The following is a 72,089-nucleotide window of genomic DNA, read 5'->3' as shown; positions in this document are numbered from 1 at the left end:
GGTCCTCCTCCGGATCCTCCTCCGGGTCCTCTTCTGGATCCTCCTCTGGATCCTCCTCGGGGTCCTCCTCCTCATCCTCGCCCGGCTCCGAGTTGGGCAACGGAGTCTCTCCCTGGCCCTCGCCTGTCTCCCGCATGATCTGGGCTGAGCGGAAGATGTCGTCCACAATCTCACGGATCGGATCATCTCTGGTACTGATCCTGACCGTGGTGCGAGGCTTGATCGGAGCTGGAGGTGGCACGGGCTCGGGATGAGTACTCCTCATCGTACCATACGGTACTGTACCATCATCCTCCTGCATAGGGTATTTTCCCTTATCTAGGAACTCCCTCATGTTGGCCATGACCCTGTCGACCTCTGCCATGGCAGCCTCAAACCTTGCGTCTATCGTAGGTATCATTGGTGGTGGAGGAGTAGCAGCCCGAGCTGATGAGTCAGGAGGCGATGGGAAATCCCTGCGAGCCCGTGGACGAGAAGGGCCTGCCTCGTCATCGTGCCTACCACGGCGCCCTAGAACTGAGGCTCGTGGTGGAGAATCTCGGGGCAAGGCCATCGAGGGCTCGGGAGCAGTAGTGGGTGCTTCCGCTGGCAAAGGCGTCCCCACCTGTACGTAGTCTCCCGGCAGGATGTAGGGCCCTAGAGGGGCGCGGCCCCACAAGGTGAAACAGGCCTGAAGCTCCGCCATGAAGCTAGGGAAGTCTCCTACGAGGTCGTGGTAATTCTCCCGGCGGAAGATGTAGTGGGCAGAGATCTGCCTAGCCCATCCCTGCCACTCGGAAGGTAATAGTAAGATCAACCTCTGGATACCGTCATACCCTGATACTCCATGTACACTTGCTTCGATCCAATGTCTGTGGAAACCTGCGAGAAATTGTCCGAGGTTATCCCCGTGACATGGAGCATAGGTGCGGTAGGACCGCTCAATCTCCTCTGGACTAGCCCATCGGGGCAGTGGTCGTCGTCGGGTGAAAACAGTTCTCGCCATCTAACAAAGGAAGTTCTATCGTCAAAAGTAACACACGACAAGTAACTTAAAGCGATAAGGTTCTAAAATCGAAAAACAAGTTCGGTTCGATAATAATAACGTGCAAAAACACCTCATCATTTAAATCTAGCATTTACACAAGTCATACCGGTTCTTAATACTTAATCACATATTACCAATTTGACTATCATATAGTTCTAGTGTCGTTGTTTACCAAACTTAGGGCTTGTTATGCGATGGTGATACACTCTTAGATCTAGCAACGAGCACTAAAAGTTTCAACAAATAAGTTCAAAAGGCCAAGCCAATTCGAGATCTCATCATAGAAAAATACTCGAATATTTAAGCTATGCCCATGCTATCAACGTACTATTAACGTTCGTTACGCTGCTCAATCTTCATGCTCGTGGTTTCATCATGTGACTCTTCGTGTGATTCCTCTTTCTCTATCTCAATCGTCATTATTGATGTCATCGTAACATGAAGAAAAGTTAAGGCATCTCCCTAAGTTCTCTTCTATGTTCCGTCGTGTGAGTGAGCATATATAACTTAACAGTTCTAAGTTCTTGTGATTCATACAATAGTCATACTTATTCATGCTTCATACATTTCAAGAAATTAACTTAATTAAGACTTGAAAGTACTTACCATAACCTCCGTTGAGCGTGACGAGATGTAGTGCCAAGCTTTTGTCAACTAGTTTAAAAGTATATTGACTTACTTAATCTAGACTCAACTTAGAAGGAATGATTAGTACTCAGAGCAAAAGAAAAGCTCTGATACCATTCTGTCACGACCGCACTTGCTAAGGATAGCAAATTCGGGGAAACCGCGACTAAGGGAGGGAATTTAGGAGCGGGATTTAGAAAGGGGTATATTCAGTCTCTTAATGACTCGACTTGTATAAGGAAATCAATCGAAATATCTAGATATCAAGAAGGCCACAAGGGGACCGTACATAATAATATCCAGAAAAAGGGTGCTCAATGAGTTTGAGAACATTGTTAAATAATACATATTGTTTGACAAATAACATAATATCATAACGAAATCAGTGTTCGCAGCGGAATAACATTTTGAGTATATGTATGAAGACATATACTCTACTCTGAGGTACTCATCCTAGATCGACAAAAGCTCCGCTTGCACACTACATCCTCGATCACAGCTCAACCTGCACATTTATAAATACATACAGGGCTAAGTACGAAAGTACTTAGTGGACACTTGCCGAAATTTACATACATGCATAATATTTTATTGTCAAGCCTTTCAATAGTAGTAAGATACGAGGGTTTTCCTTTAAAGACTCGTATTTACCAAACATAATATCATTTATTTCATCAATAACCCGCGCAGGCATTTTAATATCATTAATCACCATATCAGTAACTCGTGCCGAGAGGGAGGCCTCCCTCTACGGACACTATGATCGGCCAACCCGCTAGATGACTCACGATCACAAGGTGTACACTAATTCCGAAGGGATTTGCGGTCCCATCCAGAATCCGAATTCGATTAACATCAGATAGGCAATTAATAACAAAACATAAAGCATTTAGGCATTGACAATATCATTTAAATTCATAAGCATAAAGTCTTAACAATTCTACTATATGGTTTTAGTTTATACGTAAGAAAGCCCACCTGAATAGCAGACTCACGGTTTAGCTCTAACTCTGGTGCTTGACCTTTAATCCGAGAAAATAAAATAAGATTCTAATTCTCGAAAGATCTCAATAAATGAGGATGCGTGAAATGATTATGCATGACTCATATTCCTTTAATAATATTATGAGATGCTAATCCTATTTAAGGAATTAAAGCTCGTCTTATGAGGTCGGATTATTAATCTTTAATAATCTACTCATCTTAAAAAAATATTCTAATTCACTTACTAATTAATAATTAGTAAGTCTTAAAATTTATCACTAATTAAATATAATTAGGATTAATAATGGGGCCTAAATTAATAATTCTTATTGGGCCTAAATAAATAAATAATAGGTGCCCAATTATATGGATTTGAAGCCCATAAGAAAATTAATAGAAGCCCATGGGAAGCCCAAAATGAATTAATCTCTGGCCCAACAAATAAAATGAACTAGGCCCAATAAGAGGGCCCAAAAATTCGCCCAAACCCGGCCCAAACCGGCCCAAACCCGGTCCAAAAGAAAATAAAACAAGGCCCAAAAATCCTCCCTTAAGTCATCATTCTCGGTTTTCTCTACCGACAATTCTCTTTTGCATTTTATATTTTAAGCACACTTTACAGTTAATAATTTATTGCTTCACAATTATGAACTTTATTATGCTTCCGTATCTTTTATAATCTTCATCTCTCTTCTTTATTCTCTTTTTGTCTACCCACTTATCCTTTTTTTTTATTCTTCATCTCTCTTCTTTATCAATACTGCATCCTTTCTCCAAAATCAAGAACAACGCTGCAACTCTCTATTTCTCACAGTAACCGCTCGGCTCTCTCTCAATCGTTCCAGCCATCTCCTCCCTCTAACTTCCGCCGCCGCGGCTCCTCCTCACACGACTCGCACACACCAGTCACATCTCCCTCGCCTCTCTTCTCTCCCGTTGCCGCCGACTGCTGCTGCTTCGCCGAAGTCGCTGCTGCTTCGCCGAGTCGCTGCTGCTTCGGCCGAGTCGCGGTTGCTGCCTGGAACTGCTGCCGCTCGCCGCCTGCGGCTGGAACCGCTGCTGCTGCTCGCCCGCCAACTGCTGCTCGCCGCCTGACGGAGGCAACTGCTGCCTGAGCACCGAGCCGCTGCTGTAGGGAGGCCAACGAACAGCCGGGTCTCGATCGCTTGTCGCACGGTCTCCGCCTGAAGTCGCCGAGTCAGCCGCCTTCGACTGCTGCTGTCGCCGAGGAGTCCGCCGACTGCTGCTGTTCGTTGAGGAGTCCGCCGGCTGCTGTTGCAGAGTTCCGACGGCCACCACCGTCGTCGGCTGCCGCTGCCTCGCCCAAGACCGACTTCTGCTGCCAAGCACCGAACGCTGCTGCTGTAGGGAGGCCGGCGAACAGCCGGGTGTTCGCCGTTTCCAGTTCTTCTCCGAGTTCCGAAGCCGGTGAGAGCTCCATCATCGCGTCGTCTCGTTCGTCTCTCGGTTCAGGCGAAGTCGCCCCTGCTCAGCTGGACGACCTCCGCCTCCTCTTCATCGGTCCGCGTCGACGTCATTTGGTACCCGTCCCCGGTTTAATGAAAACAGGTACAACAAAATACTACTCTTATCTTCCCTAAAATACTAGATTCAGTTACTCTAAATCGTGAAGGAAAACTCATTCTATAATCTATGTCTTTCATGTTACTAGTGCAAGGGGGAGCATCATAGAATGGGATTCAATTTCTGTAAAAATACTATGGATTAATCTTTTTACAGCAACTCGTGGTTTGCTTATGACCCATGTGTACGTATATTACTCATTTATGCACTCTGCATTTCATAAACTGAGCATGCTTGTTGGTATGAATGTGGACTGGATAAACTGGGATAGTATATACCTTGAATGATGCTTGCTTTGGTTAGAGGTTGCAGTCGGACCAAAAGACGCGGCAGATCGAACTGAAAAAAATGACAAGTATGTTTGCTTAATGAATGCAGGTGAATATCAAGGTGGGGGTGGACGAATTTACACAAGGTCTCACCTTGAACTTGGCAGGCACCGAATGAAGAGCTCCTTAGAAACCTTAGGTGTGGAAATGAGAATGAAATGAGGGTGGCTGCTGATAAGGTGATGGACAAAGCATGGCTGCATAGGCGTGGGAAAAAAAAGGGTGCAGCAGGCTCAAGAGAAGATAGGGGAGTGTGCAGCACATGTCTCCATACCTTATTGTTTTTCACATTTTCTTGAACTTAGGGGGGGGTGGCAGAGTACTGTAGCAACACTGTTGAGTACTGTAGCAATAACTATTGAGTACTGTAGCGGTACTGATTGTTTTGTGTCTACAATAAATCTTTCATTGGTTCTGTATTAGAAACTTTGGTATCGAGTTTTTCTAATATCGAGCACTTGTATTCAGATACAGATTAATCGAATAATTCTTGTATCCGATATCTATATTGTCTTGTAAAAATCTAACTTAAAACAGTGGATTGCTAAATTAAATCCATAGATTTAATTCGTTCGTCATTCTAATACCTAAATTAAATCCGTAGATTTAATTGGCTTCAAAGTCTGAAATAATTCACGACTTAAGTAACAATATGAAATAAACTCCATCTTGATTAATAAATAACACAACTTTGCTAAGTTGGTTATAACTTTGAATAATAATTATTCATCGACTCGAAGATTCACGTCGCGGTTTTAAACACGCGAAGATAAATAAATGTATACTGCTAGTGTAGCGAATCTGTTTCCAAATTACGTAATTCAGAATCATAGTTGGAATTCATAAAGCGTTTCATTTACTAAAAAAAATTTATAAACACGCAATATTGGACTTAAATAAATATAAAAGAGCGGGTTGTTACACGTTGCCTTGCATGCCAGCAAGTGAAAGCTTTACATCAACGACCATATGGGAAATTACAGCCATTGGAAATCCCAGAATGGAAGTGGGAGCACATAGCAATGGATTTCGTGACGGGTTTACCCAAGACAAATAGGGGCAACACAGCTATTTGGGTAATAGTAGACCGTCTCACAAAGAGCGCTCATTTTATACCGATTCCAATTACCCATGGATCGGAGAAACTAGCCCAACTGTACATTCGTGAGATTGTACGGCTACATGGAATACCAATATCCATTACTTCAGATAGAGATTCAAAATTTACTTCTAGATTTTGGATCAGTTTGCAGAAAGAGTTGGGAACGAGATTAAACTTTAGCACCGCCTTTCACCCTCAAACAGATGGACAATCAGAAAGGACAATTCAGACCCTTGAAGATATGTTGAGGACAGTGGTGCTAGACCGAGGAGGAAGTTGGGAATCAGTGCTGCCGTTAATCGAATTCGCCTACAACAATAGTTACCAGGCAACCATTGATATGGCACCTTATGAGGCGCTGTATGGAAGGAAGTGTAGATCACCACTTTACTGGGATGAGGTGGGTGAAAGAAAAATCCTTGGGCCAGATGCAGTAAGCGAGATGATCGAGACCATCCGCCAGATTAGAGCAAGAATTAAAGAGGCTCAGGACAGACAGAAGTCTTATGCTGATACCCGACGAACTGAACTACAATTTCAGATTGGAGACAAGGTTTTCCTTAAAATATCACCCTCGAAAGGGATCGTTAGATTCGGTGTTAAGGGTAAGTTGAGACCTCGTTTTGTAGGACCTTATGAGATCCTTGAAAGAATAGGTCCCGTAGCGTATAGGTTGGCACTGCCACCTAGCTTTGGAAACGTCCACAATGTGTTCCACGTGTCACAGCTGAGACGGTACGTGTTTGACCCCAAACACGTGATTCACCAAGATGAAATGATTCTTAACCCAGACTTGACGTACGAAGAAAAACCTGAAGCCATTTTGGACCGAAAGGTGCAAGAGTTAAGGAATAAATCGATCGCGTCAGTCAAAATACTGTGGAGACACCATGGACCAGAAGAAGCAACGTGGGAACTTGAGGACCAGATGAAAGAAAAATACCCAGAACTTTTCACATAGGTATGCAAATTTCGGGACGAAATTTCTTTTAAGGGGGATAGTATGTAATGACCCGACTTTTTATTAAGGATTATATACTTTTAATTACTGATTTAAGGATTGATTATGGTAATTAGAGTTCAGCATCCATTTATAAAATACGAACTTATATGAATTTGATAATTTATATATGTGATGATTTATTTTTTTATTTTCAATAGATGATGCACTCAAAATATATTTTGAGTCCATTAATTTATTGTGGAGAATTTAACACTGAAGTGTTAAATATGAATCTTTTATCGATTGTTTACTTAAGCCCATGAGTAATTTAATTTATGTTAGAAGCAAGCTCAAATGGATTTTATGCTTCAATAAGAATTAGGCTTATATGTCTTAATGTATTTAAATGAGTTTGGAACCATATAATTAATATATTAATCTCTTAGATATTTTATTACATATATAATCCTAAGCATGCTGAATCCTAAGCATGCTGAAGAATTTTGAGCGCATGCTGAAGAAATTCTTCAGTCTTACATACCAGCTGAAGTGTTCATACTTGTCAGCTGAAAATTCCACAATCCTCATCCATCCAAACCACCCCATTTTTCTTTAAAACCACAGCCACTTTCACCATTCTCACACCACCATTTTCAACTACTGCAGCCCAATTTCACAGCCAATTTTAAGGTAATGCAACAAAGAAATTTCTGCATCTTTCCATTCTCTTCCCAAATTGATTCCTAATTTTTGTGATATACAATATCTGCAGAGACTATTATCCACCTACTCAAGGTATCATCACCCTCAGGGAACCACCAATTCATACCAATTCATACGGCTGTTCTGATATTTCACAACATGTTTACATATGCACATATGAACTGAAATTTACAGACTAGTTCAGTTTCAAGAAAAGAATTTCAGATTTCAATAAGCATTTACAGTATTTGATTTTTGCTCAAAATCCTATGCTATTTTGTGAACTAAATTGTGGCTTGAACCTACTGTGTGTGTGAGTCGAAATCAGAGGGAGGCGGCAGCCGCGGTGGCTCGTCGCCGGCGACGGAGCGGCGGCGGTGAACCTGCCGTTGTCTCCGATCTGCCAAGAAAGGGAAAGAGGAGTTTCAGTTTTTAATTTAAAATGAAATGAGAATAGGGAGATCCGGGGCTTACCTTTGTGAGACGGTGCTCGGCTCCTCACAGCGAATCCGACGACGAACGGCAGCGATGGAGGACGAAGAGACGGCGGCCTGGCTTGGACTCCGGCAGAGAGGGCGCATGCCCTGTTCCGATCTAGAGATCTAGAAACCGAGAGAGAGAATCAGGGCGGGCAGGCGGCGGCCGTGCTCTTCCACGGCCAGGCGATGGCCGTGAACATCCGTGCCGTTGAACGGCAGCGGCGGCGGCAGAACGATAGAGAGCAGAGAGAGTCGGGAGAGAGAGAGGTCCGAGAGTTAGAGAGAGAGAGAGAAGCTTGTGTGTTTTGGTGTGTTATGTGTGTGTTTGAGTGTATTTAGTGTGTGTGTATATTTAGGTTAGGATTTGGGCCGGGTATGGGCCGATTTTTTTTAATTGTTTGGGCCGATTTAATTAAACTCTTGGGCCGATTTAATTAAACTCTTGGGCCGATTTAATTAAATTGTTTGGGCCGATTTAATTAAATTGTTTGGGTCTTATTCAAAGAAAAACATGATAGACTTAATTTATCTAATTAATTTGGGCTTATATCTATTTAAATTATTTGAGCTCTTAATAATTAATTTAAATTGAGCTTGATTAATTTAATTATATATTGACCTTTAAATTAATTATTTAAATGGAGTTCTTTATTTCAATTATTTATAAATGAACTTTTAAAAATAAAATATTTTGAGTTAAATTCTTATTTCTTTTCAAATGACTTATTAATATGGATTATTTGAAAAGGATTAAATTGTTTTATGTATGAGAAAGCATGATCTATGATGATATAATTTATCTATGTAATATTATAGGTTTTGTTTTTAAATGACGGAATATTTGACTTGATGACATAAATAGAACAAGTTATGATTAATGCGCATGTTGATGTTCGAATAAATAGTTTCGAAACTAAACGATAGTTATGTGATAATGTTTTGATGTCTAAGGTTTTGACGAGATAAGATTAATATTAAAATTTACTAATTATTTTAAGGGTGATGATGGGCTCACTTATTGGGCTTCATGATTTTATTATCTTGGGCCTCATTTGTTGGACTCTAGAAATTAATTGATGTTGGGCCTAATATTATTAATGCACTGGGCTTCGAATTTATTCATTTGGGCTCGAATTAAATTCCTATCGGGCCATCATAATTATTCTATTAAGTTTAATTAGAGAAAATTTTAAGACTTACTAATTATTAATTAGTAAGTGAATTAGATTATTTTTAAGATGAGTAGATTATTAAATATTAATAATCCGACCTCATAAGACGAGCTTTATTTCCTTAAATAGGATTAGCATCTCATAATTTAATTAAAGGAATATGAGTCATGCATAATCATTTCACGCATCCTCATTTATTGAGATTTTTCGAGAATTAGAATCTTATTTTATTTTCTCGAATTAAAGGTCAAGCACCAGAGTTAGAGCTAAACCGTGAGTCTGCTATTCAGGTAGGCTTTCTACGTATAAACTAAAATTATATATTAGAATTGTTAAGACTTTATGCTTATGAATTTAAATGATATTGTCAATGCCTAAATGCTTTATGTTTTATTATTAATTGCCTATCTGATGTTAAACGAATTCGAATTCTGGATGGGACCGCAAATCCCTTCGGAATTAGTGTACACCTTGTGATCGTGAGTCATCTAGCGGGTTGGCCGATCATAGTGTCCGTAGAGGGAGGCCTCCCTCTCGGCACGAGTTACTGATATGGTGATTAATGATGTAAAATACCTGCGCGGGTTATTGATGAAAGAAATGATATTATGTTTGGTAAATACGAGTCTTTAAAGGAAAACCCTCGTATATTACTATTGTTGAAAGGCTTGACAATAAAATATTATGCATGTATGTAAATTTCGGCAAGTGTCCACTAAGTACTTTTGTACTTAGCCCTGCATGTATTTTTAAATGTGCAGGTTGAGCTGTGATCGAGGATGTAGTGTGCAAGCGGAGCTTTTGTCGATCTAGAATGAGTACCTCAGAGTAGAGTATATGTCTTCATACATATATTCCAATTGTTATTCCGCTGCGAACACTGATTATGTTAAGATATTATGTCATTTGTCAAAACAATATGTATTATTTAATAATGTACTAAAACCATTGAGTACCCCGTTTTGGGATAATATTTCGTACGGTCCCCTTGTGGCCTTCATTGATATCTAGATATTTCGATTGATTTCTTTATACAAGTCGAGTCATCAAGAAGCTAAACATGCCCCTTTTCTAATCCCGCTCCTAAATCCCCTCCCCTAGTCGCGGTTTTCCCGAATTTGCTATCCTTAGCAAGTGCGGTCGTGACAGAATTAATCTCCGGCCCAACAAATAAAATAAACTAGGCCCAAAGAGAAAGCCCAAAAATCCGGCCCAAACCGGCTCAAACCCGGCCCAAACCCGGTCCAACCTCACTCCCTTTTTCTTTCAACAATCATTCATGCACACACACTTTTTTTTTATTTAACTCTCCCTCTCTCTCTCAATTCACCGCACATACACACACACACTTTATATCTTCATCAAATCTCTCTCTATCTTTTATCTTTTATTAAAGTTAACATTTTCCTCTTTCTCTCCCACTATCTCGGTTCCCTCTCTCTCCTTATATTAAAATATATAACACTTCCTCACTCTTAATAATTCATGCCATCAACATATCCATTTTCTTTTATTAAAGCAAAATCTTCTCCCTCTCTTTTATTTAGCAAAACCGAGGCTTCAACATCATCTCTCTCTCTTTATTCAAAACAAAACACATGCACACACCTTTTTTTTTTTTTCAAAATTATCAAAGCTTTCTCTCTCTTTTATCAAAAACACTCGGCTCTCTCTCAATCAAGAAAAACGCTGCTCACTCTTCTCTCTCTCTCGTTCGATTTTTCTCCCCATCATCCGGCGTCCTTTTTCCCGGCGAGTCATCGCCGGAAACCATCTTCTCCCTCGAACTTCCGCCGCCGCTAGCTGGAGCCTCGGCAGTCGCTGCTGTCGTTCTCGGGCTCCGATGAGGCCGAGGAAGTTGCCGTTGTTGCGGCTCGACTGTGCAGGGCCGCGTTCGATGCCTTTCTAAAAGCTAAGTTATTGTTCTATCTCTCTACTATTGTATTTCAATTCGTTTTGTTGCTGATGGAAATTCTCATGACTTGGTTCTAAGTACAAAGGCAGTATAAAGGTATCAATGTATGAATTAAACTATTTCTGTTGAATGCTAATCATGTACGCATATGTGTTTTGCTATGTTTCTCTGTAATAAACTTCATCCTATATTTCTGAATTTCTAAAACATGAAGTGAGGAAAGTGAAATGCATATATGAAGATAGTGAACTGAGATGGCATGAAATACCTTGAATGATGCTTGGTGTTTATGAACTGCTCGTTGGTGTTGAATGAAGCAAGAATTAACTGATACTTGAAAATTTCTTTGGCAGAGAATGATGAAAACGTTTAAGTGTGGAATGGGTATGAGGAGGTTATATGCTTTCAATCTGTGAAGGTGTTCGGTGTGAATATGCACACATTTTTGTCAAAAATGTGCAGAATGGAGTCAAAAAAAAAATACAGACAGGCGTGGAGAGTTGGAGTCAAAAGATGCACAGTGTAGGCGTGGAGTTGGAGAGCGTGCTGTGCATTTATTTCCTTCACTTATCTTATCTTTCTTATACATATGTAAAAAAAAATTGAGAGTAATTGATTTGATCTGTGCGTATCTATGTTTATTTGTATCCAGACTGTCACGACCGGACCTAATTAAGGATAATTAAGTCGGGGAAACCATGACTAAGGGAGGGAGATTAGAAGCGGGAATAGAAAGGGGTGAATAAATAATGAAGGCTCGAAATCAAATCATTGTTAAGGAGGGACAATCATAAGATAACTGTTGTTTAGTCGCAAGGACTCGATTAACTCGTAAGTTCGGATGAACCCGACTTAGCTTAAAGACATATTACTTGAGAGTATGCAGCGGAATAACATAATCTGTTTACATGTATGAAGACATGTATCCAAGAGTCCATTTATTAAACTTATGACAAAAGCTCCGCTCATCACTTCATCTTCATCAGCCATTGCTCAACCTGCACATTTAGAAATATATGCAGGGCTGAGTACAAAAGTACTCAGTGGGCACGTATGCCTAAGTATAAAAATACATGCTTCAAAACTGTAAATTGTCATGCCATCATAAACAGTACAGCAAGGGAGTTTTTCGCTAAAAGGCCCAAGCTTACTAAATTCATTTGTGATTCTTAAAGTTGGTCTGCAGACTAAGTTCTCTTGTAATCTATCATATCTGGAACTGTGTGCCGGAGAGGTGGCCACCTCTCACGGTCACTTGACCGGCCAACCCGCTAGATGACTCACGGTCATTGGTGTACACTAGCCCTGGCAGGATAGCTATCAACTGCTCAGGACCCGAATTCGATTGCATCATTGGCAAAGCCAAAGCAGATAGATATCATACTAAAATTTAAACATTTTATGGCAAGACAATACTTGAAATAACTTTAACTCAAATATTTTGTAACGAAATAACTTGCTCAAATGTAACATTAAACTCATTTGATAGATATATGTAAAACTGAAATTAACAGTTAAATCATCTCATGCATTCATTCGTATAAGAGGCCTACGACACGCAGGGGATCTCTATATACGTATAGTAAAAGTAATGCCCACCTGGTATGCTTAATGAAGTAGAGATCCTTGCTTGTTTACTTTATAAAGCCACTCGAACCTTCATTATAATGAGGTTCCCACGTAAGATTGGATAATAAGTAAGTAAATAGAAAGTAAATCTTGAATGAACCTTCTATCACTTGAAAGTTGCATCCTCTAATCTGAGTATTCTACTTATATGGACTTAACTAAAAGCAAAATAGTAACATCACATCTCTTGGGATATCTCAAATTGAGAAAAGCTTAAGAGTAACCTAATCCATTCTATATAGATTAGCTTACAATTAATAACTAAACATCAATCACTTAGCATAGTTCTATTAATAACTTGCTCAAGTAAGAAATCTCAAATATGTAATCATATATGAATCTCAACTTTGAAATATCATATAAAATCAACCTCTTTAAAGAAAAAATACAAACTTTACATTTTTAGAAATCTCTCAGAGTCTATTTTTATTAGAAAGTTACAAAAATACAATATCTCAAGTGTATATGAAATTATCTCACAAAAGGCAAAATCTGCCACTGAACTTCGCTGCTTCGCGCAGTACATTTCAGAAACTCGTTTGACACATCTAATGGTCTCGGATTTAGCTGAAATTTTGCAGAAACGTACTACTCATGATAAAGTTATTACAGTAAAAATTTCAACTCATTTGGACTATGGGAACATCATTAAAATCATCCCCCAAGACACTGCTCTGCCAAGTTAAAAACTGACATCAATGTATTCTTTGTTTCAATTCAACATATAACTCATACTTTGGCCAAATAAAATGTGTAGACTCAAATACACGATCATAATACATACTAGCATGCTTTAACTTCAAACTTAACTCATGTTTAACACAACAAAGCCAACAAGTTACAACATAACAATTCTTATAACAATTTTCCACACATTAGGGCTGTTCTAATTTCCATATATTTGATAAAATCACATCATAATATATCTACATCCATCAATAAATAGCATATAAACCTTCTTATCTCAAAAGCCCCAATTTTCATTAAACTAACAAACTCAATCTCACATCCTATATGGTGTAAACTCGTAATTTACTCATATATGACATAATTCCAACTCAAGAACACATATATGAGTCCAATTATTCAAGAACATAATCAAAACTCTCAACCTCAAACCTAGGGTTCATACTAACTTGAGTAAACTCGAAATCAAGTAAGAATTAATACAATTAACCACCATAATCATGCTTAGGAACATCAAAAACATAATATATCTCAATATTACAATCATATTTTAACTCTAGCATAAAATCTCCAAATTCTCGAAGAAACCCTAGATTTCAAAACAGAAATTTTCTTCAAGTTAAAATCATAGAGAGATAGAGAATCGAAGAATTCACCTTTTCTTTTAAGGTATTGCAGCTACTACTTGAATTTCTCTTACGGAATTAAATTTGAAAGAAGAAAAAGATGGTTCTGTTCTTGAGGAAGAGAAGTCGACAGCTTAGGAAAAATAAGGGAAATGAGTTTTTCTTAATTCTAATACACATATTTAGTCATCCTTTCTTTATTGAAACTTGTGCACTAATAAAAAAACATTTGGTACCATGTAATTGAGAATTCAAATTGATGCCTGCTCGGCCCACTTAGAATGAAATATATATATACTTTAACCTTAATTTAATAAAAACTATATATATATATATAATACACTAATTCTATCAACAATTAAATTGGAAAAAATATTTGGATAAATATTCTCCAATTATAAAAATTTGATAGGGCTACTCACATAATACTCTATCAAAGCTATTCACATTCATGAAGATAAAAATAAATAAATATTCACATATCATTCACACTATTGATTTAGTAATTAATCTTGATTACTAAATCAATAAACTCAATAATAAGTAATACTCAAATAATTAAATAACATCAGTCACTTCAATTAGTCGAGCAATAAATCGACTAATAATATTTCGTATTTATCACCAATCTCATCTCTGAAAATAATAAAATAATCCCTTTAACTAGGAATTATAAACTTGCTTCCAAGAATGAAAATAATAAAGAATGCAAGAATACTTAATTATTCAAATTATGCAATCACTGAATTAAAAGCTCAGGACATTATAATAATATCTCATCTCATCTCATCTCAGTGATTCTACTTCTCTTTCTTCTGTTAGATAATAGAAAATAGAAAATAATAATAATAATAATAATAATATAAACTGTAGTGAAAATGCCGGGTGTTACATCCTCTCCCCCTTAAAGAAATTTCGTCCTCGAAATTTGACTACGTTAGAAAATAATTCTAGATACTTGTTTTTCACATCGATCTTGTGCACTCTTGGAATGCGGAACATTGAGAAAAACTTCATCCTCTACAAAAAGTTTATGTTGCTCTTGAGGTTCCTTGAGCAGTTGTCGATTTTGTCGGATAAGCGTAATCATTTATTCAACCGCATCAGGTCCTGTCACTTTTCTTTCACTTACCTCATGTCAATAGAGTGGAGATCAATATTTCTTTCCACAATAAGCTCCACATGGTGTCATATCAATTGTTGCCCAAAAATTATTATTGTAGGCAAATTCAATGAGTAGCAAAAGCTTTTTCCCAATTCATCCTTCGTTCTAGTGCATAATGCGGCTTCTGAGTACGCATGATGCACCTTGAGATGGTCGTCTCCTGCCCTCTGTAGGCGGGGAATTCACTCCTACCGTGCTAGGGAAAAGACAAATCATTTTTGAAAAGAGAGTTTTGGAACCCGGATTCACCCACGATTGCCAGCGTCCCTTCTGCTAAAGCCGCCGCTTCTTCGCTCTAGTACAATAATCTATATCACATCTTCCAAGGTTTAAAGATTTCTCTCAAATTGCTCATCTATTGTTGGATGAAAGGCTATTTTAAAATATGGCCGAATTCTCAAAGTTGAAAGACCATATAAAATCGGTCCTCTGTATCAAAGATGGACTTGGTTATGCATTGTTGCAAAGTGAAAGAGTTATTGTTAATGGGTCATGAAAATTTAGACCGCAAGAACTGAATTGCTCAACATAACTTGGAGCTAGCAACAATAGTATTATGAAACGAGATGTGGAATTGATACACCTCATAAAAGTTTAAAATACTTATTCGAGCATTAAGATCTAAGTATAAGGCAAAGAATATAGCTCGAATTAATAAGGGACTATGATTGTAGAATAATTTGTCACCCACGCAAAGCGAATATAGTAGTGGATGCCTTGAGTAGAAAAACTCAAGTTAACTAAGGATTTCTCCTTACCCATGAAGAAAATTGATCAAGGAATTCGAAAGGTTGAATTTAGATGTGGTTTTACCACCACAAACCATAGAAGCTGTAATTGCAATTTCAACAGTAACTCCTGATTTGAGAATCAGAATTGTTACAATACAAAGGAAATATGAAAAGTTAGAAAAATTACGGGTAAGGATTATGATAGAAGAGATCAATACTTGCCCAAAAGCTAGGGGTACTGCTATCATGTTTGAGAAAAGTTGTGTACCCAATACTGAACGGTTGAGAGTAAAGCTCATGATACGCTATATAGTGCCCACCAAAGAAGCACTAAATTATATCAAGATCTCAAACAAAAGTTTGGTGGGAAGAAATGGAAATGAGATATATCTTCATTAGTTGAAGGAATGTTTGGCTAGCCAACAAGCAAGGGCACTACATCAAAACTCTATGAGAAGTTACAACTACTATATGTGTCAACCTTCTAAGGCGCATATCGAGATATGTCACATAATTCTCAATCATATTCAACCATGGTCTTCTTTCCTTGCTTTAAATTGTTAAATTACGTCTCCTTTTTGCTGACGACGACTTATGAAAACATATTCTTCATAAAAATTTCTGTGAACTGTCCCCAAATAAGATTCTCTAATTGCTCGAGGGTATATATCTTCTGCTTCGTCTCCCACTAATAAGTCGATCCTTGTAGTTGAAATAACATACAAGAAGGCGCTCTTGATCATTGTATCTAAGCAAGCGAAACTCGCAAAACTCTACTGCTTCTTTGAAACTCTACCGCTTAACTCGCAATAAAGGGATTTTGACAATGAAAAACTTCTGCTATTCTTCTTTCAAGTTGATGGGGACGAGTAGTTCTTTAAATTATTCACATGGCGGATAGCAGATTTTCATTGCTTCTTTGAGACATCATGCCGAGTAAATACACAAAATTCTCAAAATCGAGCTTTCATCCCATCAGTAAAGCAATCGCTGTTAATTAGCTATAAATCAACTAAGTTATAAAACTTATACACAAAAATTCAACCATCTAAGCAATTAAAGCTCAACGGCCTAGTAAATGACTACTTTGATCATTTCATAGCATGGGAAAATTTGCCTCATTGATTTCTCATACAAAAGATGAGAATATACGTTGCAAAAATGATCTTAGTACGTACTAATTGTGATGCAGTAACTGTATAACGTCACTTACTAGTACTAGGTTACAGTGCCACTGACATAACTCGCTACTGTATCATCAAACTGTCTATATCTACATCCATCCAATGTATAGATATACGTACACACCATCATCTAAAAGATTTTCATTGCTATGCAACAAATGAAAATCCCCCACATATCAAGATACAAGTATTAAAATATGAACAACACTTTATCCGTTCAAGAAGTTCATATTAGTAGAGGATACTCATAAATAGACCATGTTATTCATATTCACCCACTTGTAAACATGTAAACTTCTCCAAATACTAGTTTCTTGCAAAATTGCAATATTAATAACTTTCTTGCAAAGTTGCAATATAAATTTGTTGCAGTGGTTAGTAGGCGATCACTATTTGTGTACAACTTGTTGTTGTCAGGACCCACTCTGATCCCTTCTCATGAGATAATATGTCCCAAAAATGTGACTTCATTGAGCCAAAATTCGCATTCGTTGGACTTGGCATAGAGACGCTATGTTTACAACATTTTTAAGACAATTCTCAAGTGTTTCTCATGGTCTTTCTTGTTTTTCGAGTAGATCAAAACATCATCTCTGAAAATTATGTCAAATTTGTCTAAGGATAGATGAAACACTCGGTTTATGAGATCCATGAACACGACTGGTGCATTAGTCAATCCGAATGACACCACTACGAACTCATAATGGCTATATCTAATTCGGAAGGCCATCTTAGGTACATCCTTTGACCAAAACTTTAGTTGATGATACCCAATCCTTAGGTCTATCTTTAAGAATACAGTCACTCCTCTGACCTGATCGAAAAGGTCATTTATCCTCGACAAGGGTACTTGTTCTTGAATGTCTCCTTGTTCAACTCTTTATAGTTTATACACATTCTCAATGTGCCAATTTTCCTCTTTCGAAAAGAATGGTTGCACATCGGCGAGATATTAAGGAAACATCAAGAAATTCTCATTCGATGGTCACATCTTTTGATGCTTTTCTCGGTTCTTTGTTCTCCATGAAAAATACACAAGGTAGTCCGAATATTCTTTCCTTATCATCTTTATTGCGTCGAGGGTGGAGATGATTGCCTTCCTCTTGCTCATGCTAATTCCATGGAAAAGTGTCAGTTCATTTCCAAGGGTCGAAAAGAAATTTGTCTTTTGTTGCAAATGATGGTAGTTTGGTTCACAGTTAGCTAATCCACTCCTAAGATTACATCAATGTCTCCCATCGGTATAACATACGAGTTATTCACCATGACTTTGAGTGAATTTATGCTCAGCTTTAAGCTCAAGCACACATGTGTTATTGTTGTTGTTGTTGTTGGCGTGGTTACTACTCTTGGTGTGGTGGGGCAAAACATGGATTGCTTGCAGATACGGAGCCTGGACAAGCAAGTTCAGCATAGACCCGTCCCTTGTTCCTTATTTAAACAACGGTTTGCATAATGCCCTTCTGGCTACTGTGTAACAACCTTCACTTCCACTCTTCCATTATTGCAGCATCTACCATGGTTCTTGTTACAATTTGGGCAGGGCAAGATTCTTTGTTGGTTATCTCCTATCTGTCTAGGAGTACCCTTTTGGCTTTTGTAGCCTTATTGCTGGGATGATTGCCCCTGCCATGGTGTCTTTTTCGCTTGACAACTGTTACTGTTGTCCTCTTTTCTTCTTCCTCAAATGTTCTGAGTTTGTGCCTGTGAAGGTGTTGGCATAGGCGTCGTTACTGGTCTTTCTCTCGACATATCACAGAACATCCTATCGTATTGAGTAACGGTCATTATTCCCCTACTTTAGATTGTAAAATCCACTTTTCTTCTTCTTGCGATAGCTTTGGGGTATATACTTATCATATATTTCTGTTTAGAATGATCCCACGTAAAATTTTCTAATTGTTCAACTGTCATCATTTTTTCTCTGTGCTTTCCTTCCTGGTCTGTAAAACGCAAATGAAATTGAAAATGCACTCAAAAGCTCTTACCCAAGTCTCAGCTTTTGCTGGATCTCATGTCCTACTGAAGGCAGGTGAGTTTTGTCGTGAAATAGTTCATCTATTCTATGTTCTAGTTATATGGGTGATGGGGCTATGTTTTTTTTTTTTTTTTTTTTTTTTTTTTTTTTTTTCCTAGCCCTAGTACCTTCATTACCTTAGGGAATTCTTCTCCCTCTTCTTGGATGCCCTTGTTTTGGTGGCATACTAATGAGTCGACATACAATCATCAAAACATACAGTTGTATATCATCACTTCTGTAAACCATTTCTTGATTCTCAAATCTTGCTCACACTCTTTCTCATGAAAGTATATAAATAACATAGCGGAAGTGACTTGCCGCAAAAGACTGATAGGGTTGCTACATAGACACGGGAAAATTAATATCAATGAGGACTATTTCAACAACATTTGAATATAGATATGGTGATCTATCCAAGCATTATACATGATGAACTGGCTATCTTGCAAGGTCATCATGAAAGGGCTCAGTTCCGAAATGCCCTATGAACCAGCGTTTCCGTACTAATACTAGTCAAAATAACTAAGCCAACATAGGGCATACAAAAGCATCAAAATGATCGTCGTTTTCGAAATACACAAATAATGTCCTACTAAATGCACAAGAGATTGTCTGATGCATTACGTGCTTGACCCTTGGGTTGAAGCATACGTGTTTGACTGATTTAATCTGATGAGTATCTGTTTATCCTTGGTCACAAAAAATCTACCAACAGTTAGTAGATCACAATGATTCAAATCACAAATGGCAATTAGACAAAGTGTTTCAATAATTTGCCAAACAATTGAAAATGAATAACCATAGGGTAGAAATGAATTGACTGAAAGGTCGAAGCAAAATGACCTAATAGTCTGAACCCGTTTGGCTTTTCAGATGAAGGTTTAAAATATATAGGTTTAAAGACCCATATATGACGACTACTGAGATTTTGGCCATGTGGACTGGCCAGGTCCGACACAACTACTTCTCAGTCACTCGGAAATACTTTTCCGAACTTGGTAACTCTTGTTCATTGGCTGCAAAAGGTATACTTGGTCTAAAATCACCACTTTCATTTAAACATCTTGAACATGTCCTTGACAATATTCTAGAGCTTCTCAAACTTAGAGTCTGCCTCCTAATTTAATGCAATCCCTAAACATCTTCTATAGGCGAAATAAGGTAGGCTCAACCTTACTCAACAATCTTTCACTACATGATTTTAAATGTAGTACTTCTAGTACTTAGTGTTCCTTCACATAGCGCTTGAAATGCAACCATATAATTTGAAGCACTCTTCCGTGTCATTGCAAAAGACCTTCTGAATCATCACGCCTTTAATAAGGAAATAGATTTTGCTCCTCTGAGCATCTTTACAGGGTATGCGTCACCATACGTAATCCTAAGTCATGGAATGACCTTAGTCAATGCTCTCACTCCGGCTACTAAACTAAATGCCTAATCCAAGACGTTCTAAGTGAGGCGATGTCCTTGATAGGTTAAGGTATGTATATTTATCTTGAGTATATCCTTAGGGTCTCATTAGAATCTTAATTCATTTATTTCAGCATTGATCCACTGTCGGCGCTTCTAGCTATTATTAAACTCTGAACCATCTTCGAGAACTTCTCTCGTCTTACACACTTGCGTAAACTTTTATGAGCAATCATAATGGTTGGTAATTGCTAGTACTCATATCACATCTCGTCTTTCCAATTCGTAGTAGGTGATCGTAATCAATAGGGATTCTCAGTCATGTCCTAATCTATTGCGATAGGTACTGTAAGTAGAATGGTTCCGAATATCTGAAACTATAAGCTGATAGCTTTAATCGTAATATTATAACATTATATACAAAGCATTTTGACCCCTCGTAAGTCTAACTCTGAAGTTCATACATGAATCATGAAGGTTATCCTCAAGCCATAGCTAGTGATAATCGAGGCTAGAAGCGAGTCTCAACTTATTAGGGATTAGCTAACTGATTACATAAGTCGCACTCATCGCTATAAGCAATATCATACTTAAACTATCATCGAATAAGGCAATAGTCGATTAGGTGCTCCGTCTCGCGTGAACAACCTGAATGAAGAACTATGTCTGCGTCAGTGATTTGTGCGTGGCACTCCGCTTGCACTGCTTTCATTGGATTATCTTTCTCTTTCTTAGCTCTTCACCATGGCTATAGTGAAATATAACTGAGTTTCTAGCTTCTATTGTTCTTCTCGTAACAGTGATCATGCATTCTTAACGCATCTAAGTTCATTGAGATATCTAATCAATCACTAAAGCATAAAACTTGAATGTAAGCATCAGTACATTTATATAGAACGTGAACTTCTCAATGTTTTAAAATCATTACCACCTTCTTTCTTGCTGAGCATGACGATGTGATGAAGCGCTGAGCTTTTGTCGACTGACTCTTTTATACAATAACTAATCTAGGACTAATTGGGTAACTCTTGGATTCAGAGCAAACGAACGGCTCTGATACCATTCTGTCACGACCGGACCTAATTAAGGATAATTAAGTCGGGGAAACCATGACTAAGGGAGGGAGATTAGAAGCGGGAATAGAAAGGGGTGAATAAATAATGAAGGCTCGAAATCAAATCATTGTTAAGGAGGGACAATCATAAGATAACTGTTGTTTAGTCGCAAGGACTCGATTAACTCGTAAGTTCGGATGAACCCGACTTAGCTTAAAGACATATTACTTGAGAGTATGCAGCGGAATAACATAATCTGTTTACATGTATGAAGACATGTATCCAAGAGTCCATTTATTAAACTTATGACAAAAGCTCCGCTCATCACTTCATCTTCATCAGCCATTGCTCAACCTGCACATTTAGAAATATATGCAGGGCTGAGTACAAAAGTACTCAGTGGGTGTCACGACCGCACTTGCTAAGGATAGCAAATTCGGGGAAACCGCGACTAAGGGAGGGAATTTAGGAGCGGGATTTAGAAAGGGGTATATTCAGTCTCTTAATGACTCGACTTGTATAAGGAAATCAATCGAAATATCTAGATATCAAGAAGGCCACAAGGGGACCGTACATAATAATATCCAGAAAAAGGGTGCTCAATGAGTTTGAGAACATTGTTAAATAATACATATTGTTTGACAAATAACATAATATCATAACGAAATCAGTGTTCGCAGCGGAATAACATTTTGAGTATATGTATGAAGACATATACTCTACTCTGAGGTACTCATCCTAGATCGACAAAAGCTCCGCTTGCACACTACATCCTCGATCACAGCTCAACCTGCACATTTATAAATACATACAGGGCTAAGTACGAAAGTACTTAGTGGACACTTGCCGAAATTTACATATATGCATAATATTTTATTGTCAAGCCTTTCAATAGCAGTAAGATACGAGGGTTTTCCTTTAAAGACTCGTATTTACCAAACATAATATCATTTATTTCATCAATAACCCGCGCAGGCATTTTAATATCATTAATCACCATATCAGTAACTCGTGCCGAGAGGGAGGCCTCCCTCTACGGACACTATGATCGGCCAACCCGCTAGATGACTCACGATCACAAGGTGTACACTAATTCCGAAGGGATTTGCGGTCCCATCCAGAATCCGAATTCGATTAACATCAGATAGGCAATTAATAACAAAACATAAAGCATTTAGGCATTGACAATATTATTCAAAATTCATAAGCATAAAGTCTTAACAATTCTACTATATGGTTTTAGTTTATACGTAAGAAAGCCCACCTGAATAGCAGACTCACGGTTTAGCTCTAACTCTGGTGCTTGACCTTTAATCCGAGAAAATAAAATAAGATTCTAATTCTCGAAAAATCTCAATAAATGAGGATGCATGAAATGATTATGCATGACTCATATTCTTTTAATTAAATAGAGATGCTAATCCTATTTAAGGAATTAAAGCTCGTCTTATGAGGTCAGATTATTAATCTTTAATAATCTACTCGTCTTAAAATAATCTAATTCACTTACTAAATAAATAATTAGTAAGTCTTAAAAAAAATTACTAATTAGAATTAATTAGGATTAATAAAGAGAGCCTAAAATAATAAATCTCATTGAGCTTAACTAAATAAATTGTAGGAGCCCAATTAATAAAAATAATAGGAGCCCATTTATATAAATAATAGAGTCCAAACAATATATATTAGCCCAATGGAAATAAAATAAGCAAAGCCCAAATGAATTAATATCCAGCCCAACAAATAAAATGAACTAGACCCAAATAAAATAAAAACAGGCCCAAAAGAATCGGCCCAAACGAGAAAGGCCCACTCCTCTCTTAAATCTTCACTCTCGGTTCTCTCTACCGACAATCTCGGTCCCTCTCTCTATTTTCTATCACAAAACCAATCTCTCACGTCTCTTTCTATCTATCTAAATTAAACACCACTCAACATCATCTCTCTCTCAATCTTTATTAAAGTTGCCTTTCTCTTTTTATTATCAAAACCAAACACACGTTGCAGACACATTCCATCAACTTTCTTTCTTCTCTCTCTTTTTTTTTTAGCATAACCCACCATCTCTCTCATTCTCAAAAAAAACGCTGCTCAACTCTCTCTCTCAAAATCACGCTGCTATCTCTCCAAAATTCCTCACACAGAGCCGCTCAACATCTCCCTCGCCTCTCTTCTCTCCCGTTGCCGCCGACTGTTGCTGTTCGCCGGAGTCGCGGGCTGCTGCTTCTCCTGTTGTCGCCAACTGTTGCTGTTCGCCGGAGTCGCTGAAGTCGCCGTTGGAGTTGCTGCTGCTTCGCCGAAGTCGCTGCTGCTTCGCCGAGTCGCTGCTGCTTCGCCGAGTCGCGGTTGCTGCCTGGAACTGCTGCCGCTCGCCGCCTGCGGCTGGAACCGCTGCTGCTGCTCGCCCGCCAACTGCTGCTCGCCGCCTGACGGAGGCAACTGCTGCCTGAGCACCGAGCCGCTGCTGTAGGGAGGCCGGCGAACAGCCGGGTGTTCGCCGTTTCCAGTTCTTCTCCGAGTTCCGAAGCCGGTGAGAGCTCCATCATCGCGTCGTCTCGTTCGTCTCTCGGTTCAGGCGAAGTCGTGGAGCAACAAGGCGAGCTTCTCGCCTGAACCCACCGCCAAGCACCGAGTCGCTGCTGCTCGTCGTCTCTTGATCAGCCTGAACAGGCCGCGTCCCTTCCTCCTAAAGCTAAGTTATATCCTTGACTCGTCTTCTTCCTACCATGTCTGAGTATCGATAAGCTTAAGCTTCTATGAGTAAGAAAGAATCAGGGTTTAACACTCTGTCAGTGAGCATGCTATCGCTATCCTTGTTCGTTCATTCATGTGCTATGTGTGAGGTACTCATGGTTTGTGTTCTAGAGTGCAGTGGCAGTATACACATAAGTCTTTCTATTGCTATACATAACATGGACTGTTTGATGTAGTGGTAAAACATGATTATGCTCGTTGGTATGAATGCAAACTCGATTGGATAACTGAGGTAGTATAAATACCTTGAATGATGCTTGCTTTGGTGTTTGTTGGCTGTTGTGGTTGGATTAAATGAAGCAGCAGATCGAACTGAAATAATAAGGTTGTTCTTGCATTAATGCAGGTGGAATAAGGGAAGAAGGTGGAGCATTGAAGACAAGCTTACCTTGAGAATACTTGGTAGGATGAATTAAAGGCTCACTTCTCCTTGTGCAGTCCTCAAATGAAGAATGAAGAGAATGCAACAATGTTGGCTGTTTTGAATGACGAGGTGGTTTGGCTGGGAGCTTGTATACTTAGGTGTACTTGGGCATGGCAGCCTGCTGCATAGGCGTGGGAAAAGAAAAGGTGCAGCAAGCTCAAGAGGGGATAGGGGAGTGTGCAGCACATGTCTCCACCCCCTTTCTCTTTTTCCCATTTTCTTGAACTTAGGGGGGGTGGCAGAGTACTGTAGCAACACTGTTGAGTACTGTAGCAATAACTATTGAGTACTGTAGCGGCACTGTAGCAACGACTGTTTGAGTACTGTAGCGGTACTGATTGTTTTGTGTCTACAATAAATCTTTCATTGGTTCTGTATTAGAAACTTTTGGTATCGAGTTTTTCTAGTATCGAGCACTTGTATTCAGATACAGATTAATCGAATAATTCTTGTATCCGATATCTATATTGTCTTGTAAAAATCTAACTTAAAACAGTGGATTGCTAAATTAAATCCATAGATTTAATTCGTTCGTCATTCTAATACCTAAATTAAATCCGTAGATTTAATTGGCTTCAAAGTCTGAAATAATTCACGACTTAAGTAACAATATGAAATAAACTCCATCTTGATTAATAAATAACACAACTTTGCTAAGTTGGTTATAACTTTGAATAATAATTATTCATCGGTTCAAAGATTAACGTCGCGATTTTAAACACGCGAAGATAAATAAATGCATACTGCTAGTGTAGCGAATCTGTTTCCAAATTACGTAATTCAGAATCATAGTTGGAATTCATAAAGCGTTTCATTTACTAAAATAGATTAATAAACACGCAATATTGGACTAAAATAAATATAAAAGAGCGGGTTGTTACATACTACCCCTCTTAACAAAAATTTCGTCCCGAAATTTGCATACCTATGTGAAAAGTTCTGGGTATTTTTCTTTCATCTGGTCCTCAAGTTCCCACGTCGCTTCTTCAGGTCCATGGTGTCTCCACAGTATTTTGACTGACGCGATTGATTTATTCCTCAATTCTTGCACCTTTCGGTCCAAAATAGCTTCAGGTTTTTCCTCGTACGTCAAGTCTGGGTTAAGAATCATTTCCTCTTGGTGAATCACGTGTTTGGGGTCAAACACATACCGTCTCAGCTGTGACACGTGGAATACATTGTGGACGTTTCCAAAGCTAGGTGGCAGCGCCAACCTATACGCTACGGGACCTATTCTTTCAAGGATCTCATAAGGTCCTACAAAACGGGGTCTCAACTTACCCTTAACACCGAATCTAACGATTCCTTTCGAGGGTGACACTTTCAGGAAAACCTTGTCTCCAATTTGAAATTGTAGTTCGGTTCGTCGGGTATCGGCATAAGACTTCTGTCTATCCTGGGCCTCTTTAATTCTTGCTCTAATCTGGCGGATGGTCTCAATCATCTCGCTTACTGCATCTGGCCCAAGGATTTTTCTTTCACCCACCTCATCCCAGTAAAGTGGTGATCTACACTTCCTTCCATACAGCGCCTCATAGGGTGCCATATCAATGGTCGCCTGGTAACCGTTGTTGTAGGCGAATTCGATCAACGGTAGCACTGATTCCCAACTTCCTCCTCGGTCTAGCACCACTGTCCTCAACATATCTTCAAGGGTCTGAATTGTCCTTTCTGATTGTCCATCTGTTTGAGGATGAAAGGCGGTGCTAAAGTTTAATCTTGTTCCCAACTCTTTCTGCAAACTGATCCAAAATCTAGAAGTAAATTTTGAATCTCTGTCTGAAGTAATGGATATTGGTATTCCATGTAGCCGTACAATCTCACGGATGTACAGTTGGGCTAGTTTCTCCGATCCATAGGTAATTGGAATCGGTATAAAATGAGCGCTCTTCGTGAGACGGTCTACTATTACCCAAATAGCTGTGTTGCCCCTATTTGTCTTGGGTAGACCCGTCACAAAATCCATTGCTATGTGCTCCCACTTCCATTCTGGGATTTCCAATGGCTGCAATTTCCCATATGGTCTTTGATGTAAAGCTTTCACTTGCTGGCATGCAAGGCAACGCTCTACAAACGAGGCTATATCTCGTTTCATCCCGTCCCACCAAAACTTCTGTTTTAGATCTTGGTACATTTTGGTACTCCCGGGATGAGCGGTATAGGGTGTGTCATGAGCTTCACTCATGATCTCATTTCTGAGTTCCTCGTTATGGGGAACACACAATCTTCCTTCAAAAAGAACGGCGTTATCCGTTGCCTCTTGGTAGCCTCCTGGCGTGCCTGTTCGGATCTTGAGACGAACTTTTTCCAAGCTTTTATCCGCTCTCTGGGCACTGACGATCCTTTCTCTGAGGTCTGGGACGGCTACCAGAGTTGCAATAATTGCTCTTGTCGTTGCCGGTGGCTGAACCACTTCTATCTTCAATTTGTCAAAATCCTTTACAAGCGCGTCCTCTTGAGTGAGAAGAAGTCCTAACTCGGATTGAGTTTTACGACTTAAAGCATCAGCTACTACATTAGCTTTTCCCGGGTGGTAGTTGATACCGCAATCGTAATCCTTCACGAGCTCGAGCCATCTCCTCTGTCTCATGTTCAAGTCTTTCTGCTCGAAAAAGTACTTAAGGCTTTTGTGATCAGTGAAGATTTCACATCTAACTCCGTATAGATGGTGTCTCCAAATTTTCAAAGCATGCACAATTGCTGCTAGTTCCAGATCATGAGTGGGGTAGTTCAATTCGTGTGGCCTTAGTTGCCGTGAGGCATAGGCGATGACCTTTCCTTCTTGCATCAACACACAACCTAGCCCATTTTTGGACGCGTCCGTGAAGATCACGTACTCCTTATCAGCTGCTGGAACTGCTAGCACTGGTGCAGTTGTCAATTTCTTCTTCAGCTCTTGGAAGCTGGCTTCACACTCTTCGTTCCACTTATACTTGATTCCTTTGCGAAGTAATTGCGTCATTGGTCTCGCTATTTTAGAGAATCCTTCGATGAATCTCCGGTAGTATCCCGCCAAACCTAAGAAACTCCGGATTTCATTAGGTGTGGTTGGTGATTTCCACTCGCGCACTGCTTGCACCTTGGCGGGGTCCACCTTAATTCCATCTGCTGATACGATGTGTCCTAGAAACATTACTTCTTTCAGCCAAAATTCGCACTTGCTGAATTTGGCGAACAACTTCTCCGTCTTTAACGTCTCCAGGATGATTCTCAAATGATTTTCATGCTCTTGGTCATTCTTAGAATAGATGAGGATATCATCTATAAACACTAAGACAAATTTGTCTAAGTATGGATGGAAAACTCGATTCATGAGGTCCATGAATACTGCCGGTGCATTGGTTAGACCAAATGGCATGACAACGAATTCATAGTGACCATATCTTGTGCGGAAAGCGGTCTTGGGTATATCCTCTGGTCTGATCTTCAGCTGGTGATACCCAGACCTTAAATCTATTTTTGAGAATACACTGGCTCCCTTGAGTTGATCGAACAAATCATCTATCCTTGGAAGAGGGTATTTGTTTTTAAGCGTCAGTTTGTTCAATTCTCGATAATCAATGCACATCCTCATGGTTCCATCTTTCTTCTTGACAAAGAGCACAGGCGCTCCCCAAGGTGAGACACTGGGCCTGATGAAACCCAAGTCCAAGAGTTCCTGTAGTTGCACCTTCAATTCTTGTAGTTCCTTTGGGGCCATCCTGTATGGTGCCTTTGATACTGGGGCAGATCCAGGTTCTAGATCAATGGTGAAATCTAGTTGCCTGTCTGGAGGTAGTCCCGGCAATATTTCAGGAAAAACTTCTGGAAAGTTTCGTACTATTGCCACATCTTCCACCTTCTTGTCTTCACTAGCTTCCCCGTTTAGGTAGACGAGATAAGCTGTGCTTCCTTCCTTCATCATCTCCTTTCTGGCTTGTAATGCGGATATCACTGGTACTCTTTTCTTCATACCTATGCCGTGAAATTCCGTCGGTTCCTTTCCAGGTGGTCGAAGAGAAATTTTTCGTTCACTACAAAGGATGGTGGCGTGATTTTCAGCTAGCCAGTCCATTCCTAAGATTATATCTACGTCCCACATGAGCAGAATATTAAGATTGTTCGCTACCATCTTAAGTTCTCCTATTTCAAATTCTACGTTCGAGCAAACATGTGTGGTGGTAGATCTTCCTCCTGAGGGTGTAGTGATTCTTAAGGCACACTTAGCTCGTTCTGATTCGATTTCTAAGGTATCTACGCAAGGGGCAGATATAAAAGAATGCGAGGCACCAGTATCGAACAGAATCATAATGGAAAAACCTTTAAGCTTGCCCATACCTGCCAGGTTTCCCTGGTTTTTCTCGGGCTGGTTTTGGGTGAGAGCAAAGGCTCTCGCCTGCTGCGGCAATGGTTGCGGCCGCCTCTGTTGCTGTTGGCGCTGTGGGTGCTGGTGTTGGTATTGCTGCTGGTATGGCTGTTGTTGGCGGGGCTGGTGTTGCCCTTGAACTGCTCGCAGGGGCTGGGCATAAGTGGCCCTGATTGCCGCGCCCTGCTGTTTGTTGGGGCACTGTGAGGAGCAGTGGCCCTTCTGGCCACACGTGTAGCAACTGTCAGTTCCAGCCCTACAGACACCACGATGTGGTTTGTGGCATTTTGGACAAAGGGGAACTTCATTTTGTCTTTGGCTGCCTCCAGCCGGGGCAGGACCCTGTTGCTTCCCTTGTCCTTGTTGCTGATATTGTCCCGACGGCGCATTTCCTTGCCATGGCCTCTTGTTAGTCTGGTTTTCATTCCTTCCCTGGTCGTTCCAGTTACGCTTCCCTTTAAAGTTCTGAGGGCGTGCAGGTGGGTTGGCTGGCGCTGAGGTCGGTGGCGGAGCCAACCTTTCTACTGGCATCGCAGCTTCGATGTCCAGTGCCCTGTTCAAAGACTCAGTGTATGAGAGTCCACCATGACTAGCTAGAGTCATCCGAATCTCGTGCCTCAGACCGGCACAAAATTTCTCCGCCATTTTCTCATCAGTATCCACCTGCTGTGGAGCATAACGCGACAGATCGCAGAACTCTCTGTCATACTCCGTCACCGTCTTCTTCCCTTGTTTTAGGCTATAGAACTCAGCCTCCTTCTTCTTTCTGTAGCTCTTGGGAATATACTTATCGTATAATCCCGTCTTAAAGTCTTCCCAAGTGTATGCTGCCCATTGTTCGGGAGTCAGAGTCTTTCGGCGGGCTTCCCACCAAAAGTCAGCCGATCCGGCTAGTTGGAAAGACATACACGAGAGTCGCTCCTCTTCTGTGCAGTGTAGGAAAGTGAAGATACGCTCCAAGGCGCGTATCCAAGCTTCGGCCTCGGCTGGGTCGCCTGTCCCAGTGAACGTGGGCGGATTCTGTCGAAGAAAAAGTTCTTCAATCCTTCTAGCAGGGGGTGGAGGGGGTGGGGTAGGTTCCCTGTCGTTTCGCCGCCCTTCAGGTATTTCATCGCGATTTCCATCATTGTTAACGTTTCTTCTAGGGGGGCGACCTCGTTTAGGCGGCATTCTGCAAATTACAAACACCCTTTTTATTACATTCTATACAGGAATCTCTAAGGCAATTAATAAGGAACTGTTTGTCAAATTTAACTTATCATAACTCCAAAACTAAGATATTAACAGGAACCGTTGCATACACAAGTCACATTATTCAAAGTTACTACATTCTTAACTGACTTGTGAAGAATAAAACCCGTAGAGAAACATAAAACATACACGAGATCGTCGTAGAAAGCCCATGCTAGGGTCATATATATATATAGATATCCTGGAAAATTGCCTCATCGAGGGCTTTTACATCGTCAACCAAAATGTAAGTAAAGTCGATCCGAGTACTCCCTATGGTGTACCGGCTTACTAGCTATGCAACCTCAAAATGGTACTTAATCATGGAACGTCAACGTTTTCGTACTAATGCTAGCTAGAGACAACACAAATAAAATCATAGTCATAGATTACAAAAAAAAAATATCGGAACGAATCATCGTTTCTGGAAAAATCAACAAGCTTAAAAATTATCAAATCCGCGAACCCTGAGTCGCGGTACGGCTGCTCCTCGGTGACGCTAAGGGGTCCTCCTCCGGATCCTCCTCGGGGTCCTCCTCGGGATCCTCCTCGGGGTCCTCCTCAGGATCCTCCTCGGGGTCCTCCTCCTCATCCTCGCCCGGCTCCCAGTTGGGCAACGGAGTCTCTCCCTGGCCCTCGCCTGTCTCCCGCATGACCTGGGCTGAGCGGAAGATGTCGTCCACAATCTCACGGATCGGATCGTCTCTGGTGCTGATCCTGACCGTGGTGCGAGGCTTGATCGGAGCTGGAGGTGGCACGGGCTCGGGACGAGAAATCCTCATCGTACCCTGCGGTGCTGTATCATCATCCTCCTGCATAGGGTATTTGCCCCTATCCAGGAACTCCCTCATGTTGGCCATGACCCTGTCGACCTCTGTCATGGCAGCCTCAAACCTTGCGTCTATCGTAGGTATCGGTGGTGGTGGAGGAGTAGTTGCCCGGAGAGCTGAGTCGGGAGGCGATGGGAAATCCCTGCGAGCCCGTGGACGAGAAGGGCCTGCCTCGTCATCATGCCTACCACGGCGCCCTAGAACTGAGGCTCGTGGTGGAGAATCTCGGGGCAAGGCCATCGAGGGCTCGGGAGCAGTAGTGGGTGCTTCCGCTGGCAAGGGCGTCCCTACCTGTACGTAGTCTCCCGGCAGGATGTAGGGCCCTAGAGGGGCGCGGCCCCACAAGGTGAAACAGGCCTGAAGCTCCGCAATGAAGCTAGGGAAGTCTCCCACGAGGTCGTGGTAATCCTCCCGGCGAAAGATGTAATGAGCAGAGATCATCCTAGCCCATCCCTGCCATTCGGAAGGTAACAGTAAGATCAACCTTTGGATACCGTCATACCCTGATACTCCATGTGCACTCGCTTCCACCCAGTGTCTGTGAAAACCTGCGAGAAATTGTCCGAGGTTATCCCCGTGACATGGAGCATAGGTGCGGTAGGACCGCTCAATCTCCTCTGGACTAGCCCATCGGGGCAGTGGTCGTCGTCGGGTGAATACAGTTCTCGCCATCTAACAAAGGAAGTTCTATCGTCAAAAGTAACACACGACAAGTAACTTAAAGCGATAAGGCTCTAAAATCGGAAAACAAGTTCGGTTCGATAAACAAAACGTACAAAATCACAACATCATCTAAATCTAGTATTTATGCACAAGCCATACAGGTTCTTAATACTTAATCACCGATTAAGAATCCGACTATCATATAGCTCTAGTGTTATTGTTTACCGATCTTAGGGTTTGTTATGCGATGATGATACACTCTTAGATCTAGCAACGAGCACTAAAAGTTTCAACAAATAAGTTCAAAAGGCCAAGCCAAATCGAGATCTCATCAAAGAAAAATACTCGAATATTTAAGCTATGCCCATGCTATCAACGTACTATTAACGTTCGTTACGCTGCTCAATCTTCATGCTCGTGGTTTCATCATGCGACTCTTCGTGTGATTCCTCTTTCTCTATTTCAATCGTCATTATTGATGTCATCGTAACATGAAGGAAAGTTAAGGCATCTCCCTAAGTTCTCTTCTATGTTCCGTTATGTGAGTGAGCATATATAACTTAACAGTTCTAAGTTCTTGTGATTCATACAATAATCATACTTATTCATGCTTCATACATTTCAAGAAATTAACTTAATTAAAACTTGAAAGTACTTACCATAACCTCCGCTGAGCGTGACGAGATGTAGTGCCAAGCTTTTGTCAACTAGTTCAAAGTATATTGACTTACTTACTCTAGACTCAACTTAGAAGGAATGACTAGTACTCAGAGCAAAAGAAACGCTCTGATACCATTCTGTCACGACCGCACTTGCTAAGGATAGCAAATTCGGGGAAACCGCGACTAAGGGAGGGAATTTAGGAGCGGGATTTAGAAAGGGGTATATTCAGTCTCTTAATGACTCGACTTGTATAAGGAAATCAATCGAAATATCTAGATATCAAGAAGGCCACAAGGGGACCGTACATAATAATATCCAGAAAAAGGGTGCTCAATGAGTTTGAGAACATTGTTAAATAATACATATTGTTTGACAAATAACATAATATCATAACGAAATCAGTGTTCGCAGCGGAATAACATTTTGAGTATATGTATGAAGACATATACTCTACTCTGAGGTACTCATCCTAGATCGACAAAAGCTCCGCTTGCACACTACATCCTCGATCACAGCTCAACCTGCACATTTATAAATACATACAGGGCTAAGTACGAAAGTACTTAGTGGACACTTGCCGAAATTTACATATATGCATAATATTTTATTGTCAAGCCTTTCAATAGCAGTAAGATACGAGGGTTTTCCTTTAAAGACTCGTATTTACCAAACATAATATCATTTATTTCATCAATAACCCGCGCAGGCATTTTAATATCATTAATCACCATATCAGTAACTCGTGCCGAGAGGGAGGCCTCCCTCTACGGACACTATGATCGGCCAACCCGCTAGATGACTCACGATCACAAGGTGTACACTAATTCCGAAGGGATTTGCGGTCCCATCCAGAATCCGAATTCGATTAACATCAGATAGGCAATTAATAACAAAACATAAAGCATTTAGGCATTGACAATATTATTCAAAATTCATAAGCATAAAGTCTTAACAATTCTACTATATGGTTTTAGTTTATACGTAAGAAAGCCCACCTGAATAGCAGACTCACGGTTTAGCTCTAACTCTGGTGCTTGACCTTTAATCCGAGAAAATAAAATAAGATTCTAATTCTCGAAAAATCTCAATAAATGAGGATGCATGAAATGATTATGCATGACTCATATTCTTTTAATTAAATAGAGATGCTAATCCTATTTAAGGAATTAAAGCTCGTCTTATGAGGTCAGATTATTAATCTTTAATAATCTACTCGTCTTAAAATAATCTAATTCACTTACTAAATAAATAATTAGTAAGTCTTAAAAAAAATTACTAATTAGAATTAATTAGGATTAATAAAGAGAGCCTAAAATAATAAATCTCATTGAGCTTAACTAAATAAATTGTAGGAGCCCAATTAATAAAAATAATAGGAGCCCATTTATATAAATAATAGAGTCCAAACAATATATATTAGCCCAATGGAAATAAAATAAGCAAAGCCCAAATGAATTAATATCCAGCCCAACAAATAAAATGAACTAGACCCAAATAAAATAAAAACAGGCCCAAAAGAATCGGCCCAAACGAGAAAGGCCCACTCCTCTCTTAAATCTTCACTCTCGGTTCTCTCTACCGACAATCTCGGTCCCTCTCTCTATTTTCTATCACAAAACCAATCTCTCACGTCTCTTTCTATCTATCTAAATTAAACACCACTCAACATCATCTCTCTCTCAATCTTTATTAAAGTTGCCTTTCTCTTTTTATTATCAAAACCAAACACACGTTGCAGACACATTCCATCAACTTTCTTTCTTCTCTCTCTTTTTTTTTTAGCATAACCCACCATCTCTCTCATTCTCAAAAAAAACGCTGCTCAACTCTCTCTCTCAAAATCACGCTGCTATCTCTCCAAAATTCCTCACACAGAGCCGCTCAACATCTCCCTCGCCTCTCTTCTCTCCCGTTGCCGCCGACTGTTGCTGTTCGCCGGAGTCGCGGGCTGCTGCTTCTCCTGTTGTCGCCAACTGTTGCTGTTCGCCGGAGTCGCTGAAGTCGCCGTTGGAGTTGCTGCTGCTTCGCCGAAGTCGCTGCTGCTTCGCCGAGTCGCTGCTGCTTCGCCGAGTCGCGGTTGCTGCCTGGAACTGCTGCCGCTCGCCGCCTGCGGCTGGAACCGCTGCTGCTGCTCGCCCGCCAACTGCTGCTCGCCGCCTGACGGAGGCAACTGCTGCCTGAGCACCGAGCCGCTGCTGTAGGGAGGCCGGCGAACAGCCGGGTGTTCGCCGTTTCCAGTTCTTCTCCGAGTTCCGAAGCCGGTGAGAGCTCCATCATCGCGTCGTCTCGTTCGTCTCTCGGTTCAGGCGAAGTCGTGGAGCAACAAGGCGAGCTTCTCGCCTGAACCCACCGCCAAGCACCGAGTTGCTGCTGCTCGTCGTCTCTTGATCAGCCTGAACAGGCCGCGTCCCTTCCTCCTAAAGCTAAGTTATATCCTTGACTCGTCTTCTTCCTACCATGTCTGAGTATCGATAAGCTTAAGCTTCTATGAGTAAGAAAGAATCAGGGTTTAACACTCTGTCAGTGAGCATGCTATCGCTATCCTTGTTCGTTCATTCATGTGCTATGTGTGAGGTACTCATGGTTTGTGTTCTAGAGTGCAGTGGCAGTATACACATAAGTCTTTCTATTGCTATACATAACATGGACTGTTTGATGTAGTGGTAAAACATGATTATGCTCGTTGGTATGAATGCAAACTCGATTGGATAACTGAGGTAGTATAAATACCTTGAATGATGCTTGCTTTGGTGTTTGTTGGCTGTTGTGGTTGGATTAAATGAAGCAGCAGATCGAACTGAAATAATAAGGTTGTTCTTGCATTAATGCAGGTGGAATAAGGGAAGAAGGTGGAGCATTGAAGACAAGCTTACCTTGAGAATACTTGGTAGGATGAATTAAAGGCTCACTTCTCCTTGTGCAGTCCTCAAATGAAGAATGAAGAGAATGCAACAATGTTGGCTGTTTTGAATGACGAGGTGGTTTGGCTGGGAGCTTGTATACTTAGGTGTACTTGGGCATGGCAGCCTGCTGCATAGGCGTGGGAAAAGAAAAGGTGCAGCAAGCTCAAGAGGGGATAGGGGAGTGTGCAGCACATGTCTCCACCCCCTTTCTCTTTTTCCCATTTTCTTGAACTTAGGGGGGTGGCAGAGTACTGTAGCAACACTGTTGAGTACTGTAGCAATAACTATTGAGTACTGTAGCGGCACTGTAGCAACGACTGTTTGAGTACTGTAGCGGTACTGATTGTTTTGTGTCTACAATAAATCTTTCATTGGTTCTGTATTAGAAACTTTTGGTATCGAGTTTTTCTAGTATCGAGCACTTGTATTCAGATACAGATTAATCGAATAATTCTTGTATCCGATATCTATATTGTCTTGTAAAAATCTAACTTAAAACAGTGGATTGCTAAATTAAATCCATAGATTTAATTCGTTCGTCATTCTAATACCTAAATTAAATCCGTAGATTTAATTGGCTTCAAAGTCTGAAATAATTCACGACTTAAGTAACAATATGAAATAAACTCCATCTTGATTAATAAATAACACAACTTTGCTAAGTTGGTTATAACTTTGAATAATAATTATTCATCGGTTCAAAGATTAACGTCGCGATTTTAAACACGCGAAGATAAATAAATGCATACTGCTAGTGTAGCGAATCTGTTTCCAAATTACGTAATTCAGAATCATAGTTGGAATTCATAAAGCGTTTCATTTACTAAAATAGATTAATAAACACGCAATATTGGACTAAAATAAATATAAAAGAGCGGGTTGTTACAGTGGGCACGTATGCCTAAGTATAAAAATACATGCTTCAAAACTGTAAATTGTCATGCCATCATAAACAGTACAGCAAGGGAGTTTTTCGCTAAAAGGCCCAAGCTTACTAAATTCATTTGTGATTCTTAAAGTTGGTCTGCAGACTAAGTTCTCTTGTAATCTATCATATCTGGAACTGTGTGCCGGAGAGGTGGCCACCTCTCACGGTCACTTGACCGGCCAACCCGCTAGATGACTCACGGTCATTGGTGTACACTAGCCCTGGCAGGATAGCTATCAACTGCTCAGGACCCGAATTCGATTGCATCATTGGCAAAGCCAAAGCAGATAGATATCATACTAAAATTTAAACATTTTATGGCAAGACAATACTTGAAATAACTTTAACTCAAATATTTTGTAACGAAATAACTTGCTCAAATGTAACATTAAACTCATTTGATAGATATATGTAAAACTGAAATTAACAGTTAAATCATCTCATGCATTCATTCGTATAAGAGGCCTACGACACGCAGGGGATCTCTATATACGTATAGTAAAAGTAATGCCCACCTGGTATGCTTAATGAAGTAGAGATCCTTGCTTGTTTACTTTATAAAGCCACTCGAACCTTCATTATAATGAGGTTCCCACGTAAGATTGGATAATAAGTAAGTAAATAGAAAGTAAATCTTGAATGAACCTTCTATCACTTGAAAGTTGCATCCTCTAATCTGAGTATTCTACTTATATGGACTTAACTAAAAGCAAAATAGTAACATCACATCTCTTGGGATATCTCAAATTGAGAAAAGCTTAAGAGTAACCTAATCCATTCTATATAGATTAGCTTACAATTAATAACTAAACATCAATCACTTAGCATAGTTCTATTAATAACTTGCTCAAGTAAGAAATCTCAAATATGTAATCATATATGAATCTCAACTTTGAAATATCATATAAAATCAACCTCTTTAAAGAAAAAATACAAACTTTACATTTTTAGAAATCTCTCAGAGTCTATTTTTATTAGAAAGTTACAAAAATACAATATCTCAAGTGTATATGAAATTATCTCACAAAAGGCAAAATCTGCCACTGAACTTCGCTGCTTCGCGCAGTACATTTCAGAAACTCGTTTGACACATCTAATGGTCTCGGATTTAGCTGAAATTTTGCAGAAACGTACTACTCATGATAAAGTTATTACAGTAAAAATTTCAACTCATTTGGACTATGGGAACATCATTAAAATCATCCCCCAAGACACTGCTCTGCCAAGTTAAAAACTGACATCAATGTATTCTTTGTTTCAATTCAACATATAACTCATACTTTGGCCAAATAAAATGTGTAGACTCAAATACACGATCATAATACATACTAGCATGCTTTAACTTCAAACTTAACTCATGTTTAACACAACAAAGCCAACAAGTTACAACATAACAATTCTTATAACAATTTTCCACACATTAGGGCTGTTCTAATTTCCATATATTTGATAAAATCACATCATAATATATCTACATCCATCAATAAATAGCATATAAACCTTCTTATCTCAAAAGCCCCAATTTTCATTAAACTAACAAACTCAATCTCACATCCTATATGGTGTAAACTCGTAATTTACTCATATATGACATAATTCCAACTCAAGAACACATATATGAGTCCAATTATTCAAGAACATAATCAAAACTCTCAACCTCAAACCTAGGGTTCATACTAACTTGAGTAAACTCGAAATCAAGTAAGAATTAATACAATTAACCACCATAATCATGCTTAGGAACATCAAAAACATAATATATCTCAATATTACAATCATATTTTAACTCTAGCATAAAATCTCCAAATTCTCGAAGAAACCCTAGATTTCAAAACAGAAATTTTCTTCAAGTTAAAATCATAGAGAGATAGAGAATCGAAGAATTCACCTTTTCTTTTAAGGTATTGCAGCTACTACTTGAATTTCTCTTACGGAATTAAATTTGAAAGAAGAAAAAGATGGTTCTGTTCTTGAGGAAGAGAAGTCGACAGCTTAGGAAAAATAAGGGAAATGAGTTTTTCTTAATTCTAATACACATATTTAGTCATCCTTTCTTTATTGAAACTTGTGCACTAATAAAAAAACATTTGGTACCATGTAATTGAGAATTCAAATTGATGCCTGCTCGGCCCACTTAGAATGAAATATATATATACTTTAACCTTAATTTAATAAAAACTATATATATATATATATATATATAATACACTAATTCTATCAACAATTAAATTGGAAAAAATATTTGGATAAATATTCTCCAATTATAAAAATTTGATAGGGCTACTCACATAATACTCTATCAAAGCTATTCACATTCATGAAGATAAAAAAAAAATAAATATTCACATATCATTCACACTATTGATTTAGTAATTAATCTTGATTACTAAATCAATAAACTCAATAATAAGTAATACTCAAATAATTAAATAACATCAGTCACTTCAATTAGTCGAGCAATAAATCGACTAATAATATTTCGTATTTATCACCAATCTCATCTCTGAAAATAATAAAATAATCCCTTTAACTAGGAATTATAAACTTGCTTCCAAGAATGAAAATAATAAAGAATGCAAGAATACTTAATTATTCAAATTATGCAATCACTGAATTAAAAGCTCAGGACATTATAATAATATCTCATCTCATCTCATCTCAGTGATTCTACTTCTCTTTCTTCTGTTAGATAATAGAAAATAGAAAATAATAATAATAATAATAATAATATAAACTGTAGTGAAAATGCCGGGTGTTACACAGACTCTCTTCTCGGTCTCATTCAAAAGTACTCTATGAAACTACTCGATATCTGCTTCCTTTCTTAGCTAGAATAAATTCTAAATTAAATCCGTAGATTTAATTCTTCATAAACCAGAATAAATTCACGACTCAAGAAATAATAATAAAAATAGAAAAATAATTCTATTGTGATTAATAAATAACATGACTTCGCTAAGTCAGTTATGAATCTGAAATGAATAATTATTGGTTTACTCAAAAATTCTCATCGCGGTTTTACTCACGCGAAGTTATCTGGCTTAGTGAAAAAAAATAATAATCCTGCTTCAATTAGAATATAATCTAGTGTCATAAGCTGAATTTAAATCATAAATAATTACTGGGCTTGATTTACTGAAAGATGAAATAATAATTATCGAATTACTGGATTTAAATATAATAAAAGAGCGGGTTGTTACAAGAAACTTTTGAAAGTAATTGCATACTTTGGAATTCTTCTTGAAGAGAAATAGTTTCTTCATGAGTTTTAATAGAAAATGCAGTTTTGAAATCAAATGCATCGATTTGATCCATAGATTCTATTGGTTGTTCAGGAATAGTCCAATTTGAATAATTGTTTGGTATGCCAATCTCACTAGATTGAACAATACCAGAATTATTCGCATTATTATTTTTAGAAAATAGAGTTCTTATTCTAGACGCCATAAATACTGATGAAATTTCTTAGGCTTTAGTGAACCGATTCAATTTTAACAGGGACCACCTAATCGGGACCACCTCACTTGGGCTGACCAAACGAAACAAGGCTGACCAAACCGTTAAATTGATAGACCAAATAAAGCTTTGAAATTAGAAATCCCCTAATTTAGAATAATATCATCATTTTAGTGTAAGAGATGGTGACTAATAAAACTCTTTGTCGTGGTAGATTTGTAATCGAATAATGATTACTCTAATAAATCCTATATTTGATATCCGATTTCTTGCTTTACTAAAATGCGGAGACTCGTAACACAAATCTAAATTAAATTCGCAGATTTAATTTGCTTTAACGAGTCGAAAAAAAAATCCATGACCTAAGTATCAATAATAGATGGAAATAATATTTCCATTTGCAATTAATGTATAACATGACTTTGCTAAGCCAATTATTAAACTGCAAAATAAATTATTGACTGCTTCAATAACTCAATCATTGTCTGTCAATAATTTAATTGCGATTATCTGACGCGAAAACATTTAATTAAAAAATTTGAGCTGAATAAACTGAATACTAAGCATTGAGCTGATATAACTGAAACATGCAATAATTAAATATCACATTTATTGGTCTTAATTATAAAATAAAAGGGCGGCTATTACAATTCCTGCGAATGAATCCACCACCAAGGTATCCACGTGTATGTCGATTCGATGCAGGAACAATTCCAAGTGCACGATTCAATCTTCGACAGCTAGGAAATCTCCGATTGAAACTATAGTGCTCTTTATTGTTTTTGTAAGCCAAAGTCACCTTTTATAAGCCAAAAGAATTGTCTTCCTAAGGGAGCCAATCTTGAATTGTCTTACTAAGGAAGCCAATCTTGAATTATCTTACTTAGTCTAATATTTCAACTAAGGAAGCCAATCTTGAATTGTCTTTCTTAGTCTAATATTTCAACTAATTTCTAAATAATTAAGTGTTATTGGAATATATCATAATCTAGTCCATAATATCTTTCACAATAAATAAATATCGCATTTATTGATCTTAATCATAAATAAAAGAGCGGGCTACTACATAAAAATTATGGGTATTACAATCTCACTCGTCAAGATATAATCGTAGATCTTTTATATAGCAATAGACCCGCGCGGTTCTATACTAAGAGCATCTCCATCGCTAGTGTGAAGCTCAGCTCGAGCTGATACCATGGGAAGGGTGGCGGGCTGACGTGCCGATGCGACTCGAGCGCAGCAGAGCCCATCACGTGGGCTGTAATAGCCGCCATTTTTCTTTATTTTTTGATATTTTATATATATTAATTATTTAGTAGAAATTTAAAACTTTTGAAATTTTCTAAATTAGGTGTCACGACCGGCCCTAATTAAGGATAATTAAGCCTGGAAATCGTGACTAATGGAGGGAGATTAGAAGCGGGGTAGAAAGGGGATAATCAAACAAGGAAGGATCGCATTTCATCATTAAACAAAGGGATATTTATAATATAACAGAAGTTTAGTCGTATAGACTCAATAACTAGTAAGTTCAGATATCTCTGACTTAGCCAAATAAACATAAAACTTCTGAGTACGCAGCGGAATATGATTCTGATTACATGTATGAAGACATGTAACCCTAGAGTTCATTAACACATAATAAGACAAAAGAATCCCGCTCGTCACTTCATCACCATCGGCAGCTACTCAACCTGCACATTTAGAAATATATGCAGGGCTTGAGTACAAAAGTACTCAGTGGGCACGTATGCCTAAGTATAAAATACATGCTTCAAAACTGTAAATTGTCATGCCATAATTAAACAGTACAGCAAGGGAGTTTTTCGCTAAAAGGCCCAAGCTTACTAAATTCATTTGTGATTCTTAAAGTTCGACTGCAGTCTAAGTTCTCTTGTAATCTATCATATCTGGAACTTTGTGCCGGAGAGGTGGCCACCTCTCACGGTCACTTGACCGGCCAACCCGCTAGATGACTCACGGTCACTGGTGTACACTAGTCCTGGCAGGATAGCTATCAACTGCTCAGGACCCGAATTCGATTGCATAATAAAAGTCACATCAGATAGATATCATACTGAAATTTAAATATTTTATGGCAAGACAATATTTGAAATAACTTCAATTAATTTAGTCATGAAATAACTTGCTTGAACGTAACATTTAAACTCATTTGATATATATGAAAGTAATGCCCACCTGTTAGAAACTTTTTGTGGTACAGTAGCTCCTTGACTGATTATTAATCTCGTGCTTGACCTTTATTACGAGAATATAAATAAGATATTGCCCGAGTAAAATCCTCAAATAATGAGAATACAGAATTAATTATGCATGATCTTTATGCATGATTTATTACTCCGAGATGATATTAGAGAATTACTACTATTAATCCTCACTATCGGATCAAATAAATACCAACTAGGTTTCATCTTGCGTGGTTGAGTAATTAACTAAAATAATCCGTTCGCTTCAGGTGTTCTAATCCGCCAATTAAATAAACCCCATTCCTCGTAGTCAATAGAAAATAAATAATACTTCAACTTATTCGCTTTATAACTTCATAATTAATCGGGCTTAATAAATAGGAACAAGTAATGTTATAAGATTAAATAATTAAAAGGCTCAACATAAGGCAGCCTAATAATTAATTAAACAAATATGGGCTTGATTTAAATAAATCGTGGCATTCCAATAATTAAATTGAAAAGTTTAGTTGGAGTAATTCATGGACTCAAGTAATTAAAAAAATTTTAGGGCCCAGTTGAATAAATAACCAAGGCCTAAAGAAAATAATTAGGAGGCCCAATCGGAATAAAATAACAAAGCCCAATGAATTAGTTAAATTAGGCCCAATGAATTAAACTAAAGCCCAAGCAAAATAATTGAATTAGGCCCAATTATAATAAATACAACAAGGCCCAAAAATAAATAATAAAGCAAGGCCCATTTCTTCTAAAATTAGTCGGCCCATTCGAAATAAAAGAAAAGGCCCAAACAAATGAAATATGAAAGCCCAAACTTAAATAAAAGGAAGCCCAAAATTATTAAAATAAAATCAAGCCCACTCTCTCTCTCTTCTCAAAACTCTCGGTCCTCTCTCTCTTCAAGGAGCCGATGCTCCTTCTTCTTCAAAGCCTACGCTCGGCCACCTCTCAAATCCGGCCGGCTTCCTCCTCCTCGGCCGATCCGCGGCCATCTGCTTCGGTTGGCTTCGACCGGCGACGAGTCTTACCCCGGCGCCGTTCTCTCTCTGTTCTTCAGTTCACCCGTGGAACCCAAAATCGAGCCCTAGAATCTAGAACACCGCTGCTGCTCCTTCGCCCGGAATCCGGCGATTCAGCCGGCGTTAGCCGCATTCATCTCTCCCCTCGTCTCAACCATGAAGGGGAAGCAAAGCCTTAATTCTCCCCTGAAGTTTCAAACCGGGTTTTCTCCTCCAAATCCGATCGGTCTTCCTTCCCCGGCGTCGTCCCTTCTCGGTTCAGCCACGTTGCTGCTGGTCCAGAATCGGCGAGGGTCGTCGTGAGGTCGGGAGTCGTCTGCCTTTCACCGCGCCGCTGCTGTCCTTGGACCGTTGCTGCTGCGCACAAGTCTCAGCTCGTCACCGGGCAGCTGCTGTTCGGGGCCCTGATGAGGTTGGGCGAGTTCGCCCTGTCCCGACCGTCGTCGTCGTCATCATCGGCAGTTGGGGCTCGGCAGTTGCCTTGGGCAGTCGGCCCTTCCCTCCCTTAAAGCTAAGTCTAATCTCTCTCTCCAATTCAAACGCTTATCTAGTTTCTGAGGGTGTGAGTTCTTGTGATTGCTACTCTGGAGTGTAGTGAAAGTGAAGCATGTAAAATCTTCTGTTGTAAAGTATTTCCTATTGTACAGCATATCTTGACTATATCGTGTAGATGAACTATGATTATGCTAAGCATGGATGTGAACTGAATTGCATATTCAAGATAGTAGAATACCTTGAATATTTTCGAGCTGATGGGTGGCTGTTGAAGTTCGAATAGTTTGTGAAATGACTGAAATGAATTGGTCTTATGTTAATGCAGGTGAACTTGATAAAAAAATGAATATTGAGGCCAAGCCTTACCTTGAGATTTTAGCAGAATGAATTGGGATTGCTCTTCGATATTTTTCGGTGAAGTGAAGTGAGATTGAGAGCTGTTTGTTGGCTGGGTTTGATACTAATAGTTCATTGGCGCATACATGAGTGTGGTGGGGGAAAAAAAAACATAATGATAGTGGTGTATAGAAGTTGGGGAACAAAGTTTAATGGAAAGAAAAAGAGAAGAAAAAGAAAGGAAAAAAAAATGTAGAGGAGAATTATTAATGTATTTTCTCTGACTCGGTGATTCTGTAACTGTAATAAAATACTGGCTTCGATTCTGCTTGATATTGTATTTACATAAATCTCGATTTCGACATGTGATATATCCCTAAAATCGATAAGTTATAAAATGAATCTAAATTAAATCCGTAGATTTAATTTGTTCGTTGTCTTGATATTTAAATTAAATCCGCAGATTTAATTAACTTCTTGAGTCGGAAATAATTCACGACCTGAGTAAAAATAAAATCATATTCCATCTCGCTTAAATAAATAACGTGACTTTGCTAAGTCAGTTATAACTCTAAAATAATATCATTGACTGCTTTAACAATATAAATTCAGGATCATAAGCTGAATTCATATCAGAATAATATCCGTTTTCATTCACTGATGAACAAAAATACACACTCACTACTGGATTTAAAATATATAAAAGAGCGGGTCACTACATACTACCCCTCTTAACAAAAATTTCGTCCCGAAATTTGCATATTTCTTCTAAAACAGTTCGGGGTATTTATCCTTCATTTTGTCTTCAAGCTCCCACGTGGCTTCCTCTTGTCCGTGGTGTCTCCATAAGACTTTCACTGATGTGATTGCCTTATTCCTGAGTTGTTGTACTTTTCGATCTAGAATGGCCTCTGGTCTCTCTTCATAACTCAAGTCTGGGCAAAGGATCATCTCTTCTTGGTGGATTATGTGCTTTGGATCGAAAACGTATTTTCTGAGTTGTGATACGTGGAAAACATTGTGAACATTTCCAAAACTTGGCGGTAATGCCAACCTATAGGCTACTGGGCCTATTCTTTCCAAAATCTCATAAGGTCCTACGAATCGGGGCCTAAGTTTTCCCTTGACACCAAACCTAGTTATTCCCTTGGTAGGAGATACCTTTAGGAAGACCTTGTCTCCTATTTCAAACTGTAATTTGGTTCGGCGTGCATCAGCGTAAGATTTCTGTCTATCTTGCGCCTCCTTTATTCGCCCTCTGATTTGGCGGACTATCTCAACCATCTCATTTACCATGTCTGGTCCTAAAACTTTTCTCTCACCCACTTCATCCCAATAAAGTGGTGATCTACATTTTCTTCCATACAATGCCTCATATGGTGCCATATCGATAGTCGCCTGGTAACTGTTATTATAGGCAAATTCAATCAACGGCAGCACTACTTCCCAACTTCCACCTCTATCTAACACCACTGTTCTCAACATATCTTCGAGGGTCTGAATTGTCCTTTCAGACTGCCCATCTGTCTGCGGGTGGAAGGCGGTGCTGAAATTTAACCTCGTGCCTAACTCCTTCTGTAAGCTCATCCAAAATCTAGAAGTAAATTTTGAGTCTCGGTCTGAAGTGATCGACACTGGTACACCGTGTAAGCGTACAATCTCTCGAACATACAACTGAGCTAGCTTGTCTGATCCATGTGTGATCGGTATTGGTATAAAATGAGCACATTTTGTGAGTCGATCCACTATTACCCAAATGGCAGTGTTTCCTTTCTTTGTTTTGGGCAAACTGGTCACAAAATCCATTGCTATGTGCTCCCACTTCCATTCTGGGATTTCCAACGGTTGTAGTTTTCCATATGGCCTTTGATGTAAGGCCTTCACCTGTTGGCATGCTAGGCATTTCTCCACAAATGACGCTATGTCTCTCTTCATTCCTTCCCACCAAAAGTGTTTCTTTAGGTCCTGATACATCTTAGTACTGCCTGGGTGGGCAGTATAAGGGGTATCGTGAGCCTCACTCATGATTTTATCCTTAAGCTCATCATCGTGGGGGATGCATATTCTTCCTTCAAAGAGGATAACATTATCTGATGCTTCTTGATAATTCTTGACGCCTCCTTTTCTTACTGCTTCCCGTAGTTTTTCCATCTTCCCGTCTTTTCTTTGTGCTTCTACGATCATCTTCCTCAAGTTAGGTACTGTTGCCACAACGCTTGCTATCGTCCCTGGTGGTTTAACCACTTCTATGCTCATTTTATTAAATTCCCTTATGAGCACCGTCTCTCGAGTGATGAGAGCTCCCAATTTAGATTGGGTCTTACGACTCAATGCATCAGCCACTACGTTGGCCTTGCCTGGGTGGTAGTTAATACCGCAGTCATAGTCTTTCACTAGTTCGAGCCATCTCCTCTGTCTCATGTTGAGGTCCTTTTGCTCGAAAAAGTATTTCAGGCTTTTATGATCTGTGAATATTTCACACCTAACTCCATATAGGTGGTGCCTCCAAATCTTCAGCGCATGCACCACTGCAGCTAACTCCAGATCATGAGTCGGGTAATTCAGTTCATGTGGCCTAAGCTGTCGTGACGCATATGCTATCACTCTTCCTTCTTGCATCAGCACGCAACCAAGTCCATTTTTGGACGCGTCTGTGTAGATCATGTATTCCTTATCAGCTGTTGGGACGGCTAACACTGGTGCCGTAGTTAACTTCTCCTTAAGTTCTTGGAAGCTCTTCTCGCACTCCTCTGTCCAAGAAAATTTTATTCCCTTCCTGAGTAGTTGCGTCATTGGCCTTGCAATTTTGGAAAATCCTTCCATAAACCTCCTATAGTAACCTGCCAATCCTAAGAAACTTCTTATCTCATTAGGGTTAGTAGGCGATTTCCATTCGTGCACTGCTTGCACTTTTTCAGGGTCCACTTTAATCCCTTCTGATGATACAATATGTCCTAAAAACGTGACTTCGCTGAGCCAAAACTCACACTTGCTAAATTTGGCATAAAGGCGCTCTGTCCTCAACGTTTCTAGAACAATTCTCAGATGTTCCTCATGGTCTTTATCGTTCTTCGAGTAGATCAGGATGTCATCTATGAATACCAAGACAAATTTGTCTAAATACGGATGGAACACTCGATTCATGAGGTCCATGAACACGGCTGGCGCATTAGTTAGCCCGAATGGCACAACTACAAATTCGTAGTGGCCATACCTAGTTCGAAATGCCGTCTTAGGTACGTCTTCTGGTCGAATCTTCAGCTGGTGATAACCAGACCGCAAATCAATCTTCGAGAACACGCTTGCTCCCTTGAGCTGGTCGAAGAGGTCATCTATCCTTGGTAAAGGATATTTGTTCTTCAGTGTCACTTTGTTCAGTTCCCTGTAGTCTATGCACATTCGCAATGTGCCATCCTTTTTCTTCACAAAAAGTACAGGTGCACCCCAAGGTGATACACTTGGCCTAATGAATCCAAGTTCCAAAAGTTCTTGCAGTTGTATTTTGAGTTCTTCCAACTCTTTAGGAGCCATCCGGTATGGTGCCTTCGAAATGGGAGCTGCCCCGGGCTCCAAATCAATGGTAAACTCAATTGGTCTGTCCGGTGGTGGCCCTGGTAGAATCTCTGGAAATACATCTGAAAAGTCCCGTACAATTGCTACATCTTCTATACTCTTTTCAGTACCCAGTTCTCCGTGCAAGTATACGAGGTAAGCTGGGTATCCCTTCTTCATCATTTTCGTTGCTTGTAGGGCGGAGATGATCATCTTTCTTCTTCCCATACTAATTCCGTGGAAATGTGACGGCTCCCTTCCTGGGGGTCGAAATGATATCCGTCTTTCGTTACAAAGGATGGTGGCATAGTTCTCGGCTAGCCAGTCCATTCCTAGGATTATGTCCACATCTCCCATCGGTATAACATAGGAGTTGTTCACTACAATCTTGTGTGACCCTATGTTCAGTTCTAAGTTCAAGCACACATGATCTACTGTCGTCATTCCTCCTATAGGTGATGATATACTCAACTCCTGGTCAGCTCTTTCCATTTTAAGTTTTAATGTATCAACACATGTACTTGAAATGAAAGTATGCGATGCGCCCGTATCAAATAGAAGTACAACAGGAGTATTGAGTAGCATGCCCATACCTGCCAGGTTTCCCTGGTTGTTCTCGGGCTGCTTCTGCCTCATAGCATAGGCTCTAGCATGACGAGGTTTTTCATGTTGTTTCTGTTGTCGCTGCTGTTGTTGGCGGGCCTGTTGCTGATACTGTTGTTGAGGTTGTGGTTGGTACTGTAGCTGTTGGTGCTGCTGTGGCTGCTGATACTGTGGTTGCTGCCTTGGGTATGGTTGGGGCAAAACTTGAATTGCTCGCAGATGCGGAGCCTGGATAGGTGGGTTTGGCCTTGAACTCGTTCCATGTTGCTTATTCGGGCACCGGTTTGCATAGTGCCCCTTCTGGTTACAGATATAGCAACTATCACTGCCGGCCTTACAGATTCCCACATGATTTTTGTTACATTTGGGGCAATGTGGGGCCCTCTGTTGGTTATTTTCCATCTGTTTCGGTGCACTCTGACCTCCATAGCCCTGTGACTGGAAGACCCGTCCCTGCCATGGCCTCTTCTCGCTTTGGTTCGGGTTACTGTTGTCCCATCTCCTCTTCCCTTTGAAATTCTGATTATGATTTTGATCATGTAGAGGTGCTGGAGCAGGTACAGTTGCAAGTCTTTCTCCTGGCATGGCTGCCTCAATGTCTAACGCTCGGCTGAGCGACTCAGTGTAAGACAATCCTCCATGGCTTGCCAAGGCCATCCTAATCTCGTGCCTCAGACCAGCACAAAACTTTTCAGCCATCTTCTCATCTGTGTCCACTTGTTCCGGCGCATATCTAGACATATCGCAGAACATCCTGTCATATTGAGTTACCGACATCTTCCCTTGCTTTAGATTGTAAAATTCAGCTTCCTTCTTCTTGCGGTAGCTCTTGGGTATATACTTGTCATATATACCAGCTTTGAATTGTTCCCAGGTCAGATTTTCTAACTGCTCTGCTGTCATCGTTTTCATCCGTGCTTCCCACCAGAAATCAGCTGACCCAGTCAACTGAAAGGACATACAAGTCAGACGTTCTTGGTCGGTGCAACGCAGGAAGTTGAAAATGCGTTCAATAGCGCGAACCCAAGTTTCAGCTTCTGCCGGGTCTCCTGTCCCGTTGAAGGTAGGTGGGTTCTGTCGCAAGAATAATTCTTCAATCCGTCGTTCTGGCTGAACAGGTGGTTGAACTATTTCGGGTTCTGGTTCTGGCCCTGTTTCTGGGCCTCTTCTTTCATTTCGGGGAATCCTGCCCCCTCCTCTTGGTCGTCCTCGTTTTGGCGGCATTCTATTAGGTTAACACAAGTTGTCAGCGCATTAAAAAAAAAAAAAAACAATAAGGTCATACTATCATTTCTATAGTTACTCTTTAACTCATCGAGTTCTGCTCTTGTTAAAACTTAAACGAACATATAAATAAAACATAGCGGAACGACTTGCTGCGAAAAACCAATAAGATCACCATATATAACATAGGGAAAATTGCCTCAATGAGGACTTTACATCATCATAAAATCTAGATTCAAAGATCTATCTAAGTACCACACATGATGAACTGGCTACCTAGTGAGCCATTACAAAAACTACTCAGTCACGGAACGTCCCAAGGTTTCGCGTCTCCGTCCTAATACTAGTCAAAAGTCTATGCCGACACATGGCATACAAAAGCATCAGAACAATCTATGTTTCTGGAATATTTAAATATCATCCTATTAGATATATATATAAACCGGTCTAAGAAGATCGGGTACAAGATCCCTGGGTCGGGGCATGGCTGTCTTCCTCTGGATCCTCTTCCGGATCTTCCTCTGGATCCTCTTCCGGATCTTCCTCTGGGTCCTCATCTGTTTCTCCGCCAGATGGGTGCGACTCACCCCTTCCTTCACCTACTGCCTGGCCAATGATGGCTGAGCGAATCATCTTCAAGGTGACTCGAAGAGTTGGGCGGTCGTCCATGGCCGGGGCTTTTCCCCTATTGAGGAAATCAATGGTATCGGCTAAGACTCTGTCAACGTCGGCCATAGCGGCTGCTATCTCTGCCTTGCTCAACTGCCTCGATGACAATGGTGGCTCACAGACTAATGGCACTGAACCCGTGCCAGGTGGAAAATCTCTGTAGGCTTGAGGCCTAGAGGGGCCTGCCTCAGCGTCGTGCCTCCTGGGTTGCCTTAAGATAGGGGCTGCTGGTGGAGTCGGCTCCGGAAGTGGGTCCAGTAGTTCGTCGGGCGAAGGTACTCCGACTCGAGCAAGGTCTCCCGGACGTATATACGGCCCTCGAGGAGCATTTCCCCAACGAGTGAATTGTGCCTGGATTTCAGCAGTAAATCCAGAGAAGTCATAATGCAAGTCATAGGACCTGCCAGAACGAGTGATGTAGTGAGCGGAAATCATCCTCGCCCATCCCTGCCATTCTGATGGCAGCAAATCCATTAGCCGCTCCATTCCGTCATAGTCCGATATCCCATGGTCTCTTGCAGCGACCCAGTGTCGATGGAAGCCGGCCAAGAATTGGCCTAAGTCATCACCGTGGCATTGGCGATAAGTAAAATATGAGTTCCTGATAGCATCCGGACTAGCATCTCGACGCAACGGCCGTCGTCTGGTAAAGCGCATCCTTGCCATCTATACATGAAGGTCGCATAATCAAACTCACGAATATCAAAATAGGTGGCAAAAACAATAGGGTTCAAACATATCTACAACAGTAAGGTAATAATTCTACTTGAGGTCTCGAAATTCAAACCACGGTATTATAATCATAATAGCCTAACACTAGACTCGAATATAATTCGTGAAGTCTTAAATATGCTGCAACTAGTACTAACTAGGTTTTTTGAAAAGAGATAACTCCGCTATGTTGCAGTTTCCAAACTATGTAGGGTATTCTTATTACTATGAAAAGTGTTCCCACTATACTCTGATTAAGGCAATAGTTGATTCGGTATCCGCCTCGCGTGAATAATCCGAACGAAGATCTATGCCCGTGTCACTATCTCGTGTGTGACACTTTTCTTTACTCCCCATTGTATTTTGTTTGTTGATTTCTCGTCTGGTTCACTAACTTTGTAACTTACTCATCGCCTCAATTTACAGAGAAAAGCAAAAATGTTCTTGCTAAATTCCTTCTATTGTTGTGTTCATAACAGTGATCATGCATCCTTAGCGCATCTAAGTTCATTGAGTAACATCTCCACAAAAAAAAAGGCATAAGTAAAATCAACATTTGCATCAAGGCGAAATATAAACTTCAACATTCAAAACTTTCTGTTGCATTCCTTTCTGTTGAGCATAGCGATGTGATGAAGTGCTGAGCTTTTGCCGACTGACTCTTTCATACTAGTGATCATACTAGAAAAATTTATTAACTCTAGGGTTCAGAGCAAATAAACTGCTCTGATACCACTCTGTCACGACCGGCCCTAATTAAGGATAATTAAGCCGGGAAATCGTGACTAATGGAGGGAGATTAGAAGCGGGGTAGAAAGGGGATAATCAAACAAGGAAGGATCGCATTTCATCATTAAACAAAGGGATATTTATAATATAACAGAAGTTTAGTCGTATAGACTCAATAACTAGTAAGTTCAGATATCTCTGACTTAGCCAAATAAACATAAAACTTCTGAGTACGCAGCGGAATATGATTCTGATTACATGTATGAAGACATGTAACCCTAGAGTTCATTAACACATAATAAGACAAAAGAATCCCGCTCGTCACTTCATCACCATCGGCAGCTACTCAACCTGCACATTTAGAAATATATGCAGGGCTTGAGTACAAAAGTACTCAGTGGGCACGTATGCCTAAGTATAAAATACATGCTTCAAAACTGTAAATTGTCATGCCATAATTAAACAGTACAGCAAGGGAGTTTTTCGCTAAAAGGCCCAAGCTTACTAAATTCATTTGTGATTCTTAAAGTTCGACTGCAGTCTAAGTTCTCTTGTAATCTATCATATCTGGAACTTTGTGCCGGAGAGGTGGCCACCTCTCACGGTCACTTGACCGGCCAACCCGCTAGATGACTCACGGTCACTGGTGTACACTAGTCCTGGCAGGATAGCTATCAACTGCTCAGGACCCGAATTCGATTGCATAATAAAAGTCACATCAGATAGATATCATACTGAAATTTAAATATTTTATGGCAAGACAATATTTGAAATAACTTCAATTAATTTAGTCATGAAATAACTTGCTTGAACGTAACATTTAAACTCATTTGATATATATGAAAGTAATGCCCACCTGTTAGAAACTTTTTGTGGTACAGTAGCTCCTTGACTGATTATTAATCTCGTGCTTGACCTTTATTACGAGAATATAAATAAGATATTGCCCGAGTAAAATCCTCAAATAATGAGAATACAGAATTAATTATGCATGATCTTTATGCATGATTTATTACTCCGAGATGATATTAGAGAATTACTACTATTAATCCTCACTATCGGATCAAATAAATACCAACTAGGTTTCATCTTGCGTGGTTGAGTAATTAACTAAAATAATCCGTTCGCTTCAGGTGTTCTAATCCGCCAATTAAATAAACCCCATTCCTCGTAGTCAATAGAAAATAAATAATACTTCAACTTATTCGCTTTATAACTTCATAATTAATCGGGCTTAATAAATAGGAACAAGTAATGTTATAAGATTAAATAATTAAAAGGCTCAACATAAGGCAGCCTAATAATTAATTAAACAAATATGGGCTTGATTTAAATAAATCGTGGCATTCCAATAATTAAATTGAAAAGTTTAGTTGGAGTAATTCATGGACTCAAGTAATTAAAAAAATTTTAGGGCCCAGTTGAATAAATAACCAAGGCCTAAAGAAAATAATTAGGAGGCCCAATCGGAATAAAATAACAAAGCCCAATGAATTAGTTAAATTAGGCCCAATGAATTAAACTAAAGCCCAAGCAAAATAATTGAATTAGGCCCAATTATAATAAATACAACAAGGCCCATTTCTTCTAAAATTAGTCGGCCCATTCGAAATAAAAGAAAAGGCCCAAACAAATGAAATATGAAAGCCCAAACTTAAATAAAAGGAAGCCCAAAATTATTAAAATAAAATCAAGCCCACTCTCTCTCTCTTCTCAAAACTCTCGGTCCTCTCTCTCTTCAAGGAGCCGATGCTCCTTCTTCTTCAAAGCCTACGCTCGGCCACCTCTCAAATCCGGCCGGCTTCCTCCTCCTCGGCCGATCCGCGGCCATCTGCTTCGGTTGGCTTCGATCGGCGACGAGTCTTACCCCGGCGCCGTTCTCTCTCTGTTCTTCAGTTCACCCGTGGAACCCAAAATCGAGCCCTAGAATCTAGAACACCGCTGCTGCTCCTTCGCCCGGAATCCGGCGATTCAGCCGGCGTTAGCCGCATTCATCTCTCCCCTCGTCTCAACCATGAAGGGGAAGCAAAGCCTTAATTCTCCCCTGAAGTTTCAAACCGGGTTTTCTCCTCCAAATCCGATCGGTCTTCCTTCCCCGGCGTCGTCCCTTCTCGGTTCAGCCACGTTGCTGCTGGTCCAGAATCGGCGAGGGTCGTCGTGAGGTCGGGAGTCGTCTGCCTTTCACCGCGCCGCTGCTGTCCTTGGACCGTTGCTGCTGCGCACAAGTCTCAGCTCGTCACCGGGCAGCTGCTGTTCGGGGCCCTGATGAGGTTGGGCGAGTTCGCCCTGTCCCGACCGTCGTCGTCGTCATCATCGGCAGTTGGGGCTCGGCAGTTGCCTTGGGCAGTCGGCCCTTCCCTCCCTTAAAGCTAAGTCTAATCTCTCTCTCCAATTCAAACGCTTATCTAGTTTCTGAGGGTGTGAGTTCTTGTGATTGCTACTCTGGAGTGTAGTGAAAGTGAAGCATGTAAAATCTTCTGTTGTAAAGTATTTCCTATTGTACAGCATATCTTGACTATATCGTGTAGATGAACTATGATTATGCTAAGCATGGATGTGAACTGAATTGCATATTCAAGATAGTAGAATACCTTGAATATTTTCGAGCTGATGGGTGGCTGTTGAAGTTCGAATAGTTTGTGAAATGACTGAAATGAATTGGTCTTATGTTAATGCAGGTGAACTTGATAAAAAAATGAATATTGAGGCCAAGCCTTACCTTGAGATTTTAGCAGAATGAATTGGGATTGCTCTTCGATATTTTTCGGTGAAGTGAAGTGAGATTGAGAGCTGTTTGTTGGCTGGGTTTGATACTAATAGTTCATTGGCGCATACATGAGTGTGGTGGGGGAAAAAAAAAACATAATGATAGTGGTGTATAGAAGTTGGGGAACAAAGTTTAATGGAAAGAAAAAGAGAAGAAAAAGAAAGGAAAAAAAAATGTAGAGGAGAATTATTAATGTATTTTCTCTGACTCGGTGATTCTGTAACTGTAATAAAATACTGGCTTCGATTCTGCTTGATATTGTATTTACATAAATCTCGATTTCGACATGTGATATATCCCTAAAATCGATAAGTTATAAAATGAATCTAAATTAAATCCGTAGATTTAATTTGTTCGTTGTCTTGATATTTAAATTAAATCCGCAGATTTAATTAACTTCTTGAGTCGGAAATAATTCACGACCTGAGTAAAAATAAAATCATATTCCATCTCGCTTAAATAAATAACGTGACTTTGCTAAGTCAGTTATAACTCTGAAATAATATCATTGACTGCTTTAACAATATAAATTCAGGATCATAAGCTGAATTCATATCAGAATAATATCCGTTTTCATTCACTGATGAACAAAAATACACACTCACTACTGGATTTAAAATATATAAAAGAGCGGGTCACTACATTAGGGGATTTCTAGTTGTATTTAAAGGTATTCTACCTCCACTGAGAATGTAGTAGCCCGCTCTTTTATTATATTTAAATCCAGTAATATAATAATTATTATTTCATCTTTCAGTAAATCAAGCCCAGTAATTATTTATGATTTAAATTCAGCTTATGACACTGGATTATTTTCTAATTTTTTTTTTTTTTTTAGATGTGATTATTTTCTAATTGAAGCAAGGTTATTATTTTATTTCTACGCCAGTTAGCTTCGCGTGAGTAAAACCACGATGAGAATTATTGAGTAAGCCAATAATGATTCAGTTCAGATTCATAACTGACTTAGTTAAGTCATGTTATTTATTAATCACAATAGAATTATTTTTCTATTTTTATTTCTCGAGTCGTGAATTTATTCCGGCTTGTGAAGAATTAAATCTACGTTATTAATTTAGATATTATTCCGTGTATTAAATCTAGCACGCCATGCTCCCTCAGCCACTCTATTCTCACCCGTGCTTAGCTTTTCTTTTTCCACTCCTACATAGTCAAAAAGAATTCAGCAAACAAATCTCAAGAATGTCGACAGCAAATCTCATCTTTAATTTTTCAACCACGCTCTACAATTTAGCCATACTATTCATCATCTTTTCACACTAATCAGCTCTCCATAAGTTAAGTATAAAGCCATCCTCATTCACCTTCTTCATCACAGCAGCAAATCTACTCCTTCCATCGAGGAATCACCAAGCATCATTCAAGGTAATTATCATCTCAGTTATTTCAAGTTCCATTTACATGCTTCACGTTCCATCAGCATGAGTTCAACCTTAGAAATACTAGATATGCATTGATTAGCATGATCATTTCAAAAAGAGAAATGCATAAACAGTTTACTTCTATATAGAACCAACAGCATAACCTTGCACAGACTCATGATTTAGAACCACAGCAAGAGGCATGTAAGTATCATGCTTTTAACAGAACCACAGACCTCACAAAATTGTGTATGAATGTTTAAGAGATTGAATGAATCATACGACTTAGAACATAGCTCCCTTGTATCTCCTACATAACTAAAACTTCAAGTAGACAAGCTTCGAACTTAGCTCTTTAGAAGAGAAAAGGTTGACCGCCCTGTCCAGTCGAGTCCAAGGAAACAGCTGACTGCTCTACTCGACTCGGCTTCGAGTCAGCGGCGGCGAGTGAGCGAGATCAATCGACGATATACATAGACAGCAGAGCCGCTGCTCGTCGGAATTAAACAGCAGCGTCGACCTTCGGCTCCGCCGAAGGAAGCCTCGGACTCGAGTCGAGGAAGGAGAAGGCAGAGGCCGTGGCGACTCGCGGGTGAAGCAGCAGGCGTACGCCGGTCCCCCAACGACAGCGGCGCCAACTTCGGAGCGGGGCGGCGCGGCCGAAGGCCAAGCGCCGCTGGTCGCGACCCAGACCAGAAAACAGCAGTAGACCACAGCGAACTCACCGGCTTTAGGCAACGCGGCGCCGGATTTAAGCGAAGATTGAGCGAGAGAGAAAGAGATGTTGAGCAGCGTGTGTTTCTTGATTTTAGAGAGAGTGCGGTTTAGATAAAAGAAAGAGAAAGAATGTTACACTTTAATAAAGAGAGAGAGAACCGATAAAAATTTGAGAGAGAGAAATGCTTTACTTCCACTTTTGACTAGCATTGAGAGAGAACCGAGAATTTGGGAAAATGTGGGTCTCTGCCACCTTTGTGTAAATTGAGAAAGAAAAATAAAAAGTTGATTGGGGGGGGGGGCGATTAATATATATATATATATATAAAAGGGAATGTGAGGTGTTTTATTGTAGGAGTGAAAATGATGAGTTGTGCTTTATTTTAAAGAAAGTGTCGATTTTTTTGTGGGTTTACATGAGTGCTATAAATTTTTTTAAAATTTCATAATGATGTGTCGATTTTGTTGTTTATGAGGATTTAAAATTTCTGATCAAAAAGAAAAAGAAAATAGAGTATTAATTATGTTTTAATTGTGGGAGTATTATTACGAGAGAGATGAGCCTACCGAGTTTTGTGGAAAATAGGGAGTACCGATTTATTTTTGAGGATCTAAGAGGTAATGAGAAATACAAGAATTGAGCCTTGATATATTTTTATTTTGGACTCATATTTTATTAATTGGGCCTAATGTTATTTATGTATTGGGCTTCGAATTTATTTATTTGGGCTCGAATTAAATTCCTATTGGGCCTTGATTATTTTATTGGGCCTTCATAATTATTCTATTAAGTTTAATTAGAGAAAATTTTAAGACTTACTAATTATTAATTAGTAAGTGAATTAGATTATTTTAAGATGAGTAGATTATTAAAGATTAATAATCCGACCTCATAAGACGAGCTTTAATTCCTTAAATAAGATTAGCATCTCATAATTTAATTAAAGGAATATGAGTCATGCATAATCATTTCACGCATCCTCATTTATTGAGATTTTTCGAGAATTAAAATCTTGTTTATTTTCTCGTATTAAAGGTCAAGCACAAGAGTTTAAGGCTTAGTCGTGAGTCTCTACTACCAGGTGGGCATTTCTTACGCGTAAAATAAAAATGCTATTGAAGAACTATGCAACTTTCATGCTTTAAAATGCAAAAATTTGATTTTTAAATGAGTTATGCTTTATTATGCTTAAATGAGTTAAAACTTTATTTCTCTTTATTATCTACGCTTGTCACGCTTTAATAATTTACGCTATGCTATTTACGCTTAATTACGACTTAAATTTTTATAATTTATTATTTATGCTTTACGCTTAAGGGAGTTACGCTTTGTTATGCGCCTATGTGGTTCACGCTTTGTTACGCTTTAATGCTTTACGCTTATTATTTAACGCCTATGTGAGTTACGCTTTAATGCTTTATGCTTATTATCAAATGCTTATGTGATGATGTTAACGAATTTGATTTCTGAGCGAATAGCTATCTTGCCAAGGATATATATATATATATATATGCAACGCGACCGTGAGTCAATGAGAGGGTTGGCCGGTCAAACGTCCGTTGAGGGAGGCCTCCCTCAACGGTACGATGCTAGCGTCTGTTGGGGGAGGCCTCCCTCAATAGTACGATGCCGTGTCCGCTGAGGGAGGCCTCCCTCACGGCGCGATGCCTGTGCTCGTTGAGGAAGGCCTTCCTCACGACACGATGCTTCTTAATAGGACTTTTGATGATGAGGAATGCACTTACGCTATTTATGAATTTGAAAATGATAGTATGCAAAGAACTGGAAAGAAGATTCATGTCGCTTATATGATGATGTGGTTTGATGATAAAATGTTAAGCTTATAATTTAGTTTTTGGCAACTGCCCACTAAGTACTTTTGTACTTAGCCCTGCATATGTTTATGAATGTGCAGGTTGAGCTGTGATGAACGATGAAGTGTTGCTGAGTGGAGCTTTTGTCGAACTTAGAATAGGCTCAGAAAGGATATGTGTCTGCATACATGTATCTCAGTCTTGCCTTCCGCTGCAAACACTGATTATGTTTTAGTCAAGTCTATAATTATGTCAATTACTCTTCAAGAAATATTTAACGCTTACTCGGGTTCATCGAGTATCCTTTTTAACTATATGCGTCAATCTTTCAATGTCTTAAATTTTATTTCAAGAATTAATGCTAGATATAAATGTCTATAATCGAGTTGTAAATGAGTCAAATGTGCCCTCTCTAACCCCGCTTCTTAAATCCCTTCCCTAGTCACGATTTCCCGGATTAGCTATCCTTAGTTAAGGCCGGTCGTGACAGAGAACGTGAGATTTACCAATACCTTTTAAAACGTACACACACACACACACACACACACATATATATATATAGGGTGGAGATCTACAAATAATCCCCTTAGTCTAAAGATTAAATAATTAATCTTAATCGTACAATCTGAACAGATTAATGGCCAGGATTACATCTAATTAATTATTAGTTTTTTTTAATTTTTTCTGAATAAGCTAAAAAATCAGTAAAAAGTACGTTTAGGGGTGTATATGTCAATTTCAATATTCATTGAACTGTAGCTCCTACCAGTCCAAGAAAGAATCATTCCAGATATTCCTCTAAATGAAAAGAAGCAAGAAAAAGAAGCAATCTCTCTTTCTCAAAAGCAGGTCAAAATGTTTCAGCTCTTTGAAGAAGATCCTGAAACAGCAAAAGAATATCTTCAATTCATCAAGATGAAGAGAGAATCAGAAACCGAAGATACCACATCTGAAGGATCATGTGCAGACTATGGAGGACCATGCGAACAAGATCCTTTCGATTTCTGACTATCTACTCATAAAAAAGAAAAGAAAAAAGAAAGAATTCAAAACAACAAAAAAGAGAAGGAAAAAAGAAGCAAAAGAAAAAAGAAGCAAAAGAAAAAAGAAAGAAAAACAAAAAAATTTCAATTAACCTTTCTCAATGCAGGAAATTCAAAGCTGGCATAATTCCAAAAGCTCAATCACTGTTGGTAGCAGGTAAAGTGCTCAATCACTGTTGGTAGCAGGTGAAGTGGCCGACAGACGTATCAAATTTTCAAAAGGTGAAATGGCCGACAGAGTACCAAATTTTCAAAAGCAAATGAAGACTTTCATAGCACGATTACATAAAATGGCCGACAAACGTACCAAATTTTCAAAAGCAGATGAAGACTGATGATCCACTTTCGTATTCATTGATACTGATGTCCCAAAGAATTCTCTATATAAGAAGACTCTCATTCATTTCAACATTCAGACGAAAATTGACGGAGCAAGTCATTTTCCAAAACCTCTAAACCATTCCCTCAGTTTATAAAGCCTAGTTCTTTCAAAATTATTTCTCTGAGTCTAATTAAATATTTTTGTTTATCTTCTTGATCAGGGACCTTTTCTATAAGGTCAAAAAGTAATTCTTTTTCATTTTTATTTTTTGTAATGACATTAATATTAAGAGGACAAAATCCATTACAAGGATCTTCATCTTCTTCAGATTCATCACTATCAAATATTTGATTTATGAAATTATTTTCAGGATCTGTTGAGGAATTTTCATCTGAATATTCTTGTTCTTCATCAGAAGATATTTTTTCTGAAATTAATAGAGATGAGATTTTATTCTTAAGATCTTCATTGTCGAAAAATATTTCATCAATTTTTCCTTTGAGAGGACAGACATCTGCTTTATGTCCCTGTTTATGACATTTCCAACAAGTAATTTTTGATTTTTCAAATTTTTTAAAAGGTTTTTGTTTAGAAAAATTTCTAGATTGATTGAAAGGTTTTCTGAAATATTTTCTTTTATGGGGTTTATATTCAGTGGTCTTTGAAAATCTTTTCTCTTTTTGTTTAAGTTTTGAGGATGGAGCTTGAATCTTTTGTAGACCAAATGACTCACAAAAGGTTCCTATTTCTTTTTTGAATCTATTCTTTTCAGAACCGTATTTGGATTGTATTTTAAGTTCTGTGCAAAGTAAAAGGCCTTCTTTTTTAATAAAAGCAAAGAGTTGACCATAAGTGATTGTTGTGAAATTTATTTCATTTGATCCAGTGGCTTCTTTGAGTTTTTGATGTATTCTTTCCCCAAATAGTTTGGGGAGTCCTGCTATGAATCTTTCTTTCCAGAATGAAGCATTACAATCACTTCTTTTAAGGATATGAGTTAAGAAGACATCTTTATATATACCATCTATAATCAGATAGGGTAGGACATCTTAAATTAGATAGAACTATTTGAGTAGAATCTAATTCTTCTTTTGGATTTCCTATGAAATACATACCTATGGTAATTATTAAGAAATCACAGGCATCATTTTTATCAACAAAGGTACCGTCTTCATCTTCAAATGTGGTTACGTGTTGAAGTATTTGTTGCTTATCATTTATGTCTAATGAATTATCCCACCAGTTTTTAAGTTGTCCGGTAAATCCCGTGACTATTAGTGCAGCAGCATTTTCTTCAGTTAAATTTTGAACTTTATAAGCAATTCTGGCCATGCCCATTTCTTGAAGTATATTAAGAATTTCATATTCTGATCTACCATCAATATTCCATTCGTGAATAGAGTGACCATCATATTTGGAATTATTTTTGAATTGAGGTCTTTCCTCGAATTGAATATCTGGAGGAGTATATCTATTATTATAATAGTTTTTTGTTCCAGATTTAAAATGTATTCTATTGATTTTATTATCATCAGAATTATTTTCTTGGTTTTCTAAACAGTTAATATTTTTTGTTCCAGAACCATAGGGGCTTTCTAACTTTTTAGAAATTCTATCAATAAGATTATGAGTAGTAGATAATTTGAGTTTGTTTTCTATTTTCTCAGGAAGACTTCTAGGAATAAATTGAGGATTTGAAATATTATGTGGAAAATTATTTATTTGTTTTTGTGAATCAATTTTTGTTGAAATATGATCTATTTGTTCGGCGATAGTTTGTAAGATTTGATTTGAATAATTATTTTGTTCGTGGAGTTTTTTAATATCACTCATTTTTGGTCCATCTTCTCCGTCTCTTCCAGTACGAAATGGAGTAGCAGATATTTCTCCATTAGGAATTTGTATTTTGATATTTTGTAAAGGAGGATGAATGGAAGTTAATATAGAACCAGTAGCTAATTTCCATTTTTTATAAAGGTTTGTTTGAACATTTATTTGATCTAGATTGTAGACATTATTAATATCATTAAGCTGACAGTATCCTTGAAACCAATCTAAAATTGGAATATTAGATTTTAATTTATGTAATCCTTTTATCCATTCAATTTGAAGTTTATCTCTTAAAGGTTTTTCAAGTTTTAAAAACCATTCTTTTCTTTCAATTTCTTCTGGATCATTAAATTCCTTTTCAAGGTAATTGAAATTAATAGAGAAATTCATATTAGAAATCATATTGATTTGATCTTCCATTTGAGAAATAGTAGGAGATCCTACTTGATGTGTTTCTTCTTCAGTTTGATAACTAGTCGAAGGGATTGGAGATTTGTAATTAACTTTAATATTAGGATAATTAAATTTAGAACTTTCAGAAAATGAATTTCTTGATGAGACTTCTTGAATACGTATTGAGGATTTTCTTTGTTCTCTATATGAATTAAATCTTAGAAGAATTCTCCCGTCATCATCTTCTTCAATCTCTGAGACTTCTCGTTTTTCAATTCCTCTTGGTATTTGAGGATTTTGAATTATGAATTCATTAGGAATAGTTATTTCATTCCATTTAAGTCTTTTAGGAACGAAAGATGTTGAATTATCAGCTTCAATTTGAAGTATGACAGTTTCATCTTTTAAGGTTGGAGTGAATTTAAATTTTGGATTTAAATGAGATGACATAACTCTAAAGTAAACTCGATATATGACAGCAAAATTTTTACAAAGATTCTTAAATTCATCTCCTTGAAGGTGAATATCAAGAATTAAAGAATCAAGAATTAAATGATCTGTGAGATCTATGGAATAATTGGGAGCACAGTTGAAATAAATAGGACCATTACAAACATTTGTTTGAATCATTGCTAATAAAGATGATTTATACTTCTTTAATCTATTATCTCTAAGGGCAAGATAAACAGAGCATCAACTCCAATATGAACTAAGGGTTTAACTGCTACTTGAATTAACCCGAAATGAATATACCTATAACCCTTTTCTATGTATTTTCTTATAGAAACTTTTGAAAGAAGTTGCATGCTTTGAAATTCTTCTTGAAGAGAAATAGTTTCTTCATGAGTTTTAATAGAAAAAGCAGTTTTGAAATCAAATGTTCCGATTTGATACATAGATTCTATTGGTTGTTCAGGAATAGTCCAATTTGAATAATTGTTTGGTATGCTGATTTCACTGGATTGAACAATACCAGAATTATTCGCATTATTATTTTTGGAAAATAGAGTTCTTATTCTGGATGCCATTAATACTGATGAAATTTCTTAGGCTTTAATGGATCGATTCAATTTTAACAGGGACCACCTAATCGGGACCACCTCACTTGGGCTGACCAAACGAAACAAGGCTGACCAAACCGTTAAATTCATAGACCAAATAAAGCTTTGAAATTTAAACAGTAAAACAGAGTCTAGGCAAAGTCCTACTCTTTTCCTAGATAATATTGGAATGGCTCTGATACCAATCCTAACCCAGGGAATTAATAATGGTATTGAGTGCAATATAAAAATTGAAAATGAGTGCTATAATAAAATCTAGGACTATATAGAGAAATTTTGAATTCGTAAAGAGAAATTATACAAGAAAGTAGGCTTTATAAACTGAGGGAATGGTTTGGAGGTTTAGAAAATGACTTGCTCCGTCAATTTTTGTCTACCTCTTGAAATGAAATTCAATCCTGTTATATAGAGGATTTCTTTTAGATGTCTTTGTCGACTGATGAGTGGAGATTGGCTGGAAATACCTCAAAGTCTCTAATTGAATAGTTGAGTGGACCATCTGCTTTTGAAAAATGTGTTTATGTGCCTTGAAAGTTTTTTGATTGGAGTCAAAAGTTGTCGTGTGCCTTGAAAGTCTTTGATTGGAGTCAAAAGTTGTCTGTCATCTGCTGCTTTTGAAAAGAGTGCAACAGTCTTGAGTGAGACTCATGATGGGAAAAAGATGTCGGCCAACGTCAATTATCCCATGGTTTTGCTCCGAAAGTCTTGAACTTCCTGCATTAAGATAGGTTAGTTGAAATTTTTTTATTTTTCTTTTTCCTTTTTTCTTTTGTTTCTTTTTTCTTTTCTTTTTTGTTCTTTTGAATTTTTCTTGTTTTCTTTCTTTTTCTTTTGCTTCTTTTTTCTTTTTATTTTTATGAATAGGATGAACAGGTAGTCAGAAATCAAAGGGATCTTGTTCACATGGTCCTCCATAATCTGCACAAGATCCTTTAGAGGTGGTTTCTTCTGTTTCTGATTCTCTTTTCATCTTGATGAATTGTAGATATTCTTTTGCTGTCTCGGGATCTTCTTCAAAGAGTTGGAACATCTTGACTTGTTTTTGAGAAAGAGGAACTGATTCTTTCTTCTTTTCTTTGGAAGGAAGATCTGGAATGATATTTTCTTGAACTGCTTTCTCCCATTTGGGTTTTTCACCTGTCTGGAGAAACTTCTGGACAACATTGAAATTGCAGAGCTTGGTGGAGAAGTTTTTCCACCATTTAATTTTGAATTCCCTAATAATTGACATGGGTAATGGTTATGGATGGAATTGTGCAATAGCATAACTCCAGCAAAAGATCCAGGGAACTTTGAATTCCGAATAGAATTGAATATCTTTGAGGTACATAGGACCTGGGGCTTTTGAAATGTAATGATCGTATCCTTGATGGACGTCTGCTGGGAGGATATTGGGTAATGGACCGAAATCCATCCACCATTCAAGAAACCAGATTGGATATGAAGTTTTTGAAAATTCCGAATGGAAAGTAAAGAACCATGAATGATCAAAGGGTCTGAGGAAAAAGGTTTTGAACCACGCCATTTTGTAGTCTGGATAGGAATATCCTTTTGGTGAATTTTTTTTGGAAAATCCTCTTTCAGAATGAGGAAAAGTCCATTCATCAGAACGGACGATCTTTTTGATGATACATTTCGAGAATGAAATTCTTTCTGGATTTTTGGGATCATATGTATGAACAAGTTCGATAGAATTTGAATCAACAAGGATGAATTCATAGAAAATTTGAGTCTTTTGAGTATTGTCAGAATACCATTGGCATCATTTTGGAAAGTACCTTAAAATAATATCTTTGAGTTTTGCAAAATCTGGAGTTGTAGTGAATTTTGTCAAGGTAATATTCTGAGCATTTGGTTTGGTAAAATAAGTATTGGAAGGGTTGAATTTTGAAATAGTTGTCTTTGAAGTTGAAGCTTTAACGGGAGTAGTAGGTGCGGGAACTTTGACTATTTGAGAGTATGGGAGTTCTGGGAATTCAACAAGGGCTTGGAATTGATTCGGATTATTTGGATTGTATCGACTCATGCTTTTCTGTAGAATTTTGAAGAAATTCTCTGGTTAGAAAATCAGGTAAAGAATTATTTTCTCCTTTGATATATTCTATGTCAAAATCAAAACTTGAAAGTATAGCTTGCCATCTGGCAAAGATTTGTTTTGAAACAATATTTTTAACATCCTTTTGTAAAACTTCTTTAGCAGATTTGCAATCGATTCTTAAAAGAAATTTTTTATTAAAAATATCACTTTGAAATTTTGAAATACAAAGAACAATGGCAATAATTTCCTTTTTGATTGTAGAATAATTCTTTTGTGGTCCAAGCCAAATTCCAGAATGGAATCTAACAAGTTGTTCATTTTTCTTTGAAAGGGATGTAGATGCATGAGATGCATGAGATGAGATGTTTTGTTTAAGGATCCCCCATATCCTATGTCTGACGCATCAGTTTCTATAATCATGAAAGCATCTGGTTTAGGAATGCCTAGACAGGGTAAAGATTTAACTTGTATTTTTATTTTCTTGATAATGTCAGTATGGATAGAAGTCCATGGAGGAGGGTTTTTTTGAAGTCCTTGAAATAAAGGTTTGCAGATTATTCTTAATTTGGGAAAGAAATCAGATATATAATTGAGACATCCAAGAAACCTTTGTAATTGAGTTTTTTCTTTAATTTCATTAGGAAATTTGTCTGCGAATTCAATAGCCCTAGTAATAGGTTTAATAGTTCCTTTATGAATATCATGTCCTAAGAATCTTATTTTAGTTTGAAATAGTTTTACTTTTGAGGAAGAAATGGCTAATCCGTTTCTTTTAACTACTTGTATAAATATTTTTAGATGTTTGAAGTGTTGTTCAATGTTTTGAGAAAATATAAGGATATCATCAATATAAACAATTGAAAAATCTGAATAATCATTAAAAAATTCATTCATAATATTTTGAAATTTTGAAGGAGCATTTTTTAATCCAAATGGAATTACATTCCATTCATAATGTCCAAAAGGAACTGTGAAAGCTGTTTTATATTTGTCTTTTTCAATAATTTGGATTTGCCAAAATCCTGACTTGAGGTCAAATTTTGAGAATATTTTTGCTTTATATAATCTATTAACAAGATCTCTTTTATTGGGTATTGGATATCTAATCCATTCTAAAACTTCATTAAGAGGTTTGTAGTTAATGACTAATCTGGGAACTCCTCGTTCCTTTTCTGCTTGATTGTTAACATAAAATCCAGCACAAGACCAAGGAGATTTTGAAGGTCTAATTAATTTTTTCATAAGAAGAGAATTTATTTCTTCTTTGCAAGTATTAAGTAATTCATGATTCATTTACCCGTGGTTTCTCGCGGGTGTTTAAGACTGCTTTTGTTTTGACTCTTGTTTTTCTTTTTTTCCTTTCTAATAAAATTTCTATTTCAGCATTTGAATAGGTCTAGCTTTGGTAGGAATATTCTTTTCATCGAATTTAGGAATGTATGGAAGGGAAACAATATGTTTATTTCTTTCCCAGAAAGCACTTGGTAAATCTAAACAAATACTTTATTTAATACTCCCTCCGTCCGCCAAAAGTAGACCATTTTTACTATATTGGGCGTCCGCAAAGAGTAGACCACTTTCCTTTTATGGAAATGGTCCCACCACCCACTTTAATCTTTTATCCTTACAAACACTCTTTATTTACAAAAACCCCACCCCAAATTCAATATCAACCTTTAACACCCCGTTATTTCTTAGCTAAATTTAGAATTATTTTGAACTTAGAAGTCAGGATGATTCACGCCGGATATAAAGAAAATGAATTTATTTTAATTCCAACAAAAATGATTTACAAAAACATTTGTAAATTTAGTTATTAAATTTATATGCATTGCATATTTATTTAATTTAGCATTCAAGTATTTTCACGAGCTATTTATTTAAGCGTACCCTGAACGATTATTACAGTTTTCATAATACAACCTGGAAGACTTTATTTTATTATATTTTATTTATTCACCTAATTTCTCCAACTAATTTCTCCACCTAATTTATCCACCTACTCTTTCACTACTCCCACTACTCCCACCTACTACTCACCTAACATACACCACTTACCTCCCTCAAAATAAGCTGTCACCCACTACCACCACTTTAAAGCAATCAAGTGCTCCATAACTCCTACTACCACCACTTTAACGCAATCAAGTGCTCCATAACTCCTCTGCATCCATAAGTATACCATATCCAAGCTCTCCTTTACTCAATTCATACAAATTATTTTTCTGAGCCAAGTTGAGACAGAAAGCAATTCATTCTCCTCACAAATCAAGTAATCGAACCATTTCAGCAATCGAACCATTTCAGATTTCAACGGCTCAACTCAAAGCCCTTCCTCAAACTAGTAGAACACTCAGGCATAACATCAAGAACAAGCTCAGCCTTTCCTATCAAGGTTTTTCTTCCATTCATAGCAGTAAACACACACATATACAGAAACTAATCCAGAGAATCCTTATAAAAGTTTCACTTCCAAATTCTACTCTATAAATTGTAATGTTTCCTTTCGTTCATTCACAGAGAAACACATATGCATACATTCATTTATATATATATACAAACTCATATATGTGTTTAAGCAAACATATCAAATGTTTTACAATGATTAAAATCGAAATGAATAAAAGAGAAGAAGAAGAATGCTATATGTTTGTTGGGTGTGTGAGCCGAGTCTGGGGAGTGATACGGCGGTCGGCGGCGGCTCATCGCTGTTGTCCGTCCGACGCAGTAGAGCGATAGGGAGGTGGCGGCGCCCTCGCCGTTGCCAAGGAGGGAGGCGGACGAAGGGTGGTGTCTGGGCGTGAGCTCATAGTTGGTGTGTGCGTGAGATGATAGGGAGAGAGATGAAATGGGGGTGGACGGCGGCTGGACAGCGGGGCTGTTCAGTGGAGGGAGGCAGGGCACGGCGGCTGTGCCGCTGCTGCCCGGCCACGGTTGGAGAGAAGGAGGTGGGCTGGTCGGAGCTGGGTTTAGCAGAGGGAGGCCAGAGCTCAGCGGCCATGGCTGCTGTTGCTCGGCCACGGACGGAGGGAGAGATGGGAGTCGCGGTCGGCGGTAGCTTCCTGCTGCGGCCGCCGGAAGAGGCTGTGCGGTGGTTTTGAAGGAACCGTGAGAGAGTGATTTGGGGAGAAGAAGAAATGAGAGTGAAGGTGTGTGTGCGTGAGGTGTTCGGCAGATGGGGGGGGAGAAAAAGAGGTGGAATGTTGGGCTAGGGCTTGGGGGTGTTGGGCTTTGGGGATGGGTTTGAAATTTCGAATTGGGCTTGAGCATATGAGTCGAAACATATTAAAGGTTGGGCTTTGCTTTTCTTTGGGTTGGGCCGAGTTTTGCATTGTTTTAAATTTCAGTTGGGCTCTTTAATTGGGCCGAGTTTTGTTTATATTTCAGTTGGGCCAATGTTTTTATTTAATGCTTTGGGCCTTTAATTTATTCATTGGGCTGTGCAGCTTCTCCATTTAATTGGACTGCACTATTTTAAATTAATTAGACTTATTAAGTTTGATTAATTATTTTAATTTGCATAATAATATCATATTATTATTATGTGCATATTTTAAGTTATTACTTATTATATGCTAAGCATGACATGAAATTGCATTATATTTTGCAATAAAAGTATTTATGATTTAATTGGTTTTATTTATAATTCCAATTATTAAAGAAAGATGAGTAAGAATATTGTTGGTGTTCTTAACTCAAGAGAAATGTTTTCAATTATTTATTCATTAAATTTTGAAAACCCGGCTAAGTGAATCATAGAATATTAAGCACTACACCATGACTTAAGATTAGAATTCAAGAAGACCATTGAGAATAGATTTCTTGTAGGCTTTGTGATGACCAGGAGGATTAGCGCTACTTTTCCAAGACAGGTTTATATGTGTATGATCTTCAGGCTTTGCCTATCCAGGTGGGCTTACTTTCCAAATGTACAAAGTATGATTGAGTTATTAAGCTCTAAATGTTTCAATGAAATGCAAATTGTTTATTTAATGTAATGAAAACTGTTTATCCAATAAAATGTTTATGTGTACTCTGCTCTGTTTAAGGCTCGCAATTCATGGATCGATCGAGGTTCTCTTATGGCCTAACACGTTATTTGAGAATTGTGTACACTTGTTAGTTGTTTCGGTGGGTTGATCTCCATCGGGCACTAATTCATGTAAGAGGCGTTATAAGGGTGCTTGGCTGGATGTATTCCGGAGCATGTATCATGTAAGGCCTGCCTGGGTAGCGTCCCGAGGTCAATTCAACTTGTCTGAGTTACGTCCTCAGGGCAAGTGCAATGGGAAAAATGGATCCGTCGGTGGCTAAAAGGTCCGGGATCACAGCGAGTAACAGAAAGGGAGTGTGACATGTGCGCACAAATGAAAGAAAATGTTTTAACATGCTTAGAAGTACTTCTTTCAATTTAAAACCTTCTAAGTCATGTCAAGTATGATTGGATAAACTGTCTTTAAGAAAATAATGAAATGTTTATGAAAATGCATGCCCACTAAGTACATTAGTACTTAGCCCAAAAATACTTTCAAATGTTTTCAGGTTGGCTGGCCGGTGCTGACGGGACGGAGCTGAGGCTAGAGATAAATTCCTATGTTAGACTTCCGTTGTTGTAATACCCCGTTTCCTCGAGCTAAGTTTAGAATAATTTTGAACTTAGATTTAAGATTATTCACGCCGGATTGAGAAAAAGAATTTATTTTTAATTCCAACAAAAATGATTTACAAAAGCTTTTGTAAATTTTAGTTATTTGAATTTATATGCATTGCATATTTTTTAAATTAGCATTCAAGCATTTACACGAGCTATTTATCTAGCAAACACTGATCGATAATCACAGTATCGATTATTAAACCCTGAAGTTTTTATTTGTCCAATCAATACCCATACCCTATGTTGTCCATCAGCCACCCTACTTACCTGCTGCAGCCCCAATTTCAGCCACAAAAGTCAGCCTTGAGCCATGCTTTTGTGCAGGCAGTCCAATCTCCATCTTTCTATCATAACTAAACATACTTAGGCCATTTCTTCTTGGTAGTTCCCACCATTTCAGACTCTCTTTGGCGTACAGAATCCAGCGACTGGTAAGAACTCAAATTGTGTTGTTACCTCCTTTCGCACAAAACAGTTCAGTTAATAATCCATCTATTTTCAAACCTCTTTCCAGCAATCAAGTAAATCAAAGCAGCCACCCATCTGTGTTTCAACAACTGGAAACTCTCAAAGGTTTCATCTTTGACTCCTTACTTCTCTCATTTCATAGAAATATGTATAAAGAATTTCAACTGCCCAACCAAGATTCACAAGCATACATGCATTCACAAACAAGTTTTTATACAAGTGTAGATATGTATAAATGATCTGTATATATATATATATGTACATACATCAGAGCATGATTTTAAGAAAAAGAAGAAAGAAGGAGTGTTGAGCTTTGTTTGTGCTTGTCGTTGTTTGAACGTTTACTGTTGTTTTGAGTCGAGAGTGGAGGGAGGCAGATGCGGTCGGCGGCGGTGGTTCTCCTGCTGCTGTCGGCCGGAGTTTTGAGGGAGAGGCGGCGAGGCAAGGGCCTTGTTGCTGCTCTAAGCCGGGTCGGGGCTGGGTTTTGTCGAGGGCGGAACGGCGGCGGCGGTCTGCTCCATCAACTGCTGTCGGCCGGAGTGAGGAGAGAGTAGAGGGATGGGTGACTGGTCTGGCTGGGTTTAACCGAGAGAGGCCATGGCGCGGCGGCTCTGCCGCTGTCGTCCGGCCACGGACGGATGGAGAGCAGAGTAGAGAGGGAGGGAGCGGCGATCTCGCCGTTTCCAAGGAGGAAGACGACTCGGACGGAGTGAGGTGGATTCCGATCTGAGAAGAGAGTCGAGAGAGAGAGATTCGAGGGAGATGGCAGGGCGCGGCGGCAGTCCCCTTCTTCTGCTGTCGCTCGGCCACGGACGGAGGAAGAGAGGTCGGAGATGCGGTCGGCGGCAGCTTTGCTGCTGCAGTCGCCGAGCTCAGGCGAGCAGTCGTGTCGAGAGGGAGAGAGGCGAGCAGTCGTGACTGATGAGGGAGAGTGAGAGGCTGATGGGTGCGGATGTGTGTGTGGCGTGACTGATGGAGGGAGGAAAGGAAGAAAAGAAAGGCTAGGTTTGGGCTTGGGGTGTTGGGCTTGAGTGTTGGGCCGAGTTTTATTTTATTTTTGTTTCAATTTGGGCCTTTACTATATTAAATCAGCTGGGCCTTTATTAATTTACTCAATTGGGCTGTGCAGCTTATTCTTTTAATTGGACTGCACTATTTTAATTAATTAGACTTATTAAGTTTGATTAATTATTTTAAATTTCATAATAATATTAAATTATTATTATGTGCATATTTTAAGTAATTACTTATTATATGCTAAGCATGACATGAAATTGCATTTTTCTTGCAATAAAAGCATTTAATTGGTTTTATTTATAATTCCAATTATTAAAGAAAGATGAGTAAGAATATTGTTGGTGTTCTTAACTCAAGAGAAGTGTTTTCAATTATTTATTCATTAAATTTTGAAAACCCGGCTAAGTGAATCATAGAATGTAAAGCACTACACCACGACTTAAGATTAGATTCAAGGAGACCTATTAAGAATAGATTTCTTGTAGGCTTTGAACGTCAGGAGGACTAGCACTGCTATTCCGATTCAGAGATAACGTTAAACGACAGGCATTGCCTATACAGGTGGGCTTATTTTCCAAATGTATGATTGAGCTAATGAGCTTAAATGTTTCATGAAATAAAAACTGTTTATCCAATAAATATTTTTGTGCACTCTACCATGTTTAAGGCTCGCGCAGTTAATCAATTGAGGTTCTCTTATGACCTAATACGTTGTTTGAGAATTGTGTACACTTGTTAGTGACTCGGTGGGTTGATCTCCATCGGGCTCTAACCAGAGGCGTTATAAGGGTGCTCGGCTGGATGTGTTCCGGAGCATGAGAAATAAGAGGCCTGCCTGGGTAGCATCCCGAGGTCAAAGTATACTTGGCTGGGTTACGCCCTCAGTCCAAGCCAGCGGGAGACAGAGATCCGTCAGTGGCTAAAAGGTCCGGGATCACAGCGAGTAACAGAATAGAGTGTGACAACTGCGCGCAATCAAAGAAAAATATATATATGAAATGTTTTAACATGCATAGAAGTTATTTCTCTTTAAAACCTTCTATGTCATGTCAGTAAGATTGGATAAACTGCTCTTATAGATTGTGAAATGTTTTAAAAGTTGCAGCCCACTAAGTACATTAGTACTTAGCCCAAAAATACTTTCAATTGTTTTCAGGTTAATGGCAGGTGATGACGGGGCAGAGCTGAGGCTAGAGTTCAACTCCTTATTTTGATTTCCGCTGCAGAACTAACCAGTATCTGTCTTTTGTTTCTTAACTTAAGACCTATCATGTTGTGATTCTAAACAATATCTTTTGTCGAGCCTAAACTATTGACTCTCAAGTATTTCGATCAGTGAATGTTGGTTATCTGAAGCATGACACTAAACTTGTGATCCTGAAGTTATTATGTTTGTTGATTGATTTGTATCACTTGAATACCTGTCTTTCTTCATCCAAAGGGGCTAAGCCCGATTGTTATCCC

General features: G+C 38.8%; 4 long non-coding RNA genes across 5 annotated transcripts; 3 read left to right on the top strand and 1 right to left on the bottom strand.

The window, feature by feature from the left end:
- The first annotated feature begins 3,189 nt into the window (after positions 1-3,189).
- On the top strand, positions 3,190-24,936 carry LOC131003095 (uncharacterized). Of its 2 annotated transcripts, XR_009094538.1 has the most exons (3): positions 3,284-4,207; positions 4,311-4,406; positions 24,475-24,936. It is a non-coding gene; the product is annotated as an uncharacterized LOC131003095 (long non-coding RNA). The 2 variants fall into 2 exon arrangements; XR_009094537.1 differs by lacking the exon at positions 4,311-4,406 and having other exon boundaries at positions 3,190-4,207.
- Positions 11,615-14,026, bottom strand: LOC131003097 (uncharacterized). The gene is made up of 3 exons (XR_009094540.1): positions 13,837-14,026; positions 12,464-12,521; positions 11,615-11,862 (listed from the first exon to the last, which is right to left on the bottom strand). It is a non-coding gene; the product is annotated as an uncharacterized LOC131003097 (long non-coding RNA).
- A 9,716-nt stretch (positions 24,937-34,652) lies between the features above and the next one.
- On the top strand, positions 34,653-35,570 carry LOC131003096 (uncharacterized). The gene is made up of 2 exons (XR_009094539.1): positions 34,653-34,710; positions 35,115-35,570. It is a non-coding gene; the product is annotated as an uncharacterized LOC131003096 (long non-coding RNA).
- Positions 35,571-55,188: 19,618 nt separating this feature from the next.
- Positions 55,189-58,115, top strand: LOC131003093 (uncharacterized). Its single transcript, XR_009094535.1, has 2 exons — positions 55,189-55,271; positions 57,901-58,115. It is a non-coding gene; the product is annotated as an uncharacterized LOC131003093 (long non-coding RNA).
- The last annotated feature ends 13,974 nt before the right edge of the window (positions 58,116-72,089 follow it).

The sequence above is a fragment of the Salvia miltiorrhiza genome, unplaced genomic scaffold, assembly GCF_028751815.1.
Source record: "Salvia miltiorrhiza cultivar Shanhuang (shh) unplaced genomic scaffold, IMPLAD_Smil_shh fragScaff_scaffold_67:::fragment_3, whole genome shotgun sequence".
NCBI lineage: Eukaryota > Viridiplantae > Streptophyta > Magnoliopsida > Lamiales > Lamiaceae > Salvia > Salvia miltiorrhiza.
This window is presented reverse-complemented; position numbering and strand designations above follow the sequence as displayed.